The sequence below is a fragment of the Balaenoptera physalus genome (genome assembly GCF_965194825.1).
Source record: "Balaenoptera physalus genome assembly, chromosome: 1".
Lineage (NCBI taxonomy): Eukaryota > Metazoa > Chordata > Mammalia > Artiodactyla > Balaenopteridae > Balaenoptera > Balaenoptera physalus.
In genome coordinates this window covers 9,468,392-9,540,480 of record NC_138882.1, presented here as the reverse complement: position 1 = coordinate 9,540,480, position 72,089 = coordinate 9,468,392, and positions in this window count along the sequence as shown.

Genomic DNA, 72,089 nt, shown 5'->3' with positions numbered 1-72,089 from the left:
GCTTCCTAATCTTTTTGGAGGCTATTACAAGTAGAAAAGAAAACCAGATTTCTGAAATGTTTTAAGTATTACCTTGTTTGAAAGCAGATAACACTTGGAGACTTTCTTCATCTACCTGCTTGAGAATTATGTATCCTGAAGCAAGATAGTCTAATATTTGACAGTACAGATTGATATATATAGAAGGTGTATGCTACTTTCTTTAATGTAGGATCTTCATTTTTAAAAAAGGCCTTAGCATAATATTTTTAAAAAACAGTAATTTCTTATAAGAATCTGCTTTTGTTGAATTATGTTCAATTTCATATATACACACACATATATTAAAAATTAGGTAGCCATTTTTCTCAAATGCATTCTAAACAAGTTACACTTTGTAGGCACGTACAAATGCTTCTTCATCTTAAAGAGTATTTCTTCTTGAGACTGCTCACTGTTGGAATGACTCACTGAATAACCTCAGCTCATGTTCACATTTCCTGTTGGTTGTAGTAAAATAAATGGCCTGTTCAATAAGAAAGCGAAGACCATAAGGAGATGACTTTTTCATGGTCTTATAGAAATGGTTTAGTTATTGTTTATCTAATTCTTTTCAACCACTAGAGCCATTAACTATATTTCAGTCTCCCAGATCCCAGCCTTAAATCTCCTCCTGCCCTAATGTTTGTCAGTATCACGGGGCATCTGGACCAGCTGGTGGTCAGATGGCACAGCCAGAATTTACATAGATTTCTCCACATCGCACAATCTTTGTTTAGCAATCTTATCCTGACCTTGGTATTATGATCAGCAGACTTCTTCTCTCTTAGTGACAATCCATGATCAATGTCAAAGCTTTGAGTTCCTTGCTTTTTGTGGGTCTGCTCTGCAGAAATCTCTCCTTCATTACTGCTTGATTTTTAGCCTCCTGATTGTGTCAGCAATTATTGACTTTTTGGTGAGTGTGAGGAAAAGTTTGATTTCTCTGGATGGAGTAGCTGGATGCTGATTCCTTTTTATTTTTTTCTTTCTTTTATAAAAGTAACCATTTCTCCTTTTGACAAAAGTGATCTGACTGCCTGCAATTGTCAGTTTACTCAAGCTGTGCAGATGGATGAAAGGATGCAAAAGTATGATTGTGTCAGGGGAACGGTTCTGGTTCTGCAATCAGTGTACTTTCAAATGGTTTTAAAAATTAATTTACCATTTTTATCAGAAGAAAATGTACTTGACACCTGGGTCTGTTGGAAAATATGTTTTATAAATATAAATAAACATATATCCTAAGTAAGATAAACCAGCTTGACTCTAGTATATCAAGAAAAAATACTGACTATTGGATTTATATCCTAGGAGGATTTCTTAAAAACAGATTTTTCCCATTCCAATCTTTCAAAAACATAATCCTCTAGATTTAAAGGATTCACTGCTGTTTCAAGGAGGGTCTGAGCTGTTAAAGATCTCTTGGGCAGCCAGGATGCTGAAACCTCTGAGTGGGTATGTGAATCAGGAAGATGTTATTTTTTCCTTTCAGTTTCAATGCTGTGGGTAAAAGCTTTGCTTACATGAGTCCAAGGGGAGTCGGAAATTGGAGATGAACCCTATTTTAGTCAAAAAACTAATTAAGGACAAGAGCTGTTAGCTTGTTTCTTTACCCTGTAAGGCAAGAACCAAGTACAGTGCTAGGTGAGTACCCTTAAGGCACTTAAATGTTTGATGACTGACTAAAAATACCAGAGAACTTTGCTGCCGCTAGAAAGAAGAGCCAAACTATTGTCACTCACTTTGGGAGGCTGGCATCTTTTGACGGGAGAGACTTACAGCGCCAGCTGTTCAGCTTGTGTGCCTATGTAACTTTAGCACGATCACCCATTGCGAAACTCCTGCTATAACTCAGATACGCAGGAAAAATGTCCTTTGTTTTGTCTATAGACAATCTGATTTAAAGGTTAGTGTAACCTAATGATTGAAGCAGTCCTTTTGGATAGTGTCCAGTCTTTCTTGGATAAGAATGTTTACTCTCTTGGAGAATTCCAGTATGCATCTATGAGGGAAGGGATCTGGATATACAATATGAGGAGACAGAGGACTTGGAGCCCATGGGTAAGATGTCTTTGGCCTCCTTTGGTGTCTGGGGCAATACCTCTATTTACTTGGGTTCTTTTCCCTGTAGGCATTTTGTAGATGAAATAGAGGCTGATATAACCACTAATCTGCTCTCTTTCAAATTGGCTTCCACTAGCTACAGGTCTGATGGTCTGACACCTCCTACAGCCCACTGGTCCTCCCTTCTTTTATCCATCCCAGACTCTGCAGGGGGCCCTTTTGCTGGGCTCTCTCGTTCAACTCCAAATCCAGCACATAGAGAGAAGGCAGCCGGAGAAAGCAGTCCTCAGTGTTTCTAGCTCTCTGACCACATAGCCCGGCCACGGTTACTGTGACGGGTCTTGCTCAAGGTTAAGTGGCAGCTCTGCCCACCACATTATCCTCCTTTTATTATGGGGAGATGTGACTACTCTGCTTTTCTCCCTCCTGTTTCTCTTTCCTTCCTCATAATGCTCAGGAACAGAATTAGAGAGTGATCCGCCATCCCTGTTTGCTTGGGGCTGAGGGGCTTCCTCAGATGTAGGACTTTTAGTGTTAAAAGCTGGCAAGTCCAGGCGAACTGGGTTGAGTTGGTCACCCTTCTTTTCAGCTCCAATCTATTGAGTAATTCTTACTGGTAAATAGGGATATTTTCTCTGCACATAAAACTCTATGATCCAGATTCTTTATACCTTGTTAATGATATTCTGACGAGGGAGATAAAGGAATATAGCAAATCTTTTTTTCAAGACTTGGTTCAAAATCCTATTTATAAATGTTCGACACTCAGTATGTAATCTCACTCTTGTAGAATTCTCGGTCCCCATCCCAGAAGCAGGATATCTGGAGCCAACTCTAGTGAAGATCACACTTTTAGAAAAATTAGAGAAGAGCATGAAAACTACTACCAACATTATATGACAACTCTTTAGATCAGAATAAGCCTATCCCATTTAATTGAAGTAGTGGCTTTCAAAGCAAAATTATATGATAAAGTTTTAGTGGAGCTTTCTCAGGGCTTTGGTTCAGCATTCACTAAGCAATGTGTGTATACATATTTATATATATGTATAGATGTTTATATGTACATGCATGTATTTACATATACATGTGAAGAAAAGACTTTATTAAAAGTCAACACACATTCTCAAAAATATTCCTTAAAGTACTACCAAATGGCACAAAGTAGGCTTTCCAGAATAATTCATTTTCTGATAGGTATTTTATGCATTCTAACTTCTCTTGCCAGAAGTTGAAACAAATCTGTCATCTCCTTCATAGATCTTTACATTTTAAATCCCTGCATGTGAAGAGAGACTGTTTCTTTCTGGTGTATTTTTTAATCTCCAGTGCATAGTATGGTTCTCTGTCCGTGGGCAATAGTCAATAAATACTTTTTGAATGAGTGACTAAATTCTGAAGTCATTAGTAGCCTCACCAATAAGAATCAAGGTCTTTTCTGTACCATGCACACAAAGCAAAACATAGAAATAAATGGAAAAATGAGCCTGATACTAATATTGGAACAAGTCTGTAACGGCTCCTTGAAGAAACATTTCTATTTTGTTAGCTTTTTTATTCCCAGTACGTAGAATAGTTTCCATCACTTAGTAAGGTATCAATATATATTTGTTGAGTTAGTGAAACAAATGTCCATTGATTATAAATATTTATAGGCATCTCTGGTAGATAGGATAGTGGTCCCCCAAAGATGTTCACCTCCTAAATCCTGGAGCTGAGAATGTTACCTTACATGATAAAAGGGAATTAAAGTGGCAGATGGAATTAATGTTGCTCACTAATCATCGGACCTTAAAATAGGGAGATGTTCCTGGATTATCCAGATGGGCCCAATGTAATCAGGAGTGTCCTTAAATGTGAAAGAGAGAAGCAGAAGTATGAGTCTGAGAGTGAGTGATGTGAGAAAGAAAAAGAAAGCTATTTGCTGAGTTGTAAGATGGAAAAGGGGCCACAAGCCTCTGAACAAGGCCGTCTATGGAAGCTGGAAAAGGCAAGAAAATGGATTCTCCCTTGGAGCCTCCAGAAGGATTGCAGCCCTGCTGACACCTTGACTTGAGCCCAGTGAGACCCATTTTGGACTTGTGACCTTCAGAACTGTAGTATAATGAACCTGTGTTGCTTTTGGCCACTAAGTTTGTGGTAATTTGTTACCGCGACAATGAGAAAGTAATATATCATCAAAGCGGTAACTATCAATTGTTCTCATTGTCATTATAATAAACATTATAAGGTGGAACTGACAAAAAGCACTTATACTAGTAAAATGGCATTCATTATTTTGTGCCTCACATTAGATTTTGTTTAATCAAGGGGTTCTACTTTTTTTTAGGTTAAAAGTATAATTTTTTTTTTTTACAAAAAAAGCTCAATAGAACTAGCTTTTGAAGACATTGTTTTATTTAGCCTTATAAGGAGCTTGGGTATTTAAAAAATAACTTACAAAATCTTTTTCTCATTAGATGGCTAGCTACCAGAGTAATGTTCAACGTTGAATATCTTGTCAGGCAAAAAGAAAGCTTTCTGCAGCTACAAAATCTCTCCTGTCTAAATATAGCCACTGTTAATATTTTTGTATATACCCATCTAGCTGTTTTGAAATGTCTACATACAGTGTTTTGTTGTAAAAAATCTCTAGCATATGTGTGATTTTACCTGATTTTTTCTTCAACACTTCATAAATATTTTTTCCATAGTATTAAACATTTCTCTATGATATACATTTAATGCCTGCATAGTATTTCATTATGTAGAAATAGCATAACCTTATCTTGAAATATTTAGGTTTTTTGGTGAAATTTTTTTGTCTTATGTGCTTGTTATACACGAATTCAGATAAATAAAGAGGAGGTATAATGTCAAATGTCAAACCAGATATATACTATTTTATATTCACCAAACTTTTAAGTGGGTGAATACACACATACAACATGTGTTTATGTGTATGTGTGTATGTCTATTTTATTTAGATCTGCTTAATCTCAATATATATTTTCTGGCATCAAATATTTTTCTACAACATAATTTTGATGGCTCCTCAATATACTTTTAATTAATGAATTGTAATTTAATTATCAAAATACTGTTGCTAGTGATTCAGTTTGACGATTTTTAGAAATTTATTACACAAACAAATCTTATTCACATTTTAATTGTTATAAATTTAGAAAAAGTGAAATTTACATCTAAAAGGGATATCTGCATTTCATGCCCTTGGATTCATACTTAGGAAATGCTCCTCAGAAACTGGAACTGGTTGGCACTGATTATTTAGGAATGAACATACAGATTCATTTTCATCTACTTGATGAGTTTCAGTGTAATTGTGTTAATTTGCTTTACTGTAAATACTATTAAGGTTTGATCTTTCTATTTCTTTCGTAAATTGTCCATTTTACATTGGGATAGTTGGCAACTTATTCACTATAACTCTTTACATACTGTGTATATTAATACTTTTCTTACTTTTGTGTCTGTGGCTTACCTTTAAATTTTGATTTTTTAATTGAAGTATATTATAGTTGACTTTTTGACTTTTGTTTTTTGAATGAAGCTTTCAAACCTTATGTAGCCAAATGTATCAATCTTGATTTTAAAGATCCTTCCTTGGTAATTTTATGCAGAAAGAGACTTCTTATCCAATGTAAATATTCACCAATTTTTATTACTGGTGTTTTATGTTTAATTTTTTATTCATGACTCATTAATCACTTGTTTTCATTGTATATGGACTTAACAGATCTAGTTTATTTTTGTCACATAATTAAGTAATTGTGCATTTGTTAATTTATCTGTTCAGGTTTGCAGTGCCACTTTTATACCATAATGTCATATAATAATTTCTTTTATTTATGTACTAGGATCTTATTCTTATTAAGCTCTTTATTCTGTTTCATTGGTGTATCTTTTCTTGAGCTAGTATTTTTATTGTACTCAAATATTACTTTAAAAATGTTTATAGGCCCTTAGAAAGAAGTATAGTCGGTGCTTGTAGACCTCAAAATTATACCTCTTAAAGGTTAGTGTCTATTAAATTATCCTTATTAGTTGTAGTTTTCTAATTCTTTGCATCCTGATTTTTTCTGACCACTTGGTCTTTGCCCAAGGATGGCATGTCATATATTATTGTGCTTTTGTCAGCTATTTAAAAACATTTGCTTTATATACTTTAATGTTATGGTATCTGATACATAGCTATTCAGGACATATTTTTATAGATTTCATTTTTATTAATATAGAACAAGCCTCTTTATGACATATGATACCTCTGCCTTGGATTTGACTTTTTCTGATATAGATATTGTCATAATCTTTATTGCTCTACTTGATATATCTTTGACTTTCCTCTCACTTTTCATTTTCGGTGTATTTTTGTCTTAAATTGCTACTTGTGAGTGGCATTGTTTATTTTTTGCACAATCATCATATTTGTCTTAAAAAAAGAGTCTACTTCTTGTGTGGGTATATTCCAAAGTAACATATCTATCTTTTCTACTTTGTTCTTAAAATAATTTCTAGCACCTCTTTTGTTAATAAGTAGGCTGCACTTTCTTACCAGTCAGCACAGTGGTGTATTACATGAACCTAGCAAATAAACAAGAACACTTCCAAGTTAGGTCATAGTATGTTCTGGGCAGAACCCTCATTGATGAGCTCAAGCTGGCCCTTTGACAACCCAACATTTAGGTGTTAATGCAAGTCCTTTTTTCATATCTCTACCCTGGGAGCAGTAGACACACGTCTACCATGTCTTTTCCTGATACTTACCAATTCACTACACCCAAAGCTACCATTTACAGTATATATTTCAACCTGTGTTCTTTTTCTTGCTACATTAGAAACACTTCATCCCAGGATGCATCAGACCGTTGTTAGTGCTTTATACTTCCAGACTTACTGATTTCATGAAGGTATACCTATGAATTTTAAGTGACATGAAAAGTACTGGTTTAGAGCTCCTTTCTCTGGTTGTCTGAAAAATCAGTGTATGTGGGTACACAGAACTAGTACCAAACACAGGTGTGAGGTTGGAATGTGTGTCTGCATGTGTGGTGTGTGTGCGCTTGGAATAACATCTTTCTTATTGCAGAACGTGCATTGGAGTCGGTTACTGACCGCGAGTCTCATCACAGCTTCCAAGGTCTTATAATTAGTAAATAAACTTCAAAGATGCCAGCAACAATCTTCTTTTTCTAAAAAAATTAGTGCATTAACAACGTCTTCTTCTGAATCTGAATAGTTCCTACTCAGGCTTAATTTTAAACTGGGACTTGGCCCTTCTTACTTAATCACTATTCCTGGATGACGGGAAGAGACATCTCTCCATATTTCCTTCTCTTCCCAGTCTAGTCTGCCTTACACACGGCTGACAACTTAATGTTCTTCACGTTTCTCGTGGTTTTTATTCAGTGCATCCACCTGTTTGGCACAGGGGGCTGCTGCCATTTGGTTTCAACCTTTTTCACGTGGTGCTCTGCTCCATCTGTCCTACTTTCTGTATTCTAAATATTCCTGTTCTTCTACCTCTGTGTCTTCATTCATTGTCCTCTCTCTACCTGGAGAGTAGTTCTTCCTTTTCCCTTCTATTGCCAACTGTAAAAATGCCTTTCCGCTCTTAGAGGCTAGTTTTAGCAGAACCTACTCCCTGGGGAAGGTCCTGGCATCTCTGTCAAGCATTCTCACCTTCACTGTTTTGCAGCCCTCTGTTCTTGTGTGATTCTTGCTTTTCTGTGCCTTGTGTTACCATCCCCTGTTTGGTCATCTGTTCTCACTCAATGTCTCTATTATTCCCATTAGCTTCCAATACTGTTTTACAAAGAAGTCACTTGTTGAAGTGAAATTGGGACACTCGAAAAGTTTGACTAGCTGTGATCATTTATTGCCATATGGTTTTAGTGGTCATTCAGCCCCTCTGTGCTTCTGTGTGGTGCCATGGAAAGTGGGAGTGAATACTCCGCAAGGGCATGATTTTTGCTTTTTGGCTGACTCTCATCAAAATGTTAAAATGAAGTCTCTGCTTTCTACTTTATTAGCCTGTCTGGTAACTTTTCTACTTCTTAGAGTAGATTTTCTAGAATTACTCTGTTTCTTATTGTTTCACTTTTTTTTTTTTTTTTCCTGTTCTGAATTAGTAGCTTCAGTGCAACATCAGAACTTGTAAATCTCTTGGGATTTTGATCTAGTAAAGCTTATGGGTTCTTTATGATCTTATCCCAAACATGGAAGAAATGAATAGTCATTCAATTTGAAACTTGACTTTTATATGAAAAGTCAAAGTATTTCCATAAGTGATAGCATTAGAAATAATCTTTCCCTGATTTGATGTAAGTGGAAGCCCTGGAATTGAGATATTACCCAAGGTTATCACCAGATCCAGGAAGATAACCTGATGCTCATGGGATGCCCTCTTCCATCCCTGTGGCTCATGATAAAGTCACCTCCACATTTCACAGCATTTGAATCATTTCACGCTTTCTCCATTACACTCCCTTCATGCAGCCTCTGAGGAGACTATTTATTCACAACTTTTTCGTTTTTGGAAACTTCTGCATGCTTTTTACCTTCCCATAGTGTCAGATTACTTCCCTTTTTTCTTTTTAGGTGCAGCCAAAGACTGTTTTCACAGCATCTTAGAAATTCTCAATTCCAATTTTCTGATTAAAAAAATGATAGAGCAAAAGCTTTGATTTGTAAACCCTGCTGTTTTCCCTTTGGTACTATTCCAACCCTTCTGTGGGTTTTAGAGTCTCCATTCCTCATAAGATTTGGGGGTTGGCTATGTGTGTTTCATCAAAACTCAAACTGGTATCTGTTCAATCTCCAAATGGTAAATCTATAGTAATAAACAATGTTAATAATAGTCATATTTCTCATGGTATTGGTGGAGGACTCAATTTCAATGTGCATGACTTTGGAGGACTTGATAAATTAGATTTTCTAATTAAATAGCCTCTCTTCAATGAATTCGTTTCCTCTGAAGGGAAGCAAAGATTAAGGGAGAATGGTAGCATTTGCTGTGCCTGGTAAGTTTTAAGTGCTTCCTACGTGCTATCTTAGTTCATGCCATATGGCATTTTTAAGATAAGAAGATGGAAGGAGTCAGAATATTCTTTTTATAACTACTTCCGGCTGGAGAGAGTTTTATGAAAATGTAAAAGGGTAAAATCTACAGTGGGCCTGTGTATTGTGTCAAGTAAAAATTATTTTTCTCACTCTAGATTGTGACCTATAGAGATAGGCAAGACAATTCTTTCAGAAGCTCCTTTGACCTTGTTTCCTAACTATTTTACTTTGTTCATCAATATTGCCTAAAAACTTGAGGTCAGGGAAGTGAAATTCTACTCACTTGATCTAGCAGTTGTTGTTGGCCCTTCTGTTTATGTAAAGGTGTGAGGACAGAAATCTGGACCGCAAGCCTGTCTGCCTCCAGACTCAATCCTCCAGGTTGTGTGGAGACAACTCCCATTAGAATCATCTGGGGGTGTTGGTTGCATCTGTTTCTGGGCCACCCCTGAGGTAGACGGGACCAGTGTCTCTGGGGTGGTGGTCAGGAGTCTGCAGATTGTTAAAACAGAAGTGTCGTGAGTTCAGCTTCATCTTAAAAAGTGGACCTTTATCATCTCTTTTCCTCTAGAACTAAGGGCAAAGGAGGAATTCAGTTTAGACATGTTTTGAAATCGTGATAGGAGTATATATATTCAAACAGTTTCCGTGGATGGAAAAATTAGCTTCTGTACTGCACCGTCCACCTTAAAAGGGAAGGGAGATGAGAACTAGTATTAACTGAATGACTTCCGTGTGCCAGGCTCTGTGGCAGAGCAGTGGACGACCCTGGACAAGCGGCTCTCTGATGACAGTCCTGAGAGCAGGGATGTGTAGGTCCTTGTGTCTTCCCTTGTCTGCTGCAGCCTTTGCCTGACTGTAGTTTCAGGACACTGCGCAACATCAAGAAGCTGGGGTTGCCCAGTTTTCTCACAGTTTTATACATTCACGCTTCTTATGTCTTGTGGCTACGCTGATAGACACACAGGGACTGTGTGACAGACAGATATATGCATCTCTTTTTCCATCCCTTCGCTTTGAAATTTTTTACTTATTTTTTTTATATGTAGTGTATGAATAAATTGCTTATTACCTATTCAGAACATCAGTGTCATTCCAATGGAAATTTAATCTATTTAAATTTAGCATGTTTACAGATTTATTTATTTCATTGTATAATCTCTACCAGGCTTTTTTTCTTTGCTGTGCTTTTTATTCTTTCAAAAAATCCTTTCCTGCTCTCCAGTGGAGTAACTAGGTTTTCCATATGCTCTCTTTACCAATTCTGCTGTTTTAGTAGTTTGGGAGTTACTGATTTCTTTCGGTGGTTCCTCCTTAAACTTTAAACCTGCGTCCTCCACTTAAGAAAGTGTACCTTACATCACCATCCCCATCCTCTTCTCAGCAGTTCAAGGACTTTTAGAATACTTATATTGCAAACTTCCTCCCCATCTTCCATGCTATTTTTACTGAGTATTTTAATTCTACCTTATTTTAAAATCTGAAATAGTTTCTCATTTTTTATACAGTTATGTAGTTTTATCAGCAGGCTTACCATTTCCTAGTGCTCCATTGTTTTCTGCATCCCAGTTCCTTCTTCCAGGTTCAGTTTCCTTCTTGGGAAAGCACAGCTTTTCTTGTTTCTTTCAGAAGGTATCTGTGGCTGGTAAACTCTCAATCTTTTCCTAATCATTCTTTATTATAATCTCATTCTTTTTAAAAATTTTTTTATTGGAGTATAGTTGATTTACAATGTTATGTTAGTTTCAGGTGTACGGCAAAGTGAATCATATACATATATCCACTCTTTTTTAGTTTCTTTTCCCATAAAGGTTGTTACAGAGTATTGAGTAGAGTTCCCTGTGCTATACAGAAGGTCCTTATTAGTTACCTGTTTTATTTATAGTAGTGTATATATGTCAATCCCAATCTCCCAATTTATCCCTCCCCACCCCTTTCCCCCCTGGTAACCATAAGTTTGTTTTCTACATCTGTGACTCTATTTCTGTTTTGTAAGTAAGTTCATTGGTACCATTTTTTAGATTCCACATATGAGCGATATCATATATTTGTCTTTCTTTGTCTGCCTTACTTCACTCAGTATGACAATCTGTAGGTCCATCCATGTTGCTGCAAATGGCATTATTTCATTTTTTATGGCTGAGTAATATTCCGTTGTAGATATGTACCACATCTTCTTTATTCACTCCTCTGTCGATGGACATTTAGGTTGCTTCCATGTCTTGGCTACTATAAATAGTGCTGCAATGAACATTGGGGTGCATGTATCTTTTTGAATTATGGTTTTCTCCAGATATATATCCAGGAGTGGGATTGCTGGATCACATGGTGGTTCTATATTTAGATTTTTAAGGGAACTCCATACTGTTCTCCATAGTGGCTGCACCAATTTACATTCCCACTAACAGTGTAGGAGGGTTCCCTTTTCTCCACACTGTCTCCAGCATTTATTGTTTGTAGAATTTTTTGATGATGGCCATTCTGACCAGTGTGAGGTGATACCTCCTTGTAGTTGTGATTTGCATTTCTCTAATAATTAGTGATATTGAGCACCTTTTTGATCTCATTCTTGAATTATAATTTAGCTGGGTATAGAAATCTAAACAGGCATTTGTTGATGTTATTCCACTGTCTTCTGTAGAACTATGTTGTTGATGAGAAATCTACTTTCAACTTTCACTCTTTTATAGAAAAATGACTTTGTTTTCTGGATCTATCCCTAGGTGAATAGAAAACTTCCTCCCTGCCTCACTGGCCCAGGGTTCTTTGTCCGTACTTCACGAGTAGGGCTACCCTTCAATTTTTTGGCTTTATAGGGTGTATTTGTTCTAGGTCCTCTAACTTTGTGTAAACTGAGGCCACTTCTATCCTTACATGGATTTTAAAGTCCCAGCTTCCCATTCCAGAAGGTCTATTTAGTAGTCCAGCCTCCCTGTGGAACCTTGCAATATTTGCTCTGACTTTCTATTTTGAGTTTTTTTTCACCACCTGATAATTTCCCTGCCTTTCTTTGTTGATCAGTTATTTTATATTAGTGTAATATTTTAATTTGTATCACTAGGTGCTTATAGCAGGAAGGAAGCTCGTATTAGTCAGTTTAGTCCATCATTATGTCACAGCCCAAATACATTTTTAAATTCATTTTTTCCTAATCATACATTATATCTCATATTAACTACATGCCATAAATATCTATGCTAAAATATTCCCTTAAAACCTCTACTCTTTGGGATTTAATTTTTTCAATTATGGAATTTAATTCAGAATAAGACAGTTCCTGGACATTCTGAGCCCCAAGTAGACTTTTAGTCCTAGGGGAGAGGAAGGCTCATGTGAAAGAAAAGTTAGTGTTAAAACACTTTGTCATTCACAGTATTATAGGAAACAGATGGTTCACTTAAGAGGAAAAATTAAGGAAATTTGATGAAAGTACTAAATGAAATGTTAGAAAAATCAAGTCACAGTAGAGCAGTCTGGGGCTAGCAGAGCAGAGGGTATTTCCACCCTTAGGCTTGGAGGGAATCTGGAATCCTTCTGGAGAAAGCTGTAACCATAGCTCCAACTGCAGGAGGTGATGAGCAGATAGATAGCAACTGTGGTCACAGAAGAGAGGGGTGGCCAAAGCAGCCAGTGCCTGGCAGGCAGGAAAAAAGACAGTGGTGGTGGTGGAGATAAGAGGTACGGTGACCTCTCTCCTCCCGTCTCATCTCCTGATGGTGAGTTACTGTTTCTAGGAATATGTGCATTTTATCTATATTTAAAGTTATTGGCAGAATATCATTTATATTATAATGTAAATTTTTATTGTTTAACCTTTCAGCATCTTTCTAATGTCCTGCTTTTACTTCTAATATTATTTGTACCTTCTCTTTTTTATTTCTGAAAGATTCTGTGATCTTGTTCTCAATTCTCTATATGAATGCTTAGCTTGCTAATTCAGCCTTTTAAGTAGGATATAAACATTTAGGATTATTAATTCCCCTGACCATCGCCTTTGCTGCATCCCAAATGTTTCAATATGTAGAATTTTATCATTCTGTTCTAAATGTTTTCTAAATATCTTAGTTTGCTTGGGCTGCCATAACAGAATATCATAGACTGAGTGGGTTAAACAGAACTTTCTTGACAGAAATTTATTCTGTCATAGTTCTGGAGGCTAGAAGTCTGAGATAGGGGTGTCAGCGTGGTCAGTTTCTGGTGAGGACGCTCTTTCTACCTGCCACCTAAGAGGTGTATTCTCACTTAGCAGAGAGAGAACGAGCAAGCTCTTTTCTTACAAGGGCACTAATTCCATCATGAGGGCCACACCTTTGACCTCATCTAAACCTAGTTCCCTTCCAGAGGCCCCTGTCTCCAAATAGCACCACCCTGGGGGTTAGGGCTTCAACATACAAATTCTGGGGGCATACATTTCAGTCCATAGCACTATCCTTATAAAGTTTCCTTTGAACCATGAGTTAGAAGTGAATGTCTCAGTTCGTAAACATATATATATATATATATATATATATATATATATAAAAATATTTTAATTGCAGTAGAATTGCTTTACAGTGTGGTTAGTTTCTGCTGTACAATGAAGTGAATCAGCTATATGTATACATACATCCCCTCCCTCTTGGACCTCCCTCCCACCCCATCCCACGCAACTCAGGTCACCACAGAGCACTGAGCTGAGCTCCCTGTGCTATACAGCAGGTTCCCACTAGCTATCTATTTTACACATGGTAGTGTGTTTATGTCAAACCTAATGTCCCAGTTCATCCCACCCTCCCCTTCCCACACCCCCCATCCACACGTCCGTTCTCTACATCTGTGTTTCTATTCCTGTCCTGCAACTAGGTTCATCTGTACCATTTTTCTAGATTCCACATATATGCCTTAATATATATTTGTTTTTCTCTTTCTGACTTACTTCATTCTGTATGACAGACTCTAGGTCCATCCACATCTCTACAAATGACCCAATTTCATTTCTTCTTATGGTTGAGTAATATTCCATTATATATATGTACCACATCTTCTTTATACACTCATCTGTCGCTGGACATCTATATTTTATTAGTTTTTTGTTATTGACTTATCACAAAATTGCCTTGATGTCAGAGAATGTGATCTGCTTGATATTACTTTAAAAATTGTTGACTCTCTTATTGAATATTTCAATTATTTTTGGCAATATTTTATGTATATGTGCTTAAAATATATTTTATTGAAAAATAGTCTTATTTTGTATTGCATTGATACATAAATATATAGGATATATATATTATATATATATATCCTCACATTATAAAGGATAATTTATATTTTTTGTTGTGGTTCTGAAACTTTTGCTTTCTATACTTCATAATGTGTTATTAGGTTTACATATATGTCAAATTGTATTTTCCTGATTATTTGAACAGTTATCACCATATGTGTCTTTTACATCTAGTAATGATTATTTATTTTAAGTATACATGTCTGTATATAAGTTAGCTTTATTGGTTAACATTTCAAGTCTTTTTACATTCCAAAATAGAATACTTTATTTGTCCTTCATTTACCAATTTTTTCTTTTCTTTTTTTTTTTACCATGTTAAGATAGACTATTTTTTGCTCATTCTATTTCTCCCCAGTCAGAAGCATTAATTTATCTACTCTTTTCCTATTCTTACAATATTTACCTTAGAAATCAGCACACAGTTTATTAAAGTCAGACTTGAATTGATGTGTTTAACTTTACGCCCCCCCCACCGCCGCCCCCCCCCCCCCCCCCGCAATAAAAGACCTATGTAGCACTTTAAGTCAGATCTCTCTGCTCCTGATGTATATTCTGTTTTGGTCTATTTTAAACTTCCATTTTGTTTTTCTTTTAACCCCACTCATCAGGGGTTGTTACTGTTGTATTATCCAGACAATTTTGTTGTGTAGATTTATTCATACATTTACCAATTCCTTTTCTCTTCTCTTGTATAACATCTCAGATCCCATTTACAAGGTTTATTTTCCATGTCTTCCCTCTGCCTGTGAGATGTCTTTTAGGGACAGTCTACTGGTAATGAACCTTGCAGGGCAGTGTGCTGAAGTCTGCTGCTTCTCCTTAGATCCTTGGTGGCCTCCTCCTTTCTGATAGGATTTTGTGTTTTCTTGGTTAATTAAACTGAAACTTTGGTTCTGAATTTTTAGTGTGTTTGTGTGCTCACTTGTGTGGGTATTTTCTTTTTGTCAAACAACTTCTCAAATATTTTATAATGCAGTTTCCCTAAATGAACACTAGAGATGAGTTGACACTGACTTAAAAAAAAACTCCTTTACATTAAATATTTCTCAATCTAAAGTTTTATCGCCATTGCACTTTTTTCTTAATTTCCTGAACGCATTTTTGCTTATGATATAATTATAAAGTCTGTGCCTAGGTAATATCTGAAGTGGTTTGATAACCTGTCATAGCATGTATGAAAATATTAAGTAACCTCAAAATAGGTAGATTAAAAGAATATATTTAGATAGAAGTTATTTTGGCTTCTTGATACCTTTGAGAGAGAAACTTTCAAAATAAAGTGCTTTGAATGTGTTTTTGTGCACTGTTAAAAATGATTAATGGTTAAACCCAAGTCATTAACTAAAAGCTAACAACAACCAGTAATGAACAAGAATAAGTGCTTGTAATTGAGATGTTTTTGTACTCCACTTTTGTACTGTTTTTCTTCAGACTCTTGTCAGAGGACTGTTGCGATCTGTAGGACACTTGGGCAGGTATGATGCTTGTTTAGCCAGGGTTCTGCAGTGTGTTGTAACCGAGGCAGATAGGGTGACAGTGAGAACGCTCACCTGGGTTTGCCTCTTTGGTCATCAGAAATCTTGCAGTTTTGTTTTGGAGTTCATTGTATTCCTGTATCTAGACATACCAATATGAAAATAAGTTATTTTATATCTGTGCAAAGACAACAAAGATGACAAAATATGACTTAAGATTATGAAATCATTTACTTTATACTTAATTAAAGCATGGACACACACACACGTGAAATAAGCAAACTTGAAATGACATGCGACAACATGTTTCTGGTATTACTATCCAGTATTTCTTCATCAGGGAACTGGTGACACTTGTGGCAGATATGTCTCAGGGAGATGTTCTTATGATGGTCCAGTTCGTATTCTGTTTCAACCTCATTTTATATCCGCTTCTGCTCCAGTTCTGAGTGTGGCTGTTGAATATTAGCAGACAGTTCCGAGTTCTCCACTACGTTTGCTGAAACCAAATTCTAAGACTGGTGTGGCCTTTGTTTCTAAGTAGTGCTCTGCAGAACGAAGGCTCTGTGTTTTTCCCGGGTGGCTTTCCTCTCTCTGGGTGCTGGTGGTTTCTCTTTGCACTGAGTGCTCAGATCTGCCTCTAGAACTCTCTCTCTTCTCCGCCCCACCAAGTGTGTGTGGTGCCCAGTGAGTCTCTACGACGTGAATCTGGAAGTTCTTTTTCCTCCTCCCCACCAAATCAGTGGTGATAACCTGCTAATTTTATATGCTAAATGCTCTTTAGTTATTTTTATCTTTATTCAGGTACAGTTGATTTACAGTATCTAAATGCCTTTTAATTTATCAACTCTGGTTTGGTTTCACTGTCATTGTTCTCATTATTTGTCAATGCTATTCTTCCCAGAACCCAGATACAAGGGAATGATCATTTCAGGGTGAGCTATTCAAAATGCAGTTCTGACCTTATCATTCCCAGGATTGCCCTTGGAGCCACCTCCTTAGAAAGAGATACATAACAAACATAAACCCACCCTGACTCGACCTCTGCTTATTTCTCTCGTCTTTTTTCTTCTCTTCCCATTCTCACCAACGTTTGCATTTCATGCTGTCGTGCTTCTAAAATGGTTTTCACCACCTATCAAGCTGCCTTTAATCACACAATTTTTTTCTGCTTGGAAAGTGCTTTCTGTCCTTTTTCATCTAATTCCTATTCATCCCTTAAGTCTCAGTTTAAGTATCTTTATCCCCAGGAAAGCTTTACCTGGAGGCTCCAGACGTCACATCGAGCTAAGTGGCCTCCAGTGTTCCGGGAGTGCTCAGCACCATATGCATAATGTTGAGATGATGTCTCTCCCTCCAGACAGCAAGCTATTCTGGCACAAGGACTCTCTATTATTCATTCATATATTCATGTGTGTCCAGCCTTTCACATAGTATATGCTCCAAAATAGCTAAATATGTAATTTCTTACATAGGTCTAAATTGGATCTTATAAAAGACTCCAGATATTGTTATCCAACAGGATCTCCAAATTTATTCACAGAACAACTTCAAAAGATGAAAATTTGCTCCCACCAAGGAAGATATTAAATAGAATATGTTGTATACTTTGAATGCAGTGCCAAAGGGCGATTTTAAAGAATTTTGAATACTGCCTGCATTGTTAAAATAAACCGAGTATCTTCCCCAGATGACCAATTCGAAGAAGTAAACAACCATTTGGATGTAAGTTGGTTAAAAGACGTAATTTTGTGTTAGCATTCATCTTTTTTTTTTTTTTTAAATAATTGTACCAACATTCAAGTCTAAAGATGTGTGATTTGGAGTCTGTGACAATACAGGGCTTCAATGGAATGAGGCCAAACAGGGAGAAAAGAGTAAATTAAAAAAAAAAAAATCTATGAATTATGATCATAATAAAAACCATGTTTCCCTGGGGTTGTCATCAGTCTCACATCCATTCTAAAGCCTCTTCCTTTTCTTCCGCTGTATGTATATATAATATCTTCTCCTCCTAGAGGTACTGTGTCTTTTCAGTTTGAGCAGGTATGACACCCCCTACAGCATCTAGGAAGACAGGGTTGTGTTTAAGAGGACAGGCACAGCTGCAGCATGTTATTAAATGAATACTAAAAACTAGTAAGAATGTAAATCATCCAACAAATTGTGCATCCTTAATTCTCAATGCCAGTTTGAGGTAGGAGAATAAAAATCTTTACCTCCTACCAAGTGCACTGTAAAATTTCTCAAATTTATTTTGATAAATCTGTGTTTCAGTAAATCACACAGGACCCAACACTCTTATAAATTAAGCAGAAGCATCACGGAGAACGGACTTAATGATAGAGGGAAGCATACTTAGCTTTCTTTTACATTTTACTGTAGTACATAAATTTGCTGGTAGGAAACACGGTTCTCAATTATCTAAAGAAAGAAAACAAAAAGGATAAAATACTTGGCAAACGTAAAGTTCTTAAACTTGTTTTCGCTGACTTGTAGAAAACCCTCACTGATATGAAAAGCTTCTGGTTCCTGACAGAAGATTTGTAGGCTTCCAGGGCCATTCTGCAGCTGAGCGTTCAGTGGGAGAACTGCCCCCATAAACGCATCCCTCCCTTGAGAGAAAATGATACGCACTTTGATGTTGAGTTCCAAAGACATAGTGTTTGGGGTGTGTTTGTAAATTTCTGTTAATTTTTAAGGGGACTCATGAGCTTTCTGAAGCTATTGCTATATGACAGTAAGTGATTGGTAATGGGGAAAAAATCATGTAACTGCTTATTTTCTATAGACCAAACAACTCTGATGTTTTGTTCTGACCTTAAAACATTTATCTAGTTGCAGTAATTAGAGTTGATCACTGAAGTTCTTGTAAAAGACACACATTGTATATCAGGGTGTGTATAGAATCATGAGTGGCAACTAATGGGTCTCCTTAGTAGAAAGGCTCGGTATAAAGACAAAGCCCTGGGTGGGTTTTGGTAGGACGTATAACTTCTGATGGGCTTCAAGGCTGTAGGAGAAGTACTGGTGTCTCAGGTTCCTTAAATGCAAACTGTATAGCTTGAATTTTCAGAGGATTCTTAATCTGAATGGAGTTCAATCCAGGGTCTTTAATAAGAACTCCTCTCAAGTGAGAAAGGCTAATATAAAAACAAACCAATTATTTTCCAAATTTCATCCTGAAATAAAAGGAAAGCACATATACATGAAGGCAAAGTCTATCTTCTCTTGGTCCCAGTTGATGTTGCCTAACAAAAGTGGAAGAGGCCACAGTGGCAATTGATGAACAAAATCATCTGTTGTTTTAATTGTAGGATGGTAATGAAACAAATTGTACCCTATGTGGATGACTTTTTCCCCTGCAGAACAAGCTTGATCTACAGTAGTTTCTTGAGGAGTTTATTTTGGGGATTAAGTGCAAACAGCAATGCAAATCTGCAGCCATAGTTGAATGCCCAAAGAGACCAAATTTTGTGTTGAAATAATACACGATAGGGTAATAAAGCTGAGTGAGTGGGATGAAATCCTTCTTTTAGAAAAGTAATCTTTAAGGTATTAAAGTTTTTGGGCTCCTAGGTTTTTGATGAGCTTATTTAAGATCTTTGGGGGGAAAATTAGCAGCTTAAAATGCTGACAGCTTTAAAAAAAAAAAAAAAAAAGTAGCAAGAAATACTTGATTCTTCAGGGAACTCCGTCTTCCACTCCCCCAAATAGTCTGATTTTCCTATTTATCTCCTTTGTCTTTTGATAAAAGAGAACACTTTGAGAGGGCAATTTTGAGGTCTTAATCCATACTTCTTTCCAGTTTATCTTTTACATTCAAAATAAACACCTTTAAAAGAATCCTTTTTGGTACTAGAAAGCTAAATGTTAAGCTTAGGTATCAGCAGCTAATTAGCTTCACATCTAGGGGGGGATTGTCAATGAACTCCTGAATATTTATTAAAGGATTTGTAAAGAATAAGCTCTTTTCAGAATCTTGGCGCCTGTGGGATCTTCCTGCCTGCGGTCAGTTGAGTGGGAGGAGCGGGGTGTCTTGGCTCATCTCAACCTGCTTCACCAGAGATTCAAACAGTAAAACCCAGCGTCTGCATTGTAAGGGGCGTGTGTCTGATCGATCTCATGAGAAACGCTGCTTTTCATCTCAACATCTTAATCGACTCCTACTTTTGAAGAAATTTCACTTTGTGCCCTGGAAATCCTGTGCCGGTTCTGATGGTCTTGACTCTCAGCATGGCTTTGGGCATTTTGTTTGCTGTTCCTGTGTGCATTTTGGGCTAGGAAGGTGTGCCGCCGGTGTGTAAGGGACACCCGAGGGCGGTTGATTTGCTACATGGAAGAATCTGTAATTCTGGGTTTGGGGGGATGACGTGTTCTATTACAGGCTTCGTTATTGCACAGAGTTCCATTGTACTGCTCTCTCCATCACCACCTCTGCCTTTGCCAAGGCCATTGCCCGTGTCTTCACAGCCTCCTGCACATTTCACGCTGCTGCTTTGCCAGCACGATGCCACCTGTGCCAGCACTGCCTCTTCCAGCAGGGCTGCCGCGGCAGCGTCTTCCAGTGCTGGCGCCTTCCCCGCCCCCCTGCCAGCTGCCTGCACGAGGGCTGTGGCCAGTGCTGTCATCAGGATCAATGCCACGGCTGCTGTTCTTTCCTCACAGGGGCCTCTCTTCTTTTTTTGACTTTGGCAGAAAGACACAAATCAAAATAAAAATGAAAAACAAACCAGAACAAAATTTCCTCCCCCGGGGTTCATGTAGCCCTCTTTACACTCTCCTGTTCCTGATCTGGGAGCTGAGAATTCAGAGGATCTCAGATTTTCCATAATCCTCTTAGTGGGCTTCAGCTGTGCTCTCTCACCAGTCTAGAGAAAATTGAGGGTGAGTACAGAGAGGAGAGACTCAGAAGAACAACCTATCATCAGCTGAATTCAGTGCATCCTACGTGAGCTGGAGTTGCAAGTTGACTGATGAGGAAAACAGGGTCTTTGATATTCCTCCCACCCATAAGGATGCGGGAAAAGAAGCACAGAAGGTAGAGCAGCACATTGGGGAAAATCTACTCAGGCAAAAGCAGTAATGCTTGGTGATCATGTTTTTTTGGCAGAGGGGTGGGAAATTTGTGAAGTTGACAGAGACGTCAACAGCACTAGGGAATCCAGAAGGATGACCAAGTTAACCGGCTTAAACTCACTTACACCCTCTTAGGTTTGTTATTAATGGGATGTAAGGGTAAATCTGTCCAGGAGGAAGCAGGTCGTTCTTGGTGAAACTCGGCTGAAGATAAAGATTTGGGAAAAATACAGATGATAGCTGTAACTGAGAGTGGGCAAGACTGTCAGTTTAGGGAGGAAAAAGTGAGAAAATAAAACCTGAGGAGAGAAGTAGGGGCTTAAATTTATGTGGAAGAAGGAAGAAGACAAGGGCAGAAAAGGGAAAGGATGATAGAGGTAAAATTGAGATAGTAATACCATGGAAATTATTAGAGGGGAGAGAGTATTAAGAAGGAAGGAATGACCATTATCAACTCATGTGTAGATATTAAGAATGATTAAAACTAGGATGAAAACTATTTGGTAGTTAAAATGCCATAATTCATTTTGAGAGAGTAATTCCACTAAAGCAGTGGTGACTAAACTCCTATTACAGACAGTTGAAGAGACATTGATAGCAAGGCAAATAGTCCACCACACATGTTATTCCTTCAAAATGTATCCTAGGATTCTTCTTGGGCATACTCTAAGGTTAGCATCGCACAAATGTACAAAGATGCAGGCAAAAATCATTACTGCCGCATTGTTTATAATAGGAAAATTAGATACCTAACAAATAACCAATACAGAGATTTGGTTAAATACTCCATTCAATCAAATAAAATACAATCATTTTAATGATGATGAGATTTACTTTTATTGCCATGGAAAGTTATTTGTCATAAATATTGGTCAATGAAACATAGTATATGATGAATTTTTATTAAATATGCTTCCTTATGTATTTGTGAATACCTTTAAATAATAACACTGCAATCTGATTTTTTTTTTTTTAGTTTTTATATTTTGTAATTTTGCAGTAAAAAATGGTTACTACTTTTGTAATAAAAAATGAGAATGAGTATGAGAAAAGAACCTGAAGAGAGAGGAAACAGTCACTTCAAGTGAGTTCAAGGTCAAGTAAAGGATTTGGGTCTGGGGAATCAGGCATGAATCTTGTCTAGAAGAAAAAGAAATGAAAATAAAACAAAAACAAATGGGACCTAATTAAACTTAAAAGCTTTTGCACAGCAAGGGAAACCATAAACAAAACCAAAAGCAACCCTCAGAATGGGAGAAAATATTTGCAAACGAAGCAGCTGACAAGGGATTAATTTCCAAAATAAACAGCTCATGCGGCTCAAAATCAAAAACCAAACAACCCAATGAAAAAATGGGAGGAAGACCTAAATAGACATTCCTCCAAAGAAGGCATACAGATGGCCAACAAACACATGAAAGGATGCTCAACATCACTAATCATTAGAGAAATGCAAATCAAAACTACAATGAGGTATCACTTCACACCAGTCAGAATGGCCATCATCAGAAAGTCTACAAACAATAAATGCTGGAGAGGGTGTGAAGAAAAGGGAACCCTCTTGCACTCTTGGTGGGAATGTAAATTGGTACAGCCACTATGGAGAACAGTATGGAGGTTCCTTAAAAACTAAAAATAGAACTACCATACAACCCAGCAATCCCACTACTGGGCGTATACCCTGAGAAAACCATAATTCAAAAAGAGTCATGTACCACAGTGTTCACTGCAGCACTATTTACAATAGCCAGGACATGGAAGCAACCTGAGTGTCCATCAACAGATGAATGGATAAAGAAGATATGTGGCACATATATACAATGGAATATTACTCAGCCATAAAAAGAAATGAAATTGAGTTATTTGCAGTGAGGTGGATGGACCTAGAGTCTGTCATACAGAGTGAAGTAAGTCAGAAAGAGAACAACAAATACCGTGTGCTAAAACATATCTATGGAATCTAAAACAAAAGTGGTTCTGAAGAACCTAGGGGCAGTACAGGAAGAAAGACAAAGGCGTAGAGAATGGACTTGAGGACATGGGGAGGGGGAAGGGTAAGCTGGGATGAAGTGAGAGCGTGGCACTGACATATATACGCTACCAAATGTAAAATAGATAGTTAGTGGGAAGCAGCTGCGTAGCAGAGGGAGATCAGCTCCGTGCTTTGTGACCACCTAGAGGGGTGGGATAGGGAGGGTGGGAGGGAGACGCAAGAGGGAGGGGATATGGGGATATATGTATACATATAGCTGATTCCTTTGTTATACAGCAGCAACTAACACAATACTGTAAAGCAATTATACTCTAATAAAGGTGTTACAAAAAAAAAATTGGGTGAGAAGAAGTACTTGAAGGGGCAAGATTCTGAGAAATGTGCAAAGGGCAGGTATCAGACTGGGTTTAGTTCCAGAAAGGAAATTCTGAAGTAGAGGGGAAAAAATAGGATGACTAAATATATAGAAAAGTTTTTACATAGATAGATGAAAAATTGAGATAGCTCAGGTCAGATGGACTATTTACTTAAAAAAAATTTATTATGAAGTGATGTGCTAAAGGTAAGAGGGTATATGTGAGGCCTTGAAAGCAATGGAGACATTTTGGACAAATGCAGTAGACAGGTAGGGAGGGAACATTCAAATTGGGTCAGGAGGCCAGCTGTAAATGGACAGCCTGGATTTGCCATGTACAATTTTGTCGTCATCCTTTACATATTAAAGGATTAAAGTCAACCTTCTCATGTACATCAGCTTTCAAGTCCAGAAAAGTGAAAGAACACTTCTGTACCCATCATGAACGATATTGAGCTGCTATTGATCCAAGTGGTGTTTGGGAATAAAAATAATTCCTTGACAGAGCTACGTGAAAGCACAGATACCGTTACTCAAGTACAGAAACTATCTGTGTCATCACAAATTCATTTTCAAGGACGTAACCGTGTCAGTCCTGATGGCAGATATTTTATTAGGCCACTAAGTTCTTCGGATTCTTTTCAGCTTTAAAAAAGCAAACTTGCTAGACTGAGTGTTCCAGTCTTCTGGCTTCCTGCATTTTATCAGCTTGAATTAGAGGTGGCTTTACCTTATGAATTTGAGAGAATTGATTGGAAAGTGTTTCTCCTTCAAGGGATTCCCGTTAGGAGCATCACTTGAGGGCATTTTTCACTGTATCTGAATTCTGTGGGAAAAATTAAGCTGATCTACATATATTGATAGGCAGTTAATCAGCTGGTGGTATGCTTTTTCATTTCTTCTCCGTTTAAAATGCACCGAATTGCCTTGGAAGAAGTACTGCGTTATAGAAGGGCTAAGACTTGATAGTCCGAAGTCCATTCTGTGTGGTAAATGGAAAGGGGCAGAGAAGGAAGCACGAAGATTAAAGAGAAGATGGAATGACTTTTTTCATCCTGTTAAATGACTGTTTATATTGGGCTTGTAGGTTCAGCTTGAAAGTTCTTCAAATCGGAAGAGCCATTTAAGTACAGGCAAGTCGTTTATAAAAATGAAAACATTTCATATCTGCTTTTCCCCAGAACACGTTTCTCGCTTCTGAGACATGGCTGATTTTTGCTCAGATCGGGGAAATGTGAAGCAGTGGAGCCTCACATCCAATAAATTAAAGACATTAGAATGTGTCTGTTTAGTTTGTTCCGATGTATACATTTTGTTACACCCAGGGAAGTAAAAATGCGTTTATTTGTATCGATGACAGTCATTGATCTCTGATATTATCGAAGAGACTATACACTGAGCAAAACTCTGATTACTTTAAATCAGAAGTAATTCTAGTCCCTAGCAACCATTTTGGTCTAAAAGAAAAATTTGTACACACGTGCTCCATTATTTTATTAATGAGTCAAACTCATTAATAAAGACGTTGCAATAACAATTCCTGTTTTAATTTGGGTCGGGTGATGCCCAGAGTAAGTTGACTTTCTCAAGGTCACGAATGAATTTGAGTGACTAAAATAAGCAGATCCTTTTAGGGTGGCAGCATGATCCTCATCGATGACATCCTCTGATATTTCTTGCTAGCTCTGCATTTCGTAGGACTTAGCCTGTCTCAGGATAATAGCGAAAGAGAAAGGAACAGGAGGCAGTAGGTGCTGCCACATGGAAAGATGTTAATATTCCGTGGGTTGTGAGAGGGTCCAGGTTCAGGCTCTGCTTCAGCGAGAAGTATTCAGCAAGTATTCAGTTTCTCTGAGGGTCAGTTGTTTTCTCTGTAAAATAGGATAATAGACAAGAACAACTTCCTGTCAAGATTTTTGTTATTTCATTTCCTTCTCCCTCTCCCCAGCCCTCTCCTCCTCTCATACGGACACATGCAAATACACACAAACCTTGACAGGAAGTTATTAGGAAAATTAGTTTGTGTAATTGTAGAACAGCTGTGCTTAGATGGGGATGTCTTTGGTTGAGGGTCGTGTTAAGGCATTGAGTGAATTTAAGCCTTCTTTAACATCAAGACCACCAGAAAACTTTTCTCCCCATTAGAAAAGCCCCTTGGGTGGTGACTGTGGCTTATGCAATAGCATTGAAGATGCGAGCTGGAAGTTTTTCCAACTTAGTTTTTAAAGTTTACTTAGTTGGAGTAGGAAAACGAGTTTTTTGGTTTATTTATCTATTTACAATGATCTATCCCAACCCTATTCATTTATGCTTGAAAAATATTCACTTTTTTTCCCGTAAAGAAAGGGTATCAAATATTTGTTAAATTAATTCAGTCATTCATTCTGTATAAATCAGTAGGACACCCATTCTCCATCAGGTACTGTGCTGGACAGATATTTAAGGTTAAAATGGAAGGTCAGATGGTAATAGCCAAAATATACCTGGAAAAGGGTTGTTGTTAAAACTCAAGAGTGTAGTGAGTGATTCTGTCTGAGGAGTTGGAGCAGGACTCATGGGTGAGTTGAGGTTTGGCTGGGGATTAGAGACTAAGTAAAAATGTAGTCAGAAGTGTGGGAATAGTTTCTGAAACAGTATGGCTTTAAAAAAGAGTATGATAGATCAGAAATGCCAAATAATTCTTTGTGATAGATACATAGGATGAAATTATTGAAATGGAGGGGAGTGGTAGGGATGTTGGTTGTAAATTCTACTTCATGAAAATTAATTGATTAACTAGCAATTGATAAGCTACCATATATTTAGGTTTAGAATCTTGACTCCCTTGAAACCAGTAGAATTCGTTGTTTTTGGACTTTGATCTCGGACCTTACAGAAATAAGAATCTGTTGACTGGTGAATACTAGGGATAATTAGTTTTATATTGCTTGTTCTTAGTTTGCAATTTCAGGGATAGGATTTACCTAATAGAAGATATTGGTGTGAAGACTTATTAATTAGTAGGGTATATTCAGTACTCTGACTCAGTTGGATAAATCAGGCCACTAGGATGGGAATCTAGGCTCTACCACTTACTTTGTGACCAATAGGCTAGCTACTCAGCATCTCTGAGAGGTGGATTGAATCGAGCAATCATGTTTAGTTTATTATTTTGACTTGCGATGTTCTTCACTGAATCCATCCAGTGGAGTGTGATGGCTCTTGTGGGCTTCTGAGCTGATGATGAGCATCTTTGCTCAACTCCATGTTTAGTGATGTTACATTGGGAGCTTGAAACTGGGCACAGTGGGAATACTTACACCAAGAAAACATTAAACGCTACAAATCAGAGCTTTCCCTTCCTACATAGTAAGCTGGTTTATGTTCCCATGATTAGATCTGTCTTGCATTATCTGATCCACTAATCAGTGTTTAACTCTTACAAGTGATAAAAGAAACAAGACAAAAGAAGATTGACTCAAAAATATCTTACTGCGTTCATGGTGTTGCTGTAGCTTACAAGTACCAATTTGGATATAACTTGAATTTTTCTTGACGTGCCATTGATTTTTCAAAAAATAGTTTCATTAAGGGAGAAGTTTACTTTCCTGAAACGCAAGGATTTACGTGGGCATGTGCTGTTTTGACCAGGGATTGTTTGTTTGCATGCAAGAGAAATTCCCTCCATCTAGATTAAATGAAAAAAAAATCTATTAAAAAAAAAAGGAAACTTTAAGAAAATCAAGTATATCTGTGTCCCAAAATGCACAGGGATATGAGCTAATGGGGAAATGGGTATAAATTATACTTGTGGGTATGATGTGGGGTATAATTGAGACCCCACATCCTTAGATCTGGAGACTAGGAAGCTATTTCCCATCTTGCTCTTTCCTTTAAAGGGTGTGTTTTCCAGTCTCTGCTTTTCTGTGGATATCTGTACCATTCTTCCACATCTCTCTGTTGGTTGGCTTTCTCTGCTTATTCATCAAAGCCACCTGACCCAAAATAGATCATTCCAGTCTTCAACTATTCATGTATCCACCGTAAGCATCCCCTGTCTCTTCGTATGTTTTAATTGTGTTTAAATTCACACGAGAGGACTAATTGAATCGGTTCAGCTTGTGCCTTTGACTTCCTCGAGTCTGGGGCCTACACCTGGTCCAATCTGTTGTGACCACAAGAACAGGGACCCTGTAATACAGATTTGAAGATCCAAGCTCACACTTTAGTGGGGCCTGTAGTGGGGGGGGGGAGCAGTTTCTAGAGTAGGGGCCATGATTTAGGCAGACACCCCTAAATGTGTCTACCATAAATTTTAGCTAAACGATACGCTTTCTTATTGGAAAAATTGAAATCCTAATTTCTTTTCAGAGCATGTTAATGGATCAGTGTGTTACATTTCTTTCTTTCTATATTTAGAAAGCTATCCAACTATGAAAAGTAGCTTATGATAACACTTGGCATTCTTTCCAGCAAATCAAATAATTAAATGATTTACTAGATTGTCATCACACATAGGAAATGTTTTCCTTTATTGTTTTCAAAAATGCCTTTTATAGTCTAGTATTACAAAGTGACCTAATTAACTGAAAAACTATATAATCAGCTCCTTGAAAATCCATAAAGAAAAACATAATAAGCCTAGTAACCTAAGAAATAATAAAGTGTACGTTAATAATACAGAGCAGTGGGAAGCATATCTAATAAACATTATTAGTTCAAAAATAGAAATTTCACGTTCCCGGTACCAACACATAATTTTTCAAACAATACTTCTTTCTCGCTGATCGAGATCTAGTTGGGATTTATTTCTGTGTTGAAGTAAATGTGAAAAACTGCCAACGTTGTCTAAATTCTCTCTCTTGGGTTTTCATCACTGATGCTGTAAAAATATCCTTTTCTCCTCGTTACGGAGCTGTGGAGGGAAAACACCCCAATGCAGTTCCTCCCAGAAGATCACGCTTGAGAAGTTTGGCCACAGGAGATGTTGGAATGGAGAGGCAAATATATTAATACAGAGGTTTCTTTCATTGTCTATCTGTGTTAGTCTCATCAGTGCTTTGCTTCAGACTAAATGCCTTTTCAATCCTTGGGTTTTTAAAATAAAGAAACAAACCCTGCACTGTTGGGAATGGTGTCGTTTCTGGAGAAGGGAGCTCTCAGAGGTGGCCGTCTGCCCGGGCACCGGGCCAGGCCCAGCAGTGGGGAGCACGGGGGGCCCCACTAGTGCCAGGAACGTGAACGTGGACCTGAGGCAGAGCAGTGAGGGCACAGGGCTTCTCTTCCACAGTCTCTGCAGGGAACGCAGAGTGATGGCGATGGCATTTGACTTGCATCCTTTCCCTCCGAGAGGGAAGATTTCCGAGTGTGGCTTTTTGGGAGAGAGGAGGGCAAAGTAGGATAAGATATGCCAGAAAGAGCAGTGAAGCGGATCTAATATTTCTCTAAGGGAACGATTTGTGTGTTTTTCCAGAGGTGGATTTTCACTTGGGTGACATAGATGGCTGCCTCGAGCCCTGGGCTCTCTGCTCCTGCCACTGTCCAGGGATGCTGAGCTCCAGGTGCTGGTGCAGAGCCCCTTCATCTGGCTCCGGGGGGTCACAAGGGGATGGAGTGTTCCACACCCCGCAGCTGCTGAGGCGAGTGGGTATGAATTTGAGCCCAAGAGACGTTCATTTCATATTTGTTTCTTATTACCAACTTTTAAGGAGTTATCGATCCTATGTATGTAAAAATCTTTGCTCGGGGCCCAGAATTGCTTCCTCTGTGAGGAAACGAGGAAAGTGGAACTGGAGAGGTGAGGGTGGGGTGGGAAGAGGAAGATGCTCATAATTAAGTTTTTATTTCTCCTTTTGGCTTTTTCAAAAAAAAAAAGGCAACAAATCAGACGTGGTTTTCAATTTTTTTCTTCACTCAGAAGTGTTGGAAAAAATTAAAAATTTGTCAGAGACTGGCATGTAATTATTGCTCTTGGTTTCAAGTTACATGCATGCTTGTACGACACGAGGATAAAGAAGGGGCACGTAGTAAAGGAACTTATCTATCAGAGATCGAATTAGCCAGATAATGTCAGTGAAGTTTGCTGGAGTTCGTGGAAGTGGAGGGCGCAGCCACGGCACTCAGTGGCTGGTCTGTAACCTCGTGCAGAGTCAGGGAAAGCCTCCCCAGGAAGTGGTGTCTCACCGGAGTGCAGAGGGGCGTCTTCTCAGGTGAAGAGGAGAGAGTCCCTGTTGGGGGGAGCATGGGTGAAGTTTGGGAGCCGGAGGATGGTGCGCTCAGAATCGTGGGCATTCAGCCCACTCAGGAAATAGCGGGAGAGGTGACACAAGCTGGCTGGGGTCCCACTGAGAGGTGTGGATTTTATCCCCAGATCACTTCTGAAGGGCTTCAGTCAGGGGTGTGACGTGCCTGAATTTTAATGTTGAGTATCACTCTGGCTGCTGTATAGCGAATGGCCTGGAGTGAGTCTGAGAGGCCCAGAAAGCACAGCACAGGGCAGGTCTGTGCCCGGTGTCGGTGATAGAAACAAGGAGGCAAACAGAGATTTATAGGCGGAATTCACAATATTTGCTGCAGCAGAAGGTGAGGAAGAGGGAGACTTCTACCACATTGGCTGGCCGGCCCCAAACCTGCAGAGAGCAAATAAGGGGGTTTGCAGCCTTGTTCTTTGTGTTGCCTCTTCCCGGGAACTTTAGACCATCCGACACATGACTGTATTTTTACCGGGAAGTTATAATGAGTGATGTAACAGTATGATGCTCTATGGTACTTTGCATATCTTCATGTCTCCTCTTCCCATCATTCCTGTTGACAGGCCGGTTGTAGACAGAAGGAAGCAGGTCTAGGGAAATCTTTTTTTTTTTTTTTTTGGCCGTGTCACGCGGCTTGTGGGATCTCAGTTCCCCAACCAGGGATTGAACCCATGCCCTCGGCAGTGAAAGCACGGAGTCCTAACCACTGGACCACCAGGGAATTCCCGAGGGAAGTCTTAAGTAACTTGCTCAAGGTCATTTCAAGGTCATTTAACACGTCCGTGCTGGAGTTGGAGAAGTCAGGGCTACTTGACGGTAAAGTTTTTGCTCTTTCCACCACAAGAAGCCCGTTCACCTTTTAGAGGACCCACACTTGATAGAATTTCTGACAAGCATTTATATTCATCATCTCATTTGGCCCTCACCTTCACCCCATGAGGTGGGTATCACCATGCTTCCCAATTTACAGATGAGGCAAGACCAGCTCAAGGAATGTAAAATTCTTCTTCCAGTTTCTGTAGCGTAAGGAGACCCTGGAGGTGGTGTACCCAGACTCCAGAACTCAGTGTCTTAACAAGGACATGAACTACCAACAGTAAGACATGTAATGATGGCGAGTCACATCTTATAGCCGGTTAGAGCTGTGATGCTTGCCTGTTCATTTCTATACCTATAGGATCCAGCCTAGTGCTCCTTAAACATGGGGAAGACAATACGAGTGTGCTTTTGTCTACAGGTGACATGGAGGGCTGTGTGTGTGTGTGCACGTGCTTGTGTAAGAGTGCGCATTCTAGAGACATCTGAGTGAAATTGGAAAGTTTCACTTTCGGGGGGCAATCGTTTCTTCACTTTGTGCTTGATCTTGATAACCCCTGCATACTGATGGCATTTAATGTGAATGTTTAGAAGGAATCTACTGATAAAACCAAAACGGAGGTACTCGAAGAAAAGGAAACTCGAGCGTATTTAACTTAAAAGGTAATAGAACATTTCATGGGATGAACATGAAATTATACTATGAGCACAGCTTGTTTGAGTCAGTGGGCCCGTCACTGTCTGAGAGGGGTGGCTGGGGTCACAGCTGCAGGAGGGGGCCGGAGGTGCTTCTCCAAGCCCCACGCCCCTCAGGAGCTCTGAGGAGGCTCAGACTCTGCCTATTCACCACCAGCTCCTTCCTCCGAATCTGGTTTCCAGAAGGGAGAGCGGTCAGAGGAAATGAGGTGGGAAGCTTTGTTTTTGTGCTCCGTCTCCCTCTCACATTTACGCACCCACTTTCTCTCACCTTCTCACCACCTCTTTGCTTTTTATGGAATGATCTCTTTAGCCTTTGGTTCTGGCCGAGAGACTTGCAACAGTTCCAGTAAATAACTTTGCAAGGTGCATCACCCTTCCTGATCAACTACAAGAGTGGTTTACCAACTGGCACCTTGCTGTCCCATCTTTCAGAATACCTGGTTTATGGCGAGAAGGGTCAGGATCAGAGATTTTCAGCGGATGCTGTCCTTACCCTGCTTCGTTCCAACCTTACAGCTGGTGAATATAATCATGGCATATGTAGCTTATTGTCAGCGAAGTGAGATATTGGTGGAGGTCACTGAAATCACAAGACAGACCGTACAGTTGAACAGTGCAGTCTGCAAGGAGTCACGGCAGAGACATACGTGGAAGGATTGAAACCCGTGGCCCTGACCCAGCGGAGTCGGGGAGGTCAGAGGTTTACAGGGAGTGATTTTGAAAGATGAGATTTTTTCTTTGCTGCCTGCATTTTGTTCACATCAATATCATGGGACAATATATACCCTCCTCATGTAGGATAGACATGAATGGAAAGATAACTTATTACTCTTTGACAAATAAGTTCTTGTGGTGATATAATGGGATGATTGGATCTTGTTAAACTTTTGAAGTTTGAGCTACTGGGATCCCAACTGCAGGGTTTCTTGCCTACGTAACCTAAAAGAGACAGTTTGCAAAAAGATACTGTGCTGCAGTTCCCTGAGAATTAGGGCACAGGAAGAAATGCACGGATTAGGCCTTAAGCAGACAGTTCTTACATGACTTTGTTTCTAGAATTCTAAAAAGCAGTTTACGTAGTAGAACAGGCTAATGTGTCATTTCAGCACAGGCTTAGACCACAACAGGATTTGAAAAAAACAGACCATGGCTTGGGCCTAAACGATGAATTTTTCATATAAGCACACTCTCAAATCACACACACACACACACACACACACACACACACACACACACACACACACCTACACACCTGACTCATTAATGCTTGCAGTGCATCTGTACACACTATTCTTCCTTCATTTGGCTGCAGAATTTTAAAATGTACAGTAAAGTAGAAGATTAAAAACTTACCTCGCTATTACATTCAGATGATGGTCTTTATTTTCAAATCTTATCACAGGATCTACTTCCTTATAGGTTTTTCTCTTATTCACATACCTTGATCCTTTCCATAAGTATTTTTTATTTTTCTATCTGTATTTCCTTCAATATCTCATCTATAGGTCTCTGTCATCATAATCTTCCCTTACGTCTCTCTCTCCTGTCATATATCCGTAATGCGCTATATGTGGTGCACACACACACAAATGGCAGCCATATGGCTGCTAGAGGTTCTGGTAATAGAATATGCTATATCTACATAGGGCGATAAATGACTAAATAAGTACCCTCTGGCCTTAACTGTAACAGACAAAAATCAGCACTGACTCCTCTGGCATGTCTAGTCAGTTTTCCCCTTCCTTCCCTGGTCATCATTTTAGTTTTTCTTATTCCCGTGTTAGGCAGATTATCAACCCCATAGCAAGCCCACTGGAGGAACGAGGTAGGAACTAGAACTAGGAATGTCTCCACTGTCTCTTTCATTTTAGCACAAATGAAAGGAATGTAGGCTGAACGTTTGAAAGGAAAGAACATTTAAATGTCAATGTATTTTCCATCTCATCTCCTTTTAATTATCCCTCTTCTTTCTCCTTCTCCATCTGTCTTTAACACATCAACAAGCATGCTCATTTAAAGTGTTATTTCACTCTAGGAGGTACTTTTTAGGAATATGGAAAATTGCTGAAGGAAGAGAAACATTAGCAAACTTACAGTTTGATTAACGTTGCAAGCAATATGAGTTGCTCTCCTTTTGAAAGTGGAAGTGAGAATCTTTAGCGTGAAAGAAATTTAGACACTCATGATCCACTTAATTCCTTCTCTTTTAGGGAGAGAATAGCAGAGAAGAAACAGGGAAAATTATGTAAGTAAATATAGTAGCATGTAGAATCCATACCTGCCAGATACTCAAACCTTACTGTTCATCAACTTAATGACTTGCGAATCATAAAAGAAGCAGTAAAACTTAGTCTGAATATGTGCAAAGTGTGTTAACCCAACTTTGTAAACATAAGAACATATTTTTCATATATGCACATACATATGAGTTTATTGTCACTGTTTGAGGTTATTAACTGATAATGAGAAACATTTTAAATGCTCTAAACGCAGAGACTTGTTTTATTGCTATCAGCGTTCACAGCGTAGCACACTGTGTGTAAATTTGAAAAGAACTGAACAAGAGGCATATTCTAATACATTGACTTATGCTGTTTGTTGTAGAAGAACATATAATGGGAGTATTTTCAAGGTTGCATTTAATTTATTCTCAGTGGAATCTTCATTAATTTATCAACACAGTTTGCCAATTTGAGTTTGGACTTAAATGTAGGAAAGAAATGCTCTAGTTTTTTCAAGTGTTGCAGGAATCATTTTCTGAGGCACATGATAATTATGATCTGTTAGTTACTTACTAAAGCTAAACAAGAGTTTCCTGTGTTAACAGAAAATTTAGCCCAAATCTTCAGTCCTGTCATCGTCATAGCTACAATTCTTTTTTTTTTTTTTTTCTTTTCATGGAAAATTTTGACTTTTATCTTGTTATTTTGCTGAGCTGGGCTTTCTGAATACAGGGATTATATATACACCAGGAAGAAAAACCAAATTTCCTAATTGCCCTGAATATGCAGTAAGAATCAACCATGGAGAGAAAAAAGATGAATTAAGCCTTAGGACATTAAACTGTACCTAATAGGCATTTATTCAATGGGCCTTATGAATGAGAGTCGTGCCCCATTTAAAATCTAACTGGAATGATTGCACATTTCATTAGTGAAGATAATTACCAATTTGTTCCTTCCCCAAAAATCATGTATGTATGAAAAACACTGTTAGAAGGTAAACAGTCTTACCTTCAGAATACAGAATAAAGAGAGCCGATTTAAAGAGGGTCAGTACAGTAACAGTTTTTTTCACTTTTTAAGGGTTGAGACTTCAGAAAAATAATTCCCAAATTTATCTCACAACTGTAAAATAATTTTTTTTAAAAATAAATTTATTTATTTATTTATTTATTTTTGGCTGTGTTGGGTCTTCATTTCTGTGCAAGGGCTTTCTCTAGTTGCGGCAAGCGGGGGCCACTCTTCATCGCGGTGCGCGGGCCTCTCACTATCGCGGCCTCTCTTGTTGTGGAGCACAGGTTCCAGACGCGCAGGCTCAGTCGTTGTGGCTCACGGGCCCAGTTGCTCCGCGGCATGTGGGCTCTTCCCGGACCAGGGTTCGAACCCGTGTCCCCTGCATTGGCAGGCAGACTCTCAACCACTGCGCCACCAGGGAAGCCCTGTAAAATAATTCTTTATCAACTTTTCCAATGCATTCAATATCCATTTCTTTATTAGAAACAAACTCATAAATATTCAAATGACATATAAATATCAGTATTCAATATCTTCATTTACCCAGAAACATGTCTTCCATCCCTAAATATCTGCTCAGGTAGTGAGGAGAAGGACTAGTGTTTTTATTGTAGTTTTGCAACTAACTAGCTCTGCCCTTGGACAAATAACTGAACCCATTTGGGTTTCAGGGACTTCTGTAAACTGAGTGTCCAAATAGATGATTTCTGGAATCTCTTTCATCTTAAAACAATCTCATTGTCTTGTTTTAAAAAAATAACCACTAGTTTTACACTCATGCACCTAGCAGGTGTATTCACTGCCCAGTACTTTCTTTCTATATTTATTTCCAGAATAGATGACACCTGCAAAACATTTTTTTTTTTTGGTGGTAGGAAGGGTGTTTCCATTAATCTGCATGTAATTCTATTTGGCTCCTTGATAGCTAAATGGTGTTATCTCCTTACCCAGAGTGGAAGAATGAACTAATGTTTGAGTGCCTGTTACATTCCAGGCATAAGTCTATGGACTAAGGTATGGTGCTGAAAACTCCTGTGAACTTTGCTTCACGGTGCTTATACCCTAGTGAAGGGATAGGTGTTAATCAAGTGTAACCCTGTCATTAAGCCCTATGGTGGCTGGAAAAACGTGTCAGTTTTAGTCCGTCACCAGAAACCTCAAAGCCGACAACTTACAATTCATAATTAAAAAATTTTTTTTTCTTGTATATGATCAGAAATGCCCTGAGTGTCCAAAGAATGATGCAAACATTTCCCTACTCTTGGCTTTTTTGTCTGGTGGTATTCTCTTTCTATGGTAGTTTTCCTTACTCCTCCTCTTTCTTCTCTCCCTAATTCCTATGGCTTTGACCTGATAAAGCAAGAAGTGCAGTTTTGGTTCAATGAAGTTCCAAGTCCCCTTTCCTGCCTTTCTTTCTCAAATCCGTAAGATATAGCACCATTTTGTTGGAAATGCTCAGATTTTTCTGCATGTGGGGTTTCCGTAAAACCAGCCAACACGTCTCAGTATGAATGACTTCTATAGCGTATCTTGAATGCATTTTTATTCAAAAAGACAATATTCTCTCTGGGGATGGGTAATAGGGGCAAGACAGGTGTCTGGGCACGGCAGGGGTGGGATGGGGAGCCTTCGGTCACTAGAATAACCATAAAAATAAATGTGCAATTATAATCCAGAATGTTAAATACTCTGAAATTTTTTGTTTTTTGTTTTTAAATATCCTTCAGGAAAGACTCACCTTAGGAAGTGACATAAATCATGGGGGAATCAGAAACTGGTCTGGCATGTAAAAGAAGGGAGGTTGATGGGGGAGAGACAGGCAGACAGACACATGGGAAAATTTTCCGTAGAATAGTACAAAGCAATAAATAAGGTTAATATTCACTCCCACAAAAGACAATTTTTATAATTTTGATATAATGAACACAGGTACTAGAGCAGATGAATTTACTCTTTGTTGTAAGTTTTATATACACAGACATGGGTGGGAGAATACATACAGGGAGGGGTATACATGAGTCCACTACTGCATTATGTGTCACAATCCTAAATCTGAAGCTATTATCAAAATGTCAAAAGATTTAACAGGAAAGGAAAAGGCCAGTTTCCCTTTTAGTTACTTATTGAAGCTTCAGTTTTAAAAATGTGCTGACTTTTTACATGTATTTTTAATTCTAATATTTCACATTAAAAATATCGACAGTGCTTTTAGTCATATCCAATTTAAAAATTTGTAGGAAATTATGACTTCTAATAGCAAGTTTCCTAGTCCTGTGTTGCCTTATTTTCCGTCTCTAATTCTATTTTCACATTTCCCATGCTTGGGACTAGTGTTCTCCACAATCAATGAGATGTCCAGAATGGCAAGGGGAAAGAGTATTAAATTTATATTGGATGTTCAGTTATGTTCTACCCAATTGAATTTTTCATTGCTACAATTCTAAATGTTTCTTTTTCTTTTTTAAATTGAGGTATAGTTGATTTTCAATATTACATAAGCTTCAGGTATACAGCATAGTGATTCAGTATTTTTATAGATTATACTCTATTTATAGTTATTATAAAATATCAGCTATATTCCCTATGCTGTATAATATATCCTTGTACCTTATTTATTTTATACATAGTTGTCTGTACTCATTAAGCCCTGCACTAATATTCATCCCCCTTCTGTCTCCCCACTGGTAACCACTAGATTGTTTTCTATATTTTTTAGATTCCATATATATGTGATATCATATAGTATTTGTCTTATTTCATTAAGCATAGTATCCTCCAGGTCCATCAATGTTGTTGCAAATGGCAAAATTTCATTCTTTCTTATGACTGAATGGTATTCCATCATATATATGTAAATTTATACCATGTCTTTTTTATCTGTTCTCCTGTTCATGGACACTTAGGTTGCTTCCATATCTTGGCAGTTGTAAACAATGCTACTATAAACATTGGGGTGCATGTATCTTTTTGAATTAGTAGCTTTGTTTTTTCAGATATATACCCAGGAGTGAAATTGCTGGATCATATGGTGGTTCTTTTTTAGTTTTTTGAAGAACCTCCACACTCTTCTACCGTGGCTGCACCAATTTACATTCCCACCAATAGTACAAGGAATCCCTTTATATCCTCTCCAACATTTGTTATTTGCAGTCTTTTTGATGATGGCCATTCTGACAAATGTCAGGTGATAACTCATTGTGATTTTGATTTGCATCTCTCTGATCATTAGTGATGTTGAGCATCTTTTCATGTCCCTATTGGCCATCTATATGTCTTCTGTGGAAAAATGTCTATCCAGCTCCTCTGCCCATTTTTTAATCAGGTTGTTTTTTTGATATTGAGTTGTATGAGCTGTTTCTATATTTTGGGCATTAAACCCCTTTTCGGTCATATCATTTGCAAATATTTCCTTTCATTCTGTAGGTTTTCTTTTCATTTTGTTGATGGTTTCCTTTGCTGTGAAACACTTTCAGTTGTAATTAGGTCCCGTTTGTTTATTTTTGCTGTTGTTTCCTTTGCTTTGGGAGACAGATCCAAGGTAATATTGCTGTAATTTATGCCAAAGAGTATTGTGCTTATGTTTTCTCTAGGAATTTTATGGTTTTGGGCCTTACATTTAAGTCTTTAATCCATTTTGAATTTGTTTTTGTGCATGGTGTGAGAAAGTGGTCCAATTTGATTCTTTCATGTGTAGCTGTCCAGATTTCCCAACACCATTTATTGAAGAGTCTCTCTTCCTCATTGCATATTCTTGCCTCCTTTGTCATAGATTAATTGACCATATAAGTGCGGGTTCATTTTTGGGCTCTGTGTTTTGTTCCATTGATCAATGTGACTGTTTTGTGCGAGTGCCATATTGTTTTAATTACTGTAGCTTTGTAATATGGTTTGAAATCAGGGAACATGATGCTTCCAGCTTTGTTCTTCATTCTTAAGATTGTTTTGGCTATTTGGGGTCTTTTGTGTTTTCATACATATTTTATAAATAATCTAGTTTTGTCAAATGTGATTGGTATTTTGATAGAGATTGCATTGATCCTGTAGATTGCCTTGGTAGTATGGTCATTTTAACAATATTACTTCCTTCAATCCAAGAACACAGTGTATCTTTCCATTTGTTTGCAGTACCTTCAACTTCTTTCATTGGTGTCTTATAGTTTTCTGAATATAGGTCTTTTATCTCCTTAGATTTATTCCTAGGTATTTTTTTCTTTTTGATGTGATTATAAATGGGACTGTTTTCTTAATTTATTTTTCTGATAGTTCATTGTTAGTGTATAGAAATACAACAGATTTCTGTATATTAACTTTTTATCCTGCTACTTTACTGAATTTATTGATGAGCTCTAGTAGTTTTCTGGTGGCATCTTGAGGATTTCTATGTATAGTATCATGCCATCTGCAAACAGTGACAGTTTTACTTCTTCCTTTCTAATTTTGATTCTTTTTCTTGTCTGATTGCTGTGGCTAGGACTTCCAATACTGTGTTGAATAAAAGTGGTGAGGGTGGGCATCCTTGTCTTGTTCCTGATCCTGGCTTTCAGTTTTTCACCATGGAGTATGGTGTTAGCTGTGGACTCGTCATATGTTCCCTTTATTTTGTTGAGCTATGTTCCTTCTATAACCACTTTCTGAAAAGTTTTATCATAAATCGGTGTGTTGAATTTTGTCAAAAGCTTTTTCTGCATCTGAGATGATCATACGGTTTTTACTCTTCAATTTGTTAATGTGGTGTATCACATTGATTCAGAATCCACAAATTAATCTATCTTGCATCTCTGGGATAAATCCCACTTGATCATGCTGTATGATCTTTTAATGTAATGTTGGATTCAGTTTGCTGACATTTTTTGAGGATTTTTGCATCTATCTTCATCAGTGATATTGGTCTGTGATTTTTTTCTTTTGTGGTATCCTTGGTTTTGGTATCAGGGTGATCACATAGAATGAATTTGGAAGCGTTCCTTCCTCTGCAATTTTTCTGGAATAGCTTGAGAAGGATAGGTGTTAACTCTTCTTGAAATATTTGTTAGAATTCACCTGTGATGCCCTCTGGCCGTGAATTTTTTTGTTCATTGGTAGGTTTTTTTTTTTTAATTACTGATTCAATTTCATTACTGGTAATTGATTTGTTCATATTTTCTAGTTCTCTTTGGTTCAGTCTTGGGAGAGTGTACATTTCTAGGAATTTGTTCCTTTCTTCTAGGTTTTCTATTTTATTGACGTAGTTGTTTGTAGTAATCTCTTACGATCCTCTGTATTTGGTGTGGGTTGTAACTTCTTTTTTCATTTCTAATTTTATTGCATTGGGTCCTCTCCTCATTTCTTGATGAGTCTAGCTAAAGGTTTATCAATTTTGTTTACCTTTTCAAAGAACTAGCTCTTAATTTCATTGATCTTATCTATTGCTTTTTAAGTCTCTATTTCATTTATTTCTGCTCTGATCTTTATGATTTCTTCTACGAACTTTGGGTTTTGTTTGTTCTTTCTCTTGTTCCTCTAGGTGTAAGTTTAGGTTTTTTATTTGAGATTTTTCTTGTTTCCTGAGGTAAACTTGTATTGCTATAAAGTTCCCTCTGAGAACTACTTTGCTGTGTCCCATAGATTTTGGATCCTTGTGTGTTTTCGTTTGTCTCTAGGTATTTTTTTGATTTCTTCTTTGATTTCTGCAGTGATTTGTTGGTCATTTGGTAGCATATTGTTAAACATCCTGTGTTTGTTTTTTGCAGTTTTTTCCTTGTAGTTGATTTCTAGTCTTATAGCATTGTGGTTGGAAAAGATGCTTGATATACTTTTCATTTTCTTAAATTTACAGAGGCTTGTTTTGTGGCCTAGCATGTGATTGATCCTGGAGAATGTTCTATGTGCACTTGAATGTTTATATTTTGCTGCTTTTGGATGGAATGTTCTATATATATCTATTAAGTCCCTCCGATCTAATGTATCATTTAAAGCCAGTGTTTCCTTATTGATTTTCTATCTGGATGACCTGTCCATTGTTCTAAGTGGGTTGTTAAAGTCCCCTAGTAGTATTGTGTTACTGTCAATTTTTCCCTTTCTGCCTGTTAATATTTGCTTTATGTATTAATGTTGGGTGCGTATATATGTACAACTGTAATATCTTCTTGGATTGATTCTTGATCATTTTATAATATCCTTCTTCATCTCTTATAACAGTCTTTGTTTTAAAGTCTGTTTTCTCTAAATATTGCTACCTTGGCTTTCTTTTGATTTCCATTTTCATGGAATACCTTTTTCCATCCTTTCACTTTCAGTCTGTGTGTCTTTAGATCTGAAGTGAGTCTCTTGTAGACAGCATATATAGGGTCTTTTTGTATCCATTCAGCCACTCTGTCTTTTGATTGAAGCATTTAGTCCATTTACATTTAAAGTACTTACTGATATGTATCTTCTGATTGCCATTTTGTTAATTGTTTTGGGGTTTCTTTATAGTTCATTTTTGTTCCTTCTTTTGTTCTCTTCCCTTGTTATTTGATGACTGTAGTTAGTGTTATGTTTGTTTTCCTTTCTCTTTTCTTTGTGTGTATCTGTTATAGATTTTTGGTTTGTGATTACCCTTAGGTTTATATAGAGCAGTCTCTGTCCCTGTCTCTGTCTCTCTTTCTCTTTCTCTCTATAATAAAAAAAAGAAAAAAATATATATATATTTTAACAGACCTGCATTTGTACTCTCCTCCCCTTATGATTACTGTTTTGGACATCAAATTTTACATCTGTTCTCTGTGTCCCTTAAGTGCTCATTGTGGGTATAGATGATTTTCCTACTTTTGTCTTTTACCTTCCTACTAGCTTTGTATGTGGTTGATTGACTACCTTTATTGTATATTTGCCTTTACCAATGAGCTTTTTCTTTTTGTAATTTACATATTTCTCATTGTGGCCTTCTCTTTTTTGCTCAGAGAAGTCCCTTTAACATTTCTTGTAAAGCTGGTTTGGTGGTACTGAACTTTTTTTTTTTTTTTTTTTAATTGAAGTATAGTTGGTTTACAGTGTTTCAGGTGTATGGCAAAGTGATTCAGTTTTCACACATGCACACACACACACATATATATATATATATATTCTTTTTCAGATTCTTTTTCATTATGAGTTAAGTTCCCTGTGCTATACAGTAGGTCCTTGTTGTTGATCTATTTTATATATAGTAGCGTGTATCTGTTAATCCCAAATTCTGAATGTATCCCTCCCCCTTTCCCCTTTGGTAAGCAGAAGTTTTTCTATGTCTGTGAGTCTATTTTTGTTTTGTAAGTAAGTTCATTTGTATCATTATTTTAGATTCCACATATAAGTGTTATCATATGATATTTGTCTTTCTCTGTCTGACTTACTTCACTTAGTATTTTATTCTCTAGGTCCATCCATGTTTCTGCAAATGACATTATTTCATTCTTTCTTATGGCTGAGTAATATTACACATATTCTTTATCCATTCATCTGTCCATGGACATTTACATTGCTTCCATGTCTTGGCTATTGTACATAGTGCTGCTATGAACATTGGGGTGTATGTATCTTTTTGAATTAGAGTTTTCATCTTTTCCAGATATATGCCTAGGAGTGGGATTGCATGGTAACTCTATTTTTAGTTTTTTTTTTTTTTTTAAAGGAATGTCCATACTGTTCTCCATAGTGGTTGTACCAGTTTACATTCCCACCAACAGTGTAGGAGGGTTCCCTTTTCTCCACACCCTCCCTGATATTTATTATTTGTAGACTTTTTGATGATGGCCATCTGGCCCATGTGAGGTGATACCTCATTTTAGTTTTGATTTGTATCTCTCTAGTAATTTGTGATACTGGGCATCTTTTCATGTGCCTATTGGCCATCTGTATGTCTCCTTTGGAGAAATGTCTGTCTAGGTCTTCTTCCCATATTTTGATTGGGTTTTTTTTTTTTTTTGATACTGAGCTTGTATAAGCTGTTTGTATATTTTGGAAATTAATCCCTTGTCGATTGCATCATTTGCAAGTATTTTCTCCCATTCCGTTGGTTGTCTTTTCATTTTCTTTACGGTTTGCTTTGCTGTGCAAAAGCTTTTTAGTTAAACTAGGTCACACTTGTTCGTTTTTGCTTTTATTTCCTGGTGCTGAACTCTTTTTGCTTTTGCTTATCTGTTAAACTTTTGATCTCTCCATCAAATCTGAATGAAAACCTTGCCAGGTAGAGTACACTTGGTTGTAGGTTTTTCCCTTTTGCCACTTTAAATATATTGTGCTACTCCTTTTTGGCTGGCAGAGTGTCTGCTGAAAAGTCAGTTGATAGCCTTATGGGCGTTCCCTTGTATGTAACTTGATGCTTTTCCCTTGCTGCTTTTTTTTTTTTTTAATTGGGGTATAGTTGCTTTACAATGTTGTGTTAGTTTCTGCTGTACAATGAAGTGAATCAGCCATATATATATATACATATATCCCCTCCGTCACCCCCCATCCTACCCATCTAGGTCACCACAGAGCACCGAGCTCAACTCCCTGCGCTATACAGCAGGTTCCCACTAGCTACTTGTTTTACACATGGTAGTGTATGTATGTCAATCCTAACCTCCCAGTTCATCCCATGTCCCCCTCCCCCCTATGTCTACATGTTCATTCTCTACATCTGTGTCGCTATTCCTGCCCTGCAGATAGGTTCATCTGTATCATTTTTCCACATTCCACATATATGCGTTAATATATGATACATGTTTTTCTCTTTCTGACTTATCAGTACTTCACTCTGTATGACAGACTCTAGGTCCATCCACATCTCTAAAAATGGCCCAATTTCGTTCCTTTTTATGGCTGAATAATTAATATTCCATTGTATATATTACCACGTCTTCTTTATCCATTCATCTGTCAATGGGCATTTAGGTTGCTTCCATGACCTGGCTATTGTAAATAGTGCTGCAATGAACATTGTGGTACATGACTCTTTTTGAATTATGGTTTTCTCAGGGTATATGCCCAGTAGTGGGATTGCTGGGTCATACGGTAGTTCTATTTTTTAGAGAACCTCCATACTGTTCTCCATAGTGGCTGTATCAATTTACATTCCTACCAACAGGGCAAGAGAGTTCCCTTTTTTCCACACCCTCTCCAGCATTTATTGTTTGTAGGTTTTTTGTTGGTGGCTGTTCTGACTAGTGTGAGGTGATACCTCATTGCAGTTTTGATCTGCATTGCTGCTTTTAATAATCTCTTTATCTTTAATGTTTGCCATTTTAATTATAATGTATCTTGGTGTGGTCCTCTTTGAATTGATCCTATTTCGGACTCTCTGTGCTCCCTGGACTTCGATATCTGTTTCCTTTCTCATGTAGGGGAAATTTTCAGCTATTATGTCTTCAAATATGTTCTCTGCCCCTTTCTCTCTCTCTTTCCCTTCTGGGACCTCTATAATGTGAATGTTAGTATTCTTGATGTTGTCTCAGAGGTCTCTTCAGCTGTCATTATTTCTTTTTGTTCTTTTTCTCTTTTTCTGTTCGGAATCAGTGATTTCCATTCCTCTGTCTTCCAGCTTGCTGATCCATTCCTCTTTATTAGTCTACTGTTGATTCCTTCTGGTGTATTTTTCATTTCTGTTATTGTAATCTTCATCTGTGTTTGGCGGTTCTTTATATTTCCTAATTCTTTGTTAGAAACATCTAACCTCTCACACTGTTCATCCATTCTTCTCCCAAGTTCTTTGATCATCTATACAATCATTACCCTGAACTCTTTCTTGGATAGATGGTCTATCTCCACTTCACTTAATTCTCCTGGGGTTTTATCTTGTTCCTTTTTGGGACATGTTTCTCTGTCACATCATTTTGCCTAAGTTGCTGTTTTTATTTCTGTGTGTCTGGTAGGGTGATTACATTTCCCAAGCTTGAAGAAGTGGCCTTTTATAGGAGACATCCTGTGTGTCTCCCCTCCAGTCACCAGAGTTACAATGCTCTAGAGGTGCCCCCTATGTAAGCTAAGTGAGTCCTTTTCTTGTGGTGGGCTGACTAGTGTGGATCGTCTGGAAAGCCCAGCGGGCCTCCCGTCCAGTTGGTTGCCATGCCCTGCCATGTGTGGAGGCTTCTGGCCATTGGCTGGCAGAGCTGGGTCACAAGGCAGTTGAATGTGGAGCCCTGGGAGGGCTGCGGGACTAGTGCTGGCTCTCTGGTGGGGGGAGTAGGGGTTCAGGAAATCCCAGAGCTGGTTCCCACCCACTGGTGGGTGAATCAAATTCCTGGGGCTAGTGGTGACCCAGGGTGGGTAGAGCCATGTCCTGGGGTTTGCTGCAGTGCCCAGGGGTCCCAGAGCTGGTGTCAGATCACTGGTGGTTGTGGCTCATTCATCACATATTGGCTACAGGGCCCACTGCTTTCTGAAGCTTGTCTTGGTCTTCTGTGGGCAGGGCCTGGTGCTAGTCTGCTGGTGTGTGTCTTGGGTTCTGCCTCTGGAGGCTGAGGTTGTTCTGGGGCTAGTGTCCACCTGCTGGTGGACGAGGCTGGTCCTGAGGCTAGAGCAGGCTTGCTGGTGGGCAGGGCCGGGGCCCAGGGGTTCTGGGGCAGTTGCCTGCCTACTGGTGTGTGGAGCTGGTTCCTGGTGTCTCTGGCTACAGGGCCCTGGGGTCCCATGTCTAGTGCCTGTGCACTGGTGTGTGGGGCTGGGTCCTGGGCCCTCTGATGGGCAGGGTCATGTCCAGGGGTGGCTTTTGTCTCAGAGGATCTTAAGGCAGCCTGTCTGCTGGTGGGTGGTGACCCTGCCTAGTTGGTTGCTTGACCTGAGGTCTCCCAGCACTGGTGTCTACAGGCTGGTGGGCAGGGGCATGGCTGGATATTCAGGCTAATAAGCCAGAGGGAGGTTTGCAGAATGATGCTTGCGGGCACCAGTGTCCATGTGGTTGAACAGGCTCCCCAGAATGATCTCCATCAGTGTTTTGTCCCCAGGGTGAGCTCCAGTTGCCTCCTGCTTCTCCGGGAGTGTCTCCAAGATCAGTAGTTAGGTCTGACCCAGGCTTTTCTCAAATTACTGCATTCTTCCTGCGTCCTGGAACATGTAAGATTTTGTGCGCACCCTTTAAGGGTAGAGTGTCTCTTGCCCACAGGCCTTTGGGTCTCCCAAAAGTAAGCCCCACTGGCCTACAAAGCCAAAGATTCTGGGAACTCATCTTCCCAGCACAAGACCCCCAGGCTGGGGAGCCCAATGTGGGGCTCAGACCCCTTGTTCCTTGGAGAGGACCTCTGGTAGTTGTAATTATGCTTCCACTTGTGGGCCACGCGCCTGTGGGTATGGGTCTTGAGTATACTGTGATTCCACCCCTCCTACCCGTCTTGATGTGGTTCCTTCTTCATATCTTTAGTTGTAGAAGATCTTTTCTGGTAGGTTCTGGGTTTTTTCATCAACAGTTGCTCTGTAAATACTTGTGATTTTGGTATTCCTGTGAGAATTCACATCTACGGTTCTAAATGTTTGTTTTTACAATTTCTTATTTTGAGACCATCATATCTGAGTTACAAACAAAACATAAGAACTAGGCTTTTCTTTATAATTACCTTTAAAGCTTTAAACTAATTTTGAATGCCTGTTCTGTCAAGCTTTGCATCCATAATCATGAGTAGATGCAATCAGTGAACACTGCTTGATGGTGCTGGTTTCTTTAGTAGTGTATTCAGTCCTGTTTCTTAACTTCAACTTCTCTGATCAGACCTTTCACATGAAAGAGCATCGTCCAGCCACTTTCTGGATATAACATGGTGGCCTGGGAGAGGGTCTCTGAGAACATAGGGAAGCATGTTGGTGATAGTTTTAATATATTGATGAATCGGAATAGGCTCTGAAAACACCTGAAGATGATTATACGAAGAAAAGTAATTTGGAACAGGTGAATTTAGAGCAGCACTTTGGACCCAACTGGAGCCCAGAAACAGGGAAGACTTGGAACACTTTAGCAAAAGTAGTAAAATGAAAAAAATTAAAGTTATGGCAAATTAGTCAGATGGCTTAGCTCAGTAAGGTTTAGTTACTATGATAGAATTTCTTTCTGAAGAATTCCATCATGATTGAAGAATTAGCATTAAATGTTTGGATAAATTATTTAGTAAAAATAATAACTATGACCTTAACTCAGAATGTTCTCTAATCTTACATATTATCTTGAGAAAGTAGCCTAAGTAGCAAATCCTTAATTTCTGTATTTTCATATTCTGGACTTGTGGAAACTAAAGCAGGGAGATGATGTGCCTTCCATAAAGTCAACAAGGGAATCATTTTAAAATTCAGAAACATTTCAGAATCGGTATCCCCGACCAGTTTCTAAAAGTGAACGTTGTCTTTCTGCCTAGAAAACCCAAGATAGGAGGCATAATACCTTGGGAAATGTGTTCATAAATGGCCCAGCTACAAAGGAAAACCAGACAGAAGAATTAAATTGCTTATATGGCAAATGCTTGTGGAATCTAATGTTTTTCCAGTTGATTCAGTACCTGTAAGAAATTGTGCAAGCCAGCTCCATTATAAATCAGGAGGGATGCATGCCATAGTGCTAGCGTCTAATTCCTAAAATAGTGTCTGGCATATAGAAAGTATTCAATAAATATATGTTGAATAAATGAAAGTTACAGCTAAGTTCTCTGTCTCATTCTCTCTCTTGCTTTCTGTTTTTTAAAATTGTGGTTGTGCATGTGTTGTGTATGAGAATTCCAATGTGATTTGGGATATTTGTCAAATTGTACACACTTAGATTTTCTGTTTCAGAGAATTTAATGGATTTTCTATGTGAAGATAAAGTCGGCAGTAAAATACTCTTATTTGCTGAAACACAACTGAGTGATTTTAATGGAGACACTGCTAAATGCTGGGGCTTCCTACATGTGGGGAACAAGGAGCCCAATCTCTTGGAGCTCCAGGAGTATGGACAGTGAATGAACAGTGACACGTGAAATAAGAGTTATGACAGTGCTTTGCAAACCAGTGATGAAGAGACTTGAAAGTATAACTTAGAAATCTATTGATTTATTAGTCTTCCTTTAGATATTATTTAAGCGAGTGGTTTTCAAACATTTTTTAAATAACCTATTTTCCTGAAAGTAATTTGAAAAACTATATGCCCCTCATTCCTTTACTAGTGGACATTTCAACTTTTGCATCATAAATGTAAATAGTTGCAAAGGATGTAATTTTCAGTATACTGTCCACATTGACATTTAGAATTGTTATATCACTCCTTTACATAACCATTGTTACCTAATGATTTGATTCCCATGTCAATCCATTAAAAGTGAACAAGCTCTTCTTTAAAAGAAATTTTACTTATTTTCTTTTCTACTTTGAGTTTGTAAACGTCGGCATATTTATCTTATATATTATTTATATGTTTATTTTTATTCTTTATTTTTTAACATTTAAAATTAAAGTATAGTTGACATACGATACTATAGTAGTTTCAGGTGTACAACACAGTGATTTGATATTTATATACATTACAAATTGATCACTTTGATAATCTAGTAATCATCTGTCATTGTACGAAGTATTGCAGTATTATTGATTACATTCCCTCTGCTGTATATTACATCCCTGTGACTTATTTTATAACTGGAAGTTTGTACTTCTTAATCCCTTTCACCTATTTGACCATTCACCCATCCCCCACCCCCTTCCCTTTGGTTACTGCCACTTTGTTCTCTGCGTCTATGAATCTGTTTCTTTTTTGTTTTGATTGTTTGCTTTGCTTTTTGGAGTTCACATACAAGTGAAATCATATGGTATTTGTCTTTCTCTGACTTATTTCACTTAGCATGATACCCTTTAGCTCCCATTTATGTTGTCTCCAATGGGAAGATTTCATTCTTCTTATGGCTTGCTAAAATTCCATTGTATATATGTATACCACATCTTCTTAGATATATCAGCTATGTCTCCTGGTCTTGAAAGAGTAGCCTTATATAGACTATGGTCTGTTGGGTCCAATGATGCAGTCTCCCCTGGTCACCATAGCCAGGTGCTCCAGGGGCGTCCCCTGTGTGAACTGTGTGTGCTCTCCTGTTGTGGTTGGACGGTGATTGCTGTGGGATGGCTGGTGGGCGGAGTAGACCCCTGGTGCTGGGTGCCATGCTGGGCTGCAGCTGCAGAGCTAGTCCCCAGTGCAGCTGGCTTTGAGGCCCAACCATGCCTGTTGCAGGTGTGCTGGTGTGTGGGCTGGCCCTCTGGAGTAAGAGATGATTTGGATGGGCACCGTTGGTGGCTGGAGCAGCCTGCTGGGTGAGGCAGGGCGGGGGCCGCTTTGGAGAGGCCCCTTGGGTCAGGCTGGTTGTGCAGAGCTGGTCCTCAGGGGAACCCTGGAGTAGGGCACATGGTTTTAGCTAGGTTGATGGAGATTGACAGAAGTGGTGCCCCCCAGTGCTGGTCTAGCTGGGTGGATGAAAAGTAAAACCAACAAAAAAATGGTGCCTGCCACTGCTTTTTGTCCCTGGAGAAGGTTCTACCAGATTCCTGCTCTTTTAACACATGCCCTAAAGTTAGTCAATAAATCTTATGCAACCTAGGTGCTTTTCAAGCTGCTGCCTCTGCACTGGGACTTGGAACAAATAAGTTTGTGCCTAAGTGCTTCAAAAGCAGCGTCTCAGTTTCCTGCAGCCCTCAGGCTCTCCTGGACTTGAGCCCCCCTGGTTTTCAGAGACCGGCATCATGGGGGCTGGTCTCCCTGGTGCAGGTTCCAGGACTGGGGAGCCCAGTGTGGGGCTCGAATACCTCATCCCTCACGGGGATCTCTGTGGTTGTGTTAGCCCTCCTGCTGCTGGGTTGTCACACTGGGGGTGTGGGTTCTAACTGGACTGTGTCTTTTCCTCTCCTGCTTGTCTCTAAGTGGCCTTTTATTTATATCTTTAGTGGTAGAAAATCTTTTCTTCTCATCTTCAGGTCATTCTCAGAGATAGTTGTTCTCTATGTAGTTGTAGTTTGGGTGTGTCCATGGAGGAGGTGAGCTTGGGATTTTCCTACTCCGCCGTCTTGATCCCAAGTCCGCTTACTATGTTTTAAAATTTTTTATCATCACCCCAAATTTTATTAGAAAAGTCCTTTGATGTAGCTGCTAAAACTTTAAGTTCTTTTAAGAACTTGTCATTAGTACACAATTGATCAGAAGCACACAGATATAAATAGGGATGAACTACTAAATATGAAAATAAAAATATTATTTAAGTGCATGTTTTAATGAAATGAACAGATCTGAAATTCTCAATCAGTTTATAAATCTTCAGTTGAGCATTAGTTATTTCTAGGTTGAGGGAGGGCTCAGAATTCTGGTTTTCATTTTTAAGGATATACGTACTATATAGGAACTGTGGAAATGGAAGATTTCTGACAGCAGTGTCACTCAGTGCTTTGAGTCTTTTCAAGATACATATTTAATTATCAGCTGCCAGCACTGATTGGATGCGCTTCCAGTTTTCTGTTTTTTTTTAATCAGTCATCAATTTTACACACATCAGTGTATGCATGTCAATCCCAATCACCCAGTTCAGCACACCACCATCCCCACTGCACCGTGGTTTTCCCACCTTGCTCTCCATACGTTTGTTCTCTACATCTGTGTCTCAACTTCTGCCCTGCAAACTGGTTCATCTGTACCATTTTTCCAGGTTCCACATACATGCGTTAATATACGATATTTGTTTTTCTCTTTCTAAGTTACTTCACTCTGTATGACAGTCTCTAGATCCATCCACGTCTCAACAAATGACTCAGTTTCGTTCCTTTTTATGGCTGAGTAATATTCCATTGTATATATGTACCACAATTTCTTTATCCGTTCGTCTGTCGATGGGCATTTAGGTTGCTTCCATGACCTGGCTATATTGTAAATAGTGCTGCAATGAACATTGGGGTGCATGTGTCTTTTTGAATTACGGTTTTCTCTAGGTATATGCCCAGTAGTGGGATTGCTGGATCATATGGTAATTCTATTTTTAGTTTTTTAAGGAACCTCTGTATTCTCCATAGTGGCTGTATCAATTTACATTCCCAGTTTTCTTAAAAGCAAAACATTTGGATACACCTGCCTTGTAAGAAGATATTGCCAGTCATTAAAGCTACTCAATTTGCCCAAAATTTAGCACCCACATTTCAATATTGCCTCTTGTTTGGTGTCTCAGAAGTTTTTACACACCAGGATGATATTATTTTCTTTTGTAAAATAGGAAAACTGAGATTATAAAAGAATAAATAAAGAAAATTGATTCTGAATGATGCCTTTACCTCAGGGAGTGTGCAGGCAAATCAGTTTTGGGAAAGAGTACATGTGTTTAGGCAGGTTTGGAAATTGATTTCCTTAAAACTGACCATTTCCACATACTACTTGGAATGTCCTCATGTGCCCCAAGGGCATTCGTACCCCAGTTTAAAGGTAGCTGCATTAAGGTATCACATAAAAGGACCACTGAATTCTATTATAGACAACTAGTAATAAAATATCAGGTGTTGGTTTAGTCTTTTATTTGTATCACCAATCCATTATATTCAATGTTAGAACTTGAGGTATTTGGTATATTTCACTTTCTTTATGAATGCCCCCTTGTGCCTCTTGTAAGAAGCAAGATATTTTCAATGGATCAATAGAATGCATGATAAATATAATACATATCCGAAAGCATTATAGTTATAAATTCAATAAATGTGCTGTGAACACACTGGGATCATCCTCTGGCTCTAAATTAAACAGCTTCATTTATAAGATGAAGGTTGCTATAAAACTGTATTTCCTATAGGAAAAGCATTATAAGATTCTGTGAGTTCTGATTTGAAAGCTGGAATAAAATGGAATATGCTTTTACCACTTTAGAGGTCTCATGGATATTACAGCATCTTGCAGAGAAAAGGAAATATCGTTTAGATATTGAAATCATTTCATATTGAAGGATAAAGAGTGATTAAACGCAGTTAATCTACACCAGTATTTCTAATACTGGTCTAGTATTCTTGTTTCCTATAAAGAAGAGAATCGGTAATGAATTTCATCCTCAGTAATTTGTATTTTGCCTTGACACAATTAGTAATAATCTTGGAATATACATATGTTCATGTTTTCTCTTAGCGTCTCAGTTTCCTCATATGTCAAATGAGACAGTTAGATGCTTTTGTAACCTTCGTAGTAGCTTGAATTATACTATCAGTCTGATAGTACTATCAGTCTGATATTATGAAACTTTGTACTTCAAATGAAATGAAAGTTATGGTTGATTTCTTATATCTCTGGATTTTAATGTCATTCAGAACCCGAACTCCTCACTATATATAGGCCACTTTAGGAAAGACCCAACTGAGACCAAAGCTCTGTTCTCTTGACTTTGTTAAATATTTGATGACAGCTAGCTTCTCATCTGTTGATAGTTCGTTTTAATTTATAAGTATGATCAAAAGCTTTATAATTAGTTTGTCTTAAATGCAAAGACAGAACGTATCCATAATGTCAGGATTTGTTAAAGGTGTGAGAGTGGATACTTGAATTTAGTCCACGTGTGTGTGTGTGTCTGTGTGTCTGTGTGTGTCTGTGTGTCTGTGTGTCTCTCTCTCTCTCTCTCTCTCTCAGATGAAAGAATATTGGTTGCATGTCCAGACCTCTCCCTTCCCAGTTTGGGCATGTCTCAAGGTTATATTACCTTAAAGGGATCTTACCTTAAGGCTTTGAGGAGCTTTCTCATTCTAAGGGAATAGACAGACATACATGGGTCCTCTGCTATCACACTTCTTTGGATTCGTAACAAAGTCCACTGGAGAGGGTCTTAAAAGAGTGAGTAAAATCTAGATGGGCTGTGTGATTTGAAGCACCTTCCACTGCTTTGGTGGAAAAATAGCATTGATGCTGGAAACCACAGAAGAAGGTGTCTGGTTTTGGCTGCATCACGACCTTCTTGATGACCTATCGTCATTATGGTGGAATTGACACATTCACGGTGCTCTCAGAGTGAAAATAATCACCTTTGACGTGGCTTCAGCAACAGCCTTCACGGTGAGTAAGAAAAGAAGGAATGGCTACTTGAGATTAGCCCGAGACCCACACAGACACACCTGACATATACCATGGATACTCCAGAGATTTGTGAGGAGACATTTGAGGGAGCTGTATCTTCCACAAACTGTCAAGCCGGAGAGGTGTTGTTTTTATTGATGTTTTTCTGATTAAATGATCATCCTTGCCCTGGTATGGCCCAGACTGCTATAAAATAGTTACTCAGGGTACAGTTGTGTAGTGATTGACAGAAAACTATAAGGACACAGCCAAAGGTTACAAGTCCTCTTACTGTAGGTGAAGAATACGACTTAATTCACAGAGGTAGCACCACTCTCAGCTGATCGGCAAGTTTTATTAGCTTTAAATCCTCCACAAAGTGGTCAGTTTACCTCTTGGTAAGGATATGAATCCTGTCAGGGACATGGAGAAGCTCTTTGTGACCTTTGCTTAATACCCTTTTGGCCCCTCCAGATTGTTTTGGTGACTTTGGCTATGTACCTGATTGCCTGCCGGCTGCAAGGAATTTGTAATAATCCAGGCTCTTTCCTGAGTGCCCCTTGAGGGACTCAGATGTCACTTTCCTGATGTCATATTTCTTACCAGGTGGAGGTGTCAAATCTACTGGAAATATATTCTCACAGTCTCGTTAAGCTTCTATTTTCCTTAATTCTATATTTAAAGACAGAGTTCTGTGTTCCTAGCATTTAATTTTCTAGGAGGTGTTAATATATTTTATCTGACCCAAGACCCTAACTAGAGAAGTTTTGTCAGTGAAAACCAACCTTTCCTGTCCATTTAACTTTACCCTCATTTGCTATAGGCCCTGAGATTTTTGGTCTTGGAGAAATTGTCAAATCAGTTTGATATTTACCCTATTAGGTGATTAAGGCTAAAGTGGAATATTTGGGGGAACAAATTCCATTCCCTTTTCCTTCTATTTACTTTAAGTTTACTTTGGGCTATAATTTAGATTGACTTCTCATTTTTTATCTCTGTTAACACTGTTGGTTGATCCATTCTAGTTTGAATTTGGGTTTATGGATTCTTGAACTGACATTCCTGCCATGGAATTGAATTAATAATTCAACTAATATATGGAACATTTTTACTAATATACTAATATGATTTATTGAGTACTTGCTATGTGCCAGACATTGTGTTTCATTGTTGTAAACCTTTAAGTTTGGCACTTTACGATTCTCATTTTACTGATTAGACGCTTGAAGCTCACAGCAGTTAGGTTTTGCAACTAGGCAATCTTTCTTCAAAGCCCACCCTTTTTAGTTCACACTGTACTATACTGCTTACTTTGCTTTCCAGCTAGAAAAGGAAAGTTCTTTACTTTACGTCTTACTTTAGCTGTCCTATTTTGGGAGCTAAACTGAGTGAAGGTGAGAATTAAAGACCTTGCTGGTTTCAGCTATGACATATAAAGAGCTTGGAAGTCATCATTTCTGTCCTTACAACAAAAAAAAGTTGGACAAACTGAAAATCAATGAGATCTCTTAGACCTTTCAGAACAATGAGGTTGCAGAGCAAACCACTGCCCTGAAATCTGGAGAGACAGGTGAGGCTGGAGAGTCACAGCAGAGATCTGCTTACCTGGAGTAGTTCTGGAGTAACAAACTGGTAGGAACTCATAAATGGTGAAGTTGGCAAATTGCTAGAGGCCGAGGCTGAGTCTGGACTAGCATGAGCGTGAGAAAAATCCTGGGGCTGCAGGCTTAGAGGAGTCTCCTAGAGTGCTACGGGCTTTATTTCCCAGAACTCCACCAGGTTCTCATGGTGAAAGACCCGGTCTTGGCTCTTGCAGGGGGAGGGGAAGAGTAATTGCCAATGAAGTACACCAAAAGCCGTCTCCATAACCAAGGCCTACTCTAAGGAAATTTCCTCCACACTCCAGTCTCCTCCAGACCTTCCAGACTCGCTTAAAGGGAGAAAGCAGGGTCAATAGGGGTTAGGGTTTCAAAGAAATAGATTGAAAACGCTGCAGCCAGAGAAAGGAATAGAGGTTGAAGGATGGGAGGAGGTACAAGATGGGACCCTTGTATCACTAGAGCTGTTAAAAACAAAAGTACACAAATTTCACAGCCCAGAGATAGGCCCACTAAAAGACTATGACTTATCAGCTACTCCAGAATTCTCCCTTTCCCCTGCACCTTACCATCACACCAACAAGGTTCTAGTGTAATAACAGTGGGTCACAGTAAAAGAGCTGCAAGACACAGACTCTCTCAGAGGAGTACTTAGGAAAGCTCAAAGTTAAGAGAAAAATAAGAACAGTCTGGCATCTATTTCTATAGCAAACAAAAATCAAAGACCAACTCTTAGCAGATTAACATAATCCACACACTCAAGGCCTGTTTGCCTCAGTTCCTATTGCCTGATACATGTATGGCTTTCAACAACGTGACAAAAGGAAAAAATACCCAGTCTGAGCAACTCAGATATGACAGAGTTGTTGGAACTATACTTTAAAATAACTATGATTAATATGTTAAGGCCTCTTATGGAAAAAGTAGACAAAATGCAAGAACAGATGGGTAATATGAGAGGTAAAAATCAAAGAGTCAAAAGGAAATATGAGAAACAAAAATACTAACAACACTAACAGAAACAAAGAGTGCTTCTGATGGCCACTGGTAGACTTGACATGGCCAAGGAAAAAAATCAGTGAGTTTGAAGACAGAAGAAAAACCCAGAATGTTCAAGAACTGTGGTACCATATAAAATGGTGTAGCAGATATATAATTAAAATAACTAAAAGAATAGAGAAGAATCATTTGAAGTAATAGCCAAGAACTTTCCAAAATTAATAACAGATACAAAATCACAAATCTAGGAAACTCATAGAATACCAAGCAGGAAAAATACCAAAAATACACATATAGGCATACCATAATTCAAACTGCAAAAAACCTAAGATAGAGAAAAACTTGAAAAAAGCTACAGGGGGTGAAAACACTTTATCTGAGAGGAAACAAGAATGAAAATTACAGTGGACTTCTCATTAGATACAGATAAGCAGGAAGTGAGTTGGGTGAAATATTGCAAATGTTGAAAGAAAAATCCCACCAACTTAAATTTCTATATCCAATAAGATTATTCTTCAAAAGTGAAGGAGAAATACAGACTTTCTCAAATAAAAACTGAGGCAGTTCTTTAACAGGAAATCTGCTCTACGAGATGAGTTTATTCAGTTAACTACCAAAGTGTCAAGTGATCTTAACACACACACACACACACACACACACACACACACACACACACACACACACAGACACACACTGCTGTATGTTCCAGCAGTCTCACTTCTGAATATATATCTGAAGGAAAGAAAACAAGATATTGAAGAGATTGGCACTCTCATATTAATTACGGCATTATTTACAATAGCCAAGACATGGAAACAACCCAAGTCCATGGATAAAGAAAATGTGGTGTATGTATACAATGCAGTATTACTCAGCCATGAGAAAGAAGAAAATCCTGCCATTTGTGACAACATGGATGAACTTGGAGGGCATTATGCTAAGTAAAATTAACCAGATACAGAAAGACAAATACTGTATGAAATCATTTATATGTAGAATCTAAAATAGTCAAACTCATAGAAGCAGAGTGTAGAATGGTGGTTGCCAGGGACTGGAGGGAAATGTGGAGATGTTGGTCAAGGGGTACAAAATTTGTTATGCAAGATGAGTAAGTTTTGGAGATCTAGTGTAGAGTAATGCAAATATGGTCAACAATACTTTATCTTATACTTGAAATTTACTAAGAGGGTAGATCTAAGTGTTAACACACACACAAGAAAAAGTTACTGTGAGGTGATGAATATGTCAATTAGCTTGATTGTGGCAATTATTTTTGTAAACATCAAGTTGTACACAACATTGTAAATCAACTATATTTCAACAGAAAAATCAAGTTGTACCTCTTAAATATGTAAATTTTTATTCAATTATACCTCAGTAAAGATGAAAAGAATCAGTATTAGGTGACTGACAAAGAAAAAAAATCAAGTTGATATAATTGACTTTTATAGAATATTCTATATAAATGTATATAAATTCTATTTTATAGAATACTGTAACAACAGCTGTCCAGCCTCCTATGCATCATCTGTCTTCACCAAGATAGACTCTATTCTGAGCTTATTAATAAAACACACCTTAGTAAATTAAAGTAATAAAAATTATACATGTTTTCAGACAACAATGAAATTAAAGTAGAAATCAATAACAAGAAGATAGTTGGAAAATCCCCAAGTATTTGAAAATTAAAATGTTTGTAAATAAACCATGAGTAAAGGAAAAGTCTTAAGAGAAATTAAAAACATTTTGAGCTAAATTACAAATTATCAAAATTGGTGGAATGCAGTGAAAGCAGTGCTTAGAGGAAAATATGTATCATTCAATGTATATATTAAAAAGAAAGTTCAAAAATCAATAATCGCAGCTCCCACCTTAGGAAATTAGAGAAAGATGAGCAAATTAGCCCCATGGCAAGTAGAAGAGGAGAAATAATAATTACAGCAGAAGTCAATAAAATTGAAAACAGATAAACAGAGAAAACAAATCAAAAGCTGGTTATATGAAATTTCAATAAAAATAACCTATAGCCAGGCTAGCCAATGAAAAAATAGAGAAGACACAAATTACCAGTGTCATAAATGAGAGGTCATTACTGCTGAGCCCATGGGCATTAAAGGATAATAAAGGAATGATATGAACAGCCTCTATGCTGACAAATTTGATGAAATGGAACAATTCCTTGAAAAATACACACTACCAAAATTCATGGAAGTAGAAGGGGATAACTTGAATAGCCTTATGTTTATTAATGAGATTCAATCAATAACTTTCCAAGAAATAAACTACCATGCTTAGTTTTACTGATAAATTCTATTAAACATTTTAGAAATAATAGCAATTTTCCATAATCTTTTTCAGGAAATAGAAGCAGAAGAGTACCTCTTAACTCATTCTATGAGGGTAGCAGTACCCTTGTACAAAAATCATATAAAAATATTATAAGAAAAGAAAGCTATGGACCAATGTCTTTCACAAATATAGACACAAAATCCCTAAATATCACACGTTGAATCCAGCAGTGTATAAAAAGAATTATATACCATGACCAAGGGGATTTATTCCAGATATGCGCGGCTAGTTCAAAATTCAAAAATCAATCAATATGTTCTTGAAGAAAAATCATGATTATGCCAATTCATGCAGAAAAGGAATTTGACAAAATCCAAACCCAGTCATGATAAAAACTCTCAAGGCAAGTATGTCCTCTATTGCTTCTCCTATTGGTAATTGTAGTTCATGCAATGAGACAAGAAGAAGGAACAATATGTAGGCATATTGGAAAGGAAGCCATAAAACTGACTCTGTTTGCAGATGGCATGGTTGCTAATATAGATAACCCCAAAGAATCTGCAAAATAAAAACATAGAACTATTGCATATAGTAAGGTTGCAGGATACAAGGTCAATGTACGAAAGTCAATGGCATTCCTATTTATAAGCAAAGAACAACTGGAACTTATAATTAAAAAACACTAACATTTTTGATAGAACCAAAATTTTGAAATTTTTAGATACAAATCTAACAATATGTTCTTAGGATCTGTATGTGGGAAACTACAAAACACTGATGAAGGAAATAAAATAGATCTGGATAAATGAGATGTCACATGTTCATGGATTAGAAGATTCGATATTGTTAAGATTTCATTTCTTCCTAACTTGATGTATTGCTTCAGCACAATACTAATAAAAATCCCAGCAAGTTATTTTATAGATATTGATAAACTGATTTTAAAATTTGTATGGCAAGGAAAAAGATGGAGAAAAGCCAACACACTACTGAAAAAAAGGAAAATTGTTGGAAGACACAAATTACCCAGTTTCAAGTGCTACTATAAAGGCATAGTAATCAAGACAGTATGATATTGGTGAAAGAAAAGACATATAGATCAATAAGAATAGAGAGCCCAAAATAGACCCACACAAATACAGTTAATTGATGTTTGAAAAAGTGGCAAAGACAATTCAGTGGAGGAAAATGAGAACTTTTATTACAAATGATGCTGGAACAATTGAATGTCCATAGGGAAAAACCGAACCAAGACATAGACCTTCCATGTTATACAAAAATTAACTCAAAATGGAGCATAGACCTCAATGTAAAGTGCAAAAATAAAACACTTCTAGGAGAAAGCATAGGAGAAAATCTAGGTGGTATTGCGTTTGTTTAGATTTTTAGATAGAATACAACTCAATCCATGGAAGAAAATTGACAATTTGGACTTTAAATTTAAAATTTCTGCTTTTTGATAGATACTGTTAAAAGGATCAAAAGACAAGCCACAGACTGGGAGAAAATATTGACAAAACACACATTTGATAAAAGACTTGTATCTAAAATACACAAAGAATCTTTAAAACTCAAAATAAGAAAACAATGCAATTAAGTAACGGGTCAGATATCTCAACAAAGATCTCTAGGAAGCTGGCAAATAAGCATATCAAAAGTTGCTCAACATCTTTTGTTTTTGGGAAATGCAAATTAAAACAATAATGAGATATCACTATGTCCTCATTAGAATGGCTAAAATCTAAAAGAACTAAGAACAGCAGTTGCTGGTGAGAATGCAGAGCAAGATGAACTCTCATTCATTGCTGGGAATGCGAAATGCTATAGCTATTTTGTGAGAGAGTTTTGTAGTTTCTTACAAAGCTAAACATAGTTTTTCCATATGATTGAGCAATTGCACTCCTAGATATTTATCCACCTGATCTGAAAATTTATGTCCAAACAAAAACCTGTACACAATTATTGACAGGAGCTTTATTCATAATTGCCAAAATACGGAAGCAACTAACATGTCTTCCAATAGGTAAACGGATGAATATACTGTGATATATCTTACAATGGAATACCATTCAACAGTAAAAAGGAATGAGCCATTAAGCCAAGCAAAGACGTGGATGAGTACATATTGCTAAGTGAAAGTGCCTGTTGCTAAGTGAAAGCCAGCATTTAAAGACTGTACACTCCGGTTCTATTTATGTGACATTCTGAGAAAAGTAAAACTACAGAGATGATAAACAGGTAAGTGGTTGTCAGGTATTTGGCAGCAGTTGAGGGAAAGCTGAATAGGTAAAACTCAGTGGATTTTTTTTTTTTTTTTTTTAGGACAGTGAAATTATTCAGTATTATACTGAAATGGAGAATACATAACATTATACATTTGTTAAAACCCATACAACTTAAAAACATCAAGAGTAAACTTTAATGTATACAAATTTAAAAAATCATTTACAAAGTTGGGGGATTCCCGGTTAGAACATAACAAAACAATCAAACTGTGTTACATGTGTATGAAACAATTTCACTGAAGTGTATGGGGGGGAAAGATGTTGACCCTAAGTAATTTTGCAAATGATTTAAGTAACTTTAGTGTGTAAGACAAAGGTAAAAGGAACTTACATGAGCACTATAATTGATAAAGTTTTTTCTCATGGGTGTGTGGGTGAGCTATTGTGATACTGGTGTACATGTACATGGGAGTTGGGTAATTGACTAAATATATGGCAGGTGGTGGGATCTGGGTTTCTCACTGCTGTCATGAGAGGTTCCAGATAAGGGAAAGTGGATGCTGTGTTAACGGATGGGAGTTGGGGACATTAGTATGCATCTGTGTTTAGCTTAATGTATATACAGATGGTTGCATACCAATGCATTTATAGATACTTGTATGGACAAGGGATGATATACATTGTATTTCCTAGTTTTGTCAACTAAGAGGGCCTGGAAGCAATGACATCCCAGTGGCAACCAGCATACCCAGTGTTCAGATCTTGGTTTCCAGTATTGAGGCAGGAGATAGATGGGCCCCTGGGCTGGACAGCTGGTGTTTGTCAAGTGGAGTAACACTGAAGCTCTGTTCTCACCCAGACACTCCAAGGACAAAGCTAGTGGCAGAAGCTGAGCTCTGTTGAAGTAAAGAGATAAGATGCCCACTCCTGAGGTCAAGGGAAACTTCCCTGACTGCACGTGTGCAGGAGGGCTCCTTGGGGGTCAAAAAGGGAGGGGGCACCACCCCATAACATGTGTGGACATGTACCCACAGGCCTCTGCGGTGGGATCCATCTAGCAAAAAGTTATGCGCGCATCTTGGGGAGGGTCCTAGGACCAGTCAGGTGTGAAAAAAGAAACAAGATAACTGGCCCATATAAACAAACACCCAGAAGGACCGTCCTGTATAAGAGATTTAAATCACCTCTTTACTGCGTTCCTCATTCAGGACGCCCCCCTCCTCTCTGGGTGTGTATTTCTGCCCTGCTTCTGATTTAAATAAACTGTTTCTCTGTGTGCTCTCCCATATGTTGTGCTGTGTCTCTAATAATAAACTTGGTACCTGTTGTGCAGTTTCTGCCTCCTTGCAACATTTTTGCTTTCCAACGGGGTAAGAATCAGGGAAGTTTGCTTCTAGCCTCTAGCCCCTGGTGGACTTGGTGGCTAGGTTCAATCCCCGGACAGGGAAATAAGATCCTGCTTCAAGATTGCTGTCGCTCCAAGAACAGTATCAGTTACTGTCAAATGAAACCAGGGCTCCTGGGATGGATGTCTGATGCCAAGACTGGGGCAAGAAATAGATGAGATGATCCTGAAGCATCTTCTAGCGTCAGAGAGGAAGGGTGTTCTCAAGAAAACCCCACAGCAATGGCGATATGTCAGACGTACACAGGTGACAACTGAGAGAGCTCCTAATGGCCAAAGCTGAAAAAATGGCAGCAACAAAGTAAAGTACTATCAGACTATAACCCAAAGTGTAAAATATCCATGAGGCTCTATTGGTGTAAATAAACGAGTACATACATGGAGGATAGGGGACAAGGCAGAAGAATTCCAAGTAATTTATGTAGATACTATACTCTTGAGGTGGAATATTACTCCCAATGCCTGAAGTGTGGGCTGCAGGAAATAACTTCTGAAGAATGCAGTATGTAGAAGAGGGGAAAAAAGAGTAACTCTACAGGCAAAGACCCCAACACCACTTCCTCATCCAGATGAACAAGGTTAACAACGATACGTGATACCAGGCATTTACCCTTGATACGATGTGATGAGAATAGCACTTTACCTCTGTGGTCTTCTTCCTCAAAACCTATAACTTCTCAGTCTAATTACAAGAAAAGTATCAGACAAGCCCCAGTAGATGGACCTTCTACAGGATATCTGCCTACTACTACTCTACACTTTCGAAGTCATCCAAGATAAGGATGACACAGTTACAGCCTCGAGAAACCTAAGAAGTCCTGACAGCTAAATGTAATACCCTACATGGGATCCTGGGACAGAAAAAGGACATTAGGATAAGACTAAGGAAGTCTGACTAGGTATGGACTTCAGTTAATAATGATGTATCAATATCAGTTGATTAATTTTGGCAAATATGCCACATGAATGTAAGATGTTAATACTAATAGAAATTTGGTGGGGGGTATATGAGACTGTACTATCTTTGTAACATTTTATAAAGTCTAAAACTATCCTTAAAAAGTTAATTAAAATGAAAAAAAAAATCACCTGCAGTTCTTTTCGTCTCTGGAAATACAAGCTTTATTTGTATTAAAAGCCAAAAAAAGTCATCAGCCATCTTAATCGTTAAAATTATGAAGGCAATCAGATATCCTCAAGTGAGTTAAATAAAGGAGGCTTGCTGCTTTATCAGAACATGTTGTTTTTGTTCCTAATCCATATGGAGAGAGCATATAAATTTATTATGGGCACATTGTGTTACAGATAAGTGCTATGCAGTTAATCGCCTTAAGGATAATAGAGACGGCAGATGCGTACAATAGAGTATACGGATGCCTATTGTCTAGTTGTCACCAAGTTAATCTTGCAGGAGCTCTAGTGTATAACAAGCAAAGGGGATTAAAGATTTCAGGAAATGACTTTGAATGCCTCTTCTGACTAGATTCCCTCTATCAAAGGTTCTGACAGAGCTTGCAAGAGGAAACTTAAAGGAAAAGGTGAAGTGAAAGCAATTTTTGCTTCACCCAGAACAGTTTCCCTTTCATTTGTTTTATTACTTCAAATATGTCCTCTGTTCCCTTTCTTTCTTCTCTTTCCAGCATTTCCATTACACGTGTGTTACACCTTTTGCCATTGTCCCACACCTCTTGGCTATTCTGTCTTTTCATTCTTTGCATTTCAGTTTTGGAAGTTTCTGTTGACATATCTGTAAGCTCACTGATTCTTTCCTTGGCCAGGCCCGGTCTATTCGTGAGGCCATCAGAGACATTCTTCATTTCTGTTAGTGTTTTTGACTTCTGCCGTCTTCTTTTGAATCTGAGAGCTTTCCTCTCTCTGTTTACATGACTCATCTGTTCTTGCACGTTCACTTTTTTCCATGAGACCACTTAACGTATTAATCATAGTTATTTGAATTGCCAGTCTGATAATTCCAAACTCTGTATATCTGAGTCTGGTTCTGATGTTTGTTTTGTCTTCCTAGACTATGTTTTTGCCTTGAAATTTTTTGTTGAAAACCAGACATGAAGTATTAGGTAAAAGCAACTCCTGTGGTTAGGCCTTTAGTGTGAGGGTCTGTGTCTGTCTGGCTAGGAATTAGGCTGTGTTTGTTGGTTGCTGTATAGCTGTGGTGTCAGAGACTAAAATTTCATTAAATGTCCTCATTTTTGTTTTCTCTGTTGTCTTTGGGTTTTCCTAGAGACTATTTAAATAGGATCTGAGGCTTGTTCTTTTTAGTTTTAATCCTCTGTGATCCTACCAAAGCCTTATTTATGTGGATTGATGGGGGAGGAGGGGCCATTTTATATGATTAGGTCTCATCGTTTTATAGGATTAGTCTCTTTGTGAGCTGGAGTTGGGTATTTCCCTTTTCCCACGTTTAAGACCATGATGAGCTTGAGATACAGATTTCCTTTCTCCCCTGTGGGAGGCTAGAAGGAGCTGGAGTTGGATATTTTCCTTCCCCAAGCTCAGTTAGGTTCTGGTACAAAAAGTTTCCCAGGAGGACAGGCTTGTTAAGGAGAATAGATTGCCCTGAGTACATTTCACGATGGTAATTTTCCTCCTTCCTCTTTGGGGAACAAGAGGGGATTTTTCTCTGGTCTTCCCAGTGAGAACCTCATGAAACTGTGCGGACCCCTCACAGGGTCTCCTCAAAATGCTTAACCCCCCAGCTAGGCCACACTGAGCCTCGAGCAACCATCCACCACAGTTTAAAGTGTTCCCACAGATATTGGCTCCAGCTGTGGGCTTCTGCTCCTGGCCTCCTGTTCCCAGTGAGCTGGGATTCTCTGTCTCTGTCTGTTGTTCCAGTGTTGGGGGCAGCAGTTTGCCCTGTGACCTCAGTTCTCTCATAGATCTAAGAAGAGCTGTTGATTTTCAGAGTTGTTTTTTTTGTCTTATGAGGATGGAACTGACAGCTTCCAAGCTCTCAACATGCTAGATCAGAGGAAGGAAGTCTAACTTGTTTTACATATTTAGGGGTTCTTTTTCGGGTACAATTTTGCATGAAAATAAAGGTTCCCATATCATTCGAATGGATGGTCTCTGTTTTCATGATGGTAGCTATAATTTCAGTGTGTGGTGAAATCACTCGTCATTTAAGAAGGAAGGTTATTTACCAGAGATAAATTTTTGGCTTTTTAACAGGCTTTAACTATTAAATGAATCCCTGTGTGTGTAGTGGCAATACCTGAACAACGTCTAAAGTAATTATCATGTTATCGAGAAAGTGAATTTGCAGTTGTTTAACGCATTCAGCCACAAAATTAATACAACAGTAGTTATCAGATAATTCGAGCAGTGACTTCATAGGAGTACTTTTAATTTACATCCAGTAATGCAGGCAATTCTCATCCAGCTATTTGCATTTGACTGATGAGAACTGGGAGATAGCATGGAAAGTAGCCAATGGATTTTCTTAGTAGTAGACAAAAATGAACAATAAGAAAACCCCAAAGAAACAAGACAAAGGACTAAGAGTTTTATACAGTATATTTGCCATGTGAGAGTTAACCAAGTGAGCACTTTGCTGTAGTTTAAAAATACAGTGATAAAATTTTTACCTGTCTGCTATATAATTGTAGCAAATTATTTTGTCCCTGATGAGGGAATTGTGAGGTCTTGTGCCTTAGACTCCCCTGTATCTCCTTAGTCGGTGACGCAGATGCTGTCTTGAAACGTCTCTTTTTCAGATGTTTTTCTATTCAGGGCACAATTATTTCTGTCTTGAGACAGGAATTATCTTTTAATGAACTCCATTTAAATTTCTTTCCCCTATTTTTATGCTCATCTCGTTGAATGACATGATCTCAAGGAAGTTTAACTTGTATTAATTCACAGTGGCGGCTCCAAAACTATCTTAATATAAAATCTCTCTGTATTTATTCTGCTATCCATTGGTTTATTCTTCCTGTTCTTCCTCAAGCCCTCATATGCAAGTGTAATGAAAAAGCTCTGTTTACTCTCTTTTCCGGCTCGTTAATGAGGTGTTAAGGACTGGCTGAACACCAGTCCCTGGCCATGACACTAGGTCCCTTCCGCAGTACGTGGCTGACTGTTAGTTATCATTCGTGCCCCACTGTGTGCGTTCCTCCTGACAGTCCGCAGTCCTTGCAGGAGTTGTCCTTTCAAAGTCAGTTTGAGTGAGTGTTTAAATTGAGGTTTCGGGAGGTACCATATCGCATGTTTTGCTGAAATCTAACACCTATGATATCCATTTTGTAACCCATAGTCATTAATTTAAAAAAAAAAAGTTAACCAGTCACATCTGCCTAGAATGACTTAACACCACCCTGTTTTGTTTTCCTTTTTTTTTTTTTTCCTGACTGTTGGTAGGAGGTGACACTCGGGGATATCATTTTAGTGTCATGTTTATTACAGATGGCTCTGTAAGGTAACTAAGGTTATTGTAAGTGCATGAGCGAATCCCTAAAAAATCCTCTGTGCTCTGCCCACCTCTACACCCTTCTCAAACCCCGGGAACCACACTGACCAATTAAAAAAAATTTTTATGTGATTAGAACATAGGTGTATGACTCTGTAAGGTAACTAAGGTTATTGTAAGTGCATGAGAGAATCCCTAAAAAATCCTCTGTGCTCTGCCCACCTCTACACCCTTCTCAAACCCCGGGAACCACACTGACCAATTAAAAAAATTTTTTATGTGATTAGAACATAGGTGTTGAATTTTTACTCAGGTATTATCTAGAAAGATGATTGATTGATTGATTTATGGCTGCGTTGGGTCTCATTGCTGCGCGCGGGCTTTCTCTAGTTGCGGCGAGCGGGGGGCTACTCTTCGTTTCGGTGCGCGGGTTTCTCATTGCGGTGGCTTCTCTTGTTGCAGAGCACGGGCTCCGGTTGTGCGGGCTTCAATAGTTGTGGCACGTGGTCTCCGTAGTTGTGGCTCGTGGGCTCTAGAGCGCAGGCTCAGTAGTTGTGGCACACGGGCTTAGTTGCTCCACGGCATGTGAGATCTTCCCGGACCAGGGCTCGAACCCGTGTCCCCTGCATTGGCAGGCGGATTCTTAACCACTGTGCCACCAGGGAAGTCCACATTTACCAGTTTTTAAATAAACAGTTTTGATCAGAGTTTGGCAGATGGCAGCCACAGACCAGTTCTACCCATGCCCATTCATGGGCCAGTTGTCTATGGCTGCATTCTTCCTGTGACAGCAACGTCGATCAGTTGTGTCAGAGACCCTCAGGCCCTCAAAGTCTGAAATATTTATTATCTGGCTCATTACAGGAAAAAAATGATTGAGAGTAATACTAATATTAATGCTTATTATAAATTGTCACCAACAAGAGAAAGTTGTGGACAGAAACAGGGGATCTGGGACACATGATCGAAGAACACATTGCCTTGGCTGCTGTGGGCTGCATGCTTTGATAGGGTTATATTTATGAGGTCAGCCATCTGTACTGACCCCTGGCATCCGTGACAAGAAAGTGGATTCAAATTTAGTAACACTGTCTAATTCTGGAATGAATCTCTGAGGTCCAGCTCATAAAACAGGAAAAATAGAATGTCATTCCTATCAGATGAAGTGGTGCGTGTTAGGTTACGTGTCATAAATAAGAAGTGGAAGACATAGGTATGGTTTGACATCCAGTGTATATGTAGGACGGATAGAGAAACTCTCATACATTCAGTCATTTGACAAATATTAAATGTCTGTTAAGTTCCAGCCATTCTTTTTCTGCCTAAGGATAAAGTATTTACTTTTGTGGAACTTCTACATCACTGGAGAAGGGAGACTGGCCATACAAACCTATGAATATGTAATCTATTGAGGGGTAATACATGTTATGAAGAAGCATAAATCATGGTAGGCTGGTAGAAGAGTTACAGTGGGCGTGCACTATTTTATACAAGTTGTTCAGAAAAAGCAGAGACCTGAAGAGAGGAGGGAACAGGCCAAGCAGGTGTCTTTGTAAAGAGCATTACGGTTAGGGGAACAGCAAGTGCAAATGTCCTGAGGTGGGTCGTGGGTTTGGTGTGTCAGAGGAACAGTAGGAAGCCAGTGCGTGACTGTAAGAATGACTAACATGGTGGTTGGTGATGAGGTTCTTGTCGGCTACTGTAGAGAATCCAGAATTTTCTCTGAGTGGGAAAGAAACCATGAGAGGGTTTGAAGTTGAGGAGCGATCTGATAGACTTAGTTTTAACAAGGGGACTCCAGCTGCTGTGTGGGGGACCACAGGGGCGATTATGGAAGTAGGGGATCCGGTCAGGAGGTAGTTACAACAGTCCAGAGCCCTCCCCTCCCCTCCCCCCTCCCCTCCCCTCCCCCTCCCTCCCCTCCCCTCCCCCTCCCCCTCCTACCGTATGTGACTTGTTGGAAAGTGGCAAAGGCATTGGTGGGAAGTGAGAGTTCTGAATGTATTTTTAAGGTGCAAGTCTTCTAGAATTTCTGATGGATTAGATAAATGGGGTATGACAGAAAGCAGAGTGCGGGATCTTGCCAAGGTTTCTGGCCTGAGTACCTAGTTGAAGGAATTTGCATTTTCCGAGGCATCAGAGATGGTGGAGGAGCAGGGCAAGGGGCAATATCAATAATTTATTTCGTTTTGTTTTTACAACACTGGTATATAAGCTGTATTAAAAGGACAGTTTTCTTGGTGAGTGGTGTGGTTCCATAGGTACCTATCTTACCTCGGATTCAACATGCTGTCCACCATTTGCAAAGTCTAAATCACACCATCAGGATACCGTGAGGATTATTAAGTGTTTTTCTAACGTGCAGAGATCAGACTATCTTTAAAAAAAAAATGGGGATATATAAATAATCTGTCAAAATACAGCTTTTCCCAGGGCTGCATTATTATTGAAATCTTTGTCTTGGGGACTTCCCTGGTGGTCCAGTGGTTAAGACTCTGCGCTTCTAACTCAGGGGGCACAGGTTTGATCCCTCGTTGGGGAACTAAGATCCCACATGCCACAAGGCACAGCTGGGGAAAAAAGAAAAAAAGAAATCTTTGTCTTTATCCAAAAAAGATTTCTTTTGTGTGTGTGAGTGTTTTAGGTAAAACGTACACATTTACACAGTTACATTTACACAACTTTGCATGTTAACTACAATCGCAGAAACAGAGACCTGGTTGAGATAAAGAGGAATTTATCTGGGGTTTGTTGGGCTGTAGCTCAGGAGACACAGATCCCAGAAGCACTTGAAGTGTGCTCCGCTGGACCGCAAAATGGGGGAAGCTTATAAAAGGCAAAACCTGCAAGGTTACATAAATTGTCAAGAATTAGGGTTGGAGCTGACGAGAAGAAAGGGTGCTTGTTAAGCAAGGATTGATTGAGGTTCAAAATGATTACATAGTTGTGAAGCCGGGCTTGGGGGACTTTGAAACTACGAGGTTGCAGCTAGCAGCTGCTAGCGGATATAGTTTCGAAAGCTGGTGTTATCCTTGAACTTGATACAGTTGAGAAAGTTCAGGATCTCAGTGATGTAGGAACTAGTCTGAAACCACATGCACAGTGGCCACCTGGCTCCATTTTAGCTGCCCGAACCGTAGTTTCTCCTTTTTGATTTTTAAATGACTTTAAATATATCATCAAGTGTAATAATAATTGTATATCTGGTGAATTCATTTAGCTCCTTTTAAACATTGATAATTGGCATGATGGTGGGTCCAAGTCCATTTCAGTCCCTTGCCCCCTGGGATCTGCACTCAGGAAGGAAATAGTAGATGTGGTTCCTTTGCTTTTGGCGAGTCCCTCTTTCTTCTTCCTTCAGTCAAACTAGGAATTGTCTCTTCTTGTCCCCTCTCAGCTTAACGGGATCCAAAAAAAGAGCATGCAAGTTGCTGTGGACTGTCCCCCATCCCCAAATATTATTTTTTATAGGTTGAATTAGGATGGCTGATGCACACTGTATTAGTATTATTTTAACAGCTTTATTGAGGTACAATTTACACACCATGAATTGCACATATTTAATGTATATGATTTGATGAGTTTGGACATATGCAAACACCTGTGATACTATCACCACGATCACGGTAATAGACACATGCAACATCACCCAAAGTTTCCTTGTGCCCCCCTTTTTGTTACAAGAATACTTAACATGAATTTTACCTTCTTAACAAAGGTGAAGTATACAATGCTGTATTGTTAACTCTGTGCTCTATGTTGTACAACAGATGGCTGGAATGTATTCATTTAGCATAACTGAAGCTTTATTGAAGGTTACCTTTTTGACCTTGAAGTCCTTGGACACACCTTGATATAAGTAAAACATAATATGACTAAATGCTTTCATATAAGAACGCACTTGTAAATCTTGTTTTAATGAAACAGTAGTATATCTGTTTTGGAACATAAAGAATTGGTTTTAGGAGAGAGACACCATCTTGTTGTATATACTATCTTTGAACCAGACAAAATGCAGTGTCGGTTGAGGGCTGTCTGAACAGCAGACAGAAGCAGTGACCGGGGGTCAAGGCAACCAGATCAATGTTAGCTCTGCTGTTAACTTGCTGTGTCGTGTTTGGGAAGTCATTTTTCCTGTCTGAACCTCAGTTTCCTTATCATTGCCTCAGAAAATAATTGGGTTTTAATAAGTAGTCAGATTATATGACCTCTAATATACTATGCTTCATTTCTAAAGTGCTGTTATTTCATGTTGAGGCTTTGACCCAGGAGAAAACGGTTCTGACAGACTGCAGGCATCCCGAAGTCCCAATGCAGGTCCTTAATCTCAAAGGATTCCCCAGGAGAAATGGTTTTCCACAAGAAGGACAAACCAGATTCGAAAACTGAGTAGCCACCTTTCACTGATGGTGGATCAGAGTGTCATATACATGTGCACAGGGTAGCACATATAGATAATGACTTCCCAGGAAGACTTCTGTTTACTTGCTTGTTTTTTTAATTCAAAGATGATTGAGAATTTCATTTCCCTGTCTTATGACTCAGTATGTGTTTCACTCTGAAATTTGTAATCTTTCTGTATGAAAGAGGTAGTGAATAGATGTTCTGGGAGATTTAATAATTATCTGGTTTACTGAGAGTAAGGCTATATTTCTTGCCTAGATTTAGAAATGAGAATACAAATTTAGTATGAAGAAGTTTGGACTGGACCTGTCTGTAGGTGAAGCTGGTATAGATGAATATGAGGGCATGGCATAGCTCTGTCCACCTATAGATACTTCCTCCCTGCCTCCCCAGTTGGATGATTTGAAATTCTCATAGCTTGATGAGATTACAAAGCAGGAGCATTGCCATGAGAAAGACTCTATGTAAACATACTTGCATTTCCTGAGCGTTGAAGGGCTAGCTTGGCTCCTGTTCTGGACTTCTCTTCACAGAGTATTAACATGGATGAATTTGGGAAATAAGCTAGCTCTCACCTCATACAGTTTATAGAGGAAAAAGGGATGAGATTTGGAGGAGTGTCAGTGGAAGGAGAATAGCATAGGGTAGTAAAGAAAAATATAACGCTGGGAGCCTCTGGGGAGGTCAGGATACTCAGATAAGGTATGCTACAAAGTGGAGAGAGACTGAGAAAAGTGTGTATATGTGGGCATGCTGAGAACTTCGCCTGCTTCCCAGCTTTGTCTGTGACATTCCTGATAATGGTCTTTGAATTGCAGTTCCCCTAAGAGTATTATTCATTCATTCTCCTTGAGGAGAACAAGGATACCACACTTTTCACTTCCAGATTTGTCTGTCGTGAGGAGAGTATATCAAGCATATCAGTGACACTGAGCAAAAATTTTCTAGTCTTAAAAGGAATTTAGAAATGGATAGAAATATAAACATACATAACATACTATCAAGGGGCCAATTCTCCCTGAACTAATGTATATTTTTATACAAATCAAAATACCAAAGGGATTTTTTTTTTTTTTTTTTTTTTTTTTGCGGGGGGAGAAACTAGCCAAGCTAATTACATTGTTCCTATGAGAAGATAAGCGTGTGACAGGACAGTTCTTCACACAGGTTCGGCGCGGTATTAGGAGGGTGCAGAGTGAAGTCCTTGCGTGAGCGCTGATGTAGGGCAGTCAGTCCAGTGCTTGGACGTGTGAGCTCGGGAGGGAGATGGCCTAGGTTCATGCCCTGCCTTTGCCACTTACTGGATGTGGGATCGTAGGGAAATGATTTTGTATTTCTGGGTTTTGTCCTACCTTTTCATCTGGGTATTAAGGTAGTGTTTATCGCAAAGAATTAGCGTGGCGAGTAAATGACTTAACACATGCAGAATGCTTAAAGCGGCATGAGTCAGCAGCCGCCTCAGTCCCTCCACCAGCGCCCACTAGTGGAACAGAAGGGAAAGTCAGGAGTAGACCCGGATACCCATGGGGATTTAGTATATATTACAGGTGTGTTGAAAGTCAAGGAAATCATTGTTCAGTAAATAGTATTCAGAACACTAACTAGCTATCTGGAAACAAATGATAGAAACTCTTTCCCTAAAGTAAAAATAATTTCTGAGGGGTCAATTGTTTAATAAAAATGAAGACATATGTTTCCTTACGAAGTTAAACATACATTTACATTTGACTAAGGACTCCAAATCTTAGGTTTTTATACATCTTGGGTAAATACTTATGTCTACACTAGGGCTTGTGCACAAATGTTCATTGAAGCTTATTCCTGATAGTCCAAACAGAAAACCACGCCAATGTCTAACAACAGGTGGACGGATGAACTGGTTATGATCTATCCATACAATGCAATACTTCCCAACGCGAAAAGGAACAGTCGGCTTACCACACAGCAACATGGATGAATCTCAAAAGCACTATGCGAGCTAAGTGAGAAAAAACAGACACAATGACTACCTGCTGTGTGATTTCATTTATATGAAAATCTAGAAAAGGCAGAGTAAAGACAATGAAAGTAGGTCAGTGATTGGAGCTGGGCTTGGGAGGAGGAGAGTGAATGCAAAAAGGGAACTTTGGGGGGTAATAGAAATATTTTACATCTTGATTGTTGTGGCTATTCAACTGTATGCAATTGTCAAAATTCATCCAATTGTATACGGGTGAACTGTATGCAAATTACATTGCCATCAAACTGATGATATTAAAATTCATCCACAGAAGATACGGTAGTTATAAAACATGCCCCCAATATTCTTTTACACTCCTCCCATCAAAAGATGCAGTCAGTATTCTTCTCCTTGCGTCTGGGCTCTGTGATCGCTTGACCCATAGAATATGACCTTACAAAACTGGCAGTTCATACTGTCTCTCTTTTGAGATCCTTGCTTTTTTGGGAACTCTGCCACCAAGCTGACATGGAA